The sequence below is a fragment of the Syngnathoides biaculeatus genome, chromosome 15 (genome assembly GCF_019802595.1).
Source record: "Syngnathoides biaculeatus isolate LvHL_M chromosome 15, ASM1980259v1, whole genome shotgun sequence".
NCBI classification, from domain to species: domain Eukaryota; kingdom Metazoa; phylum Chordata; class Actinopteri; order Syngnathiformes; family Syngnathidae; genus Syngnathoides; species Syngnathoides biaculeatus.
The window spans coordinates 11,584,778-11,635,500 of record NC_084654.1 but is presented as its reverse complement, the minus strand read 5'-3'; the positions used below and the strand labels follow the sequence as shown (position 1 = coordinate 11,635,500).

The 50,723-nt window shown below is 40.2% G+C and overlaps 2 protein-coding genes across 6 annotated transcripts; one reads left to right on the top strand and one right to left on the bottom strand.

Moving 5' to 3' along the window:
- Positions 1-2,803: 2,803 nt before the first annotated feature.
- zdhhc14 (zinc finger DHHC-type palmitoyltransferase 14) lies at positions 2,804-42,746 on the top strand. Of its 4 annotated transcripts, none has more exons than XM_061843568.1 (10): positions 2,804-3,849; positions 4,347-4,641; positions 17,177-17,337; positions 29,064-29,216; positions 32,384-32,521; positions 32,807-32,855; positions 35,249-35,351; positions 35,989-36,098; positions 37,872-37,977; positions 40,195-41,599. In XM_061843568.1, exons 2-10 carry the CDS (start codon positions 4,400-4,402, stop codon positions 40,663-40,665), a joined length of 1,533 nt encoding a protein of 510 aa, XP_061699552.1. In that variant the 5' UTR covers positions 2,804-3,849; positions 4,347-4,399; the 3' UTR covers positions 40,666-41,599. The 4 variants fall into 4 exon arrangements, with proteins under 4 accessions (XP_061699552.1, XP_061699554.1, XP_061699555.1 ...); XM_061843570.1 differs by having other exon boundaries at positions 2,807-3,849; positions 40,240-41,599; XM_061843571.1 differs by lacking the exon at positions 40,195-41,599 and adding an exon at positions 42,656-42,746 and having other exon boundaries at positions 2,808-3,849.
- Positions 42,747-42,951: 205 nt separating this feature from the next.
- Positions 42,952-45,792, bottom strand: LOC133513143 (galectin-8-like). Of its 2 annotated transcripts, none has more exons than XM_061843573.1 (8): positions 45,556-45,792; positions 45,296-45,384; positions 44,912-45,122; positions 43,860-43,979; positions 43,758-43,784; positions 43,423-43,511; positions 43,176-43,317; positions 42,952-43,101 (listed from the first exon to the last, which is right to left on the bottom strand). In XM_061843573.1, the coding sequence occupies exons 1-8, from the start codon at positions 45,592-45,594 to the stop codon at positions 42,952-42,954; spliced, it is 867 nt and encodes a 288-aa protein (XP_061699557.1). In that variant the 5' UTR covers positions 45,595-45,792. The 2 variants fall into 2 exon arrangements, with proteins under 2 accessions (XP_061699557.1, XP_061699556.1); XM_061843572.1 differs by having other exon boundaries at positions 43,176-43,341; positions 45,556-45,791.
- Between the last annotated feature and the right edge of the window lie 4,931 nt (positions 45,793-50,723).

Sequence of the window (50,723 nt, the reverse complement as noted above, 5' to 3'; positions counted from 1 at the left end):
ATCATACATGTCCTGTACTATTTTAACATACTTCTCTGCCACACCAGACTTACGCATGCAGTACCACAGTTCCTCTCTTGGTACTCTGTCATAGGCTTTCTCTAGATCCACAAAGACACAATGTAGCTCCTTCTGACCTTCTCTGTACTTTTCCACGAGCATCCTCAAGGCAAATAATGCATCTGTGGTACTCTTTCTAGGCATGAAACCATACTGTTGCTCGCAGATACTTACTTCTGTCCTGAGTCTAGCCTCCACTACTCTTTCCCATAACTTCATTGTGTGGCTCATCAACTTTATTCCTCTATAGTTCCCACAGCTCTGAACATCCCCTTTGTTCTTAAAAATGGGAACTAGAACACTTTTCCTCCATTCTTTAGGCATCTTTTCGCCCGCTAGTATTCTGTTGAATAAGTTGGTCAAAAACTCCACAGCCATCTCTCCAATTTGCTTCCATACCTCTACCGGTGTGTCATCAGGACCAACTGCCTTCCCATTTTTCATCCTTTGTAATGCCTTTCTGACTTCCCCCTTAGTAATCATTTCCACTTCCTGGTCCTTCACTCTTGCCTCTTCAACTCTTCCTTCTCTCTCATTTTCTTCATTCATCAACTTCTCAAAGTATTCTTTCCATCTATTTAGCACACTACCGGCACCAGTCAACACATTTCCATCTCTATCCTTAATCACCCTAACCTTCTGCACATCCTTCCCATCTCTATCCCTCTGTCTGGCCAACCTGTAGAGATCCTTTTCTCCTTCTTTCGTGTCCAACCTGGTGTACATGTCTTCATATGCCTCTTGTTTAGCCTTTGCCACCTCTACCTTTGCCCTACGTCGCATCTCGATGTACTCCTTTCGCCTCTCCTCAGTCCTCTCAGTATCCCACTTCTTCTTCGCTAATCTCTTTCCTTGTATGACTCCCTGTATTATGGGGTTCCACCACCAAGTCTCCTTCTCCCCTTTCCTACCAGATGACACACCAAGTACTCTCCTGCCTGTCTCTCTGATCACCTTGGCTGTCGTCGTCCAGTCTTCCGGGAGCTTCGGTTGTCCATCGAGAGCCTGTCTCACCTCTTTCCGGAAGGCCGCACAACATTCTTCCTTTCTCAGCTTCCACCACATGGTTCTCTGCTCTACCTTTGTCTTCTTAATCTTCCTACCCACCACCAGAATCATCCTACATAGTACCATCCTATGCTGTCGAGCTACACTCTCCCCTACCACTACTTTACAGTCAGTAACCTCCTTCAGATTACATCGTCTGCACAAAATATAATCTACCTGCGTGGTTCTACCGCTGCTCTTGTAGGTCACTATATGATCCTCCCTCTTTTGGAAATAAGTGTTCACTACAGCCATCTCCATCCTTTTTGCAAAGTCCACCACCATCTGCCCTTCAAAGTTCCTTTCCTGGATGCCGTACTTACCCATCACTTCTTCATCGCCCCTGTTTCCTTTACCAATATGTCCATTACAATCTGCACCAATCACAACTCTCTCGCTGTCTGGGATGCTCAGAACTACTTCATCTAGTTCCTTCCAGAATTTCTCTTTCAACTCTAGGTCACATCCTACCTGTGGTGCATAGCCGCTAACCACATTATACATAACACCCTCAATTTCAAATTTTAGTCTCATCACTCGATCTGGTACTCTTTTCACCTCCAAGACATTCTTAGCCAGCTCTTCCTTTAAAATAACCCCTACTCCGTTTCTCTTCCCATCTACTCCGTGGTAGAATAATTTAAACCCTGCTCCCAAACTTCTAGCCTTATTACCTTTCCACCTGCTCTCTTGGATGCACAGAATATCAACCTTTCTCCTAATCATCATGTCAACCAACTCCTGAGCTTTTCCTGTCATAGTCCCAACATTCAAAGTCCCTACACTCAGTTGTAGGCTCTGTGCATTCTTCTTTTTCTTCTGACGCTGGATCCGGTTTCCTCCTCTTCTTTGTCTTCGACCCACAGTAGCTGAATTTCCACCGACGCCCTGCAGGTTAGCAGTGCCGGGGGCGGGCGTTGTTAACCCGGGCCACGACCGATCCGGTATGGGATTCTTTAGATGAACGCTCATATTTGTTTGGCACAGTTTTTACGCCGGATGCCCTTCCTGACGCAACCCTCTGCATTTATCCGGGCTTGGGACCCGCCTACAGATTGCACTGGTGTGTGCCCCCATAGGGCTGCATTAACTAAGCAAAACACTGCAAAATGAAAATTAAAACAAAGACTGCTTCAACTAAATTAATACAAATGTACGGCGTAAGTAGAGGATTAGAATGTAGGTTGTTAATTCAGTTTAGGTCCAGCAAAGAAGGGTTTTCTGTCGTTTTTGATTCACTATTTATGACATGGTGTAGTTTTCGATTACATGAACAGTTTTTGTTTGTCCGCCATGTTTGAGGTTGAGGTCGCAAGGATAACCTAGATTTAAAATGCAAAGACTGATAGACCGATATGTGCTTGTTTTTTTCCATTTGTTTTTCTTTTTCTGTGTAACCCTAATCACTTCATATCAGCCATGTTATACATTTTATATTTCTCCTGACTTGTACTAAAATGAGGCCTGAAATGGGGCCAGAAACTATGGATTCAATGGCAAAGACATGCCAGAATTACAAAGTGGCCATCTTCAACAAATACGATTCCTACACAAGTCTAAATTGTGTGTGAAGACAAATGGAAACACAACCAAGACAGTTTCACTTAATGACCCTGAATAGTTGACAGCTGGGCATACTTGAACTAAAATATTCTAAAACTTTGCCTAATATTACCCTCAAAGCGAGATCGCTATATTTAATAATTTTGTCCGAACTAAAAGAAAACGGTAGAGTGGGTCATCCAGTGACTGAAGGTTATTTGGTTGGAATCCTGGGTCTTCCTGTCTGCATGTTGACGTGTCCTTGGGCAGGATATCGAACCCTTATTTCCTCGCAGTGGGTATGCCATCGAGTGCCCACTAAAATGAAAGACCAGACTTTCCTCTCCCCAGTCACTTTATCCCACTCTTCCATGGGGATCACAAGGCATTCACCTGTGCCAGGCTAGCTATATCTCGCCAGCGTGTCCTGGGCCTCCTCCTGGTCCGATGTGCCAGGAACACTTCACCAGGGAAGCCTCTAGTGGCAATACTAATCAGATGTCCGAATCACCTCATGTGGCTCCTTTCGACGCCCCACAAAAATAATGAAAACATCCGTTGTTTTGAATTCCTGTGAAAATGTGAACGATATAATTGTTTAGTAAGGTGGATGTACATCAAAATATATTAATGCGTCCCAGATCGGGAGCTTTAGGAAGCTTTCAAAGAGTGGGTTAGAAGCGTTGCGCCCCCTCAGTGGCTTCTTCGGAGGGGGAGGAGCTGGCTGGGAGGTTCCAGTCCACTCCTCTCCCATGGTGATGGTACTCGAGAGAGTGGCACTTCACAGCCAGCGTACCGGGACGCAATGTGAGCGGAACGGTGGCTAGACCGGATCGCTTGCACCCTCATTTGGGGAACGCCAAACTTTGTTTTTTTATTTTATTTTTTCTTAACACGCCATGTAATGTTGAAGATTCGTGGTGAATTACCGAGCAATGTTTTGGGGAAGCGCTGCCGCTTTGTGGTTCCGCCGGCAGCGGCTAGTCAGGATGCTGGAGCTCGCGTGAGAGCACCCCGGCCATGTATTCCGTATTTTTATTTGGATTTGCCTTCGAAGTTCTTCGACGACCAGCTCAACATTCGACCACTGAAACTTCTTAAATGGTGTGCTTCGTCTTGTCCTCTGCTCGTTTCAAACCTGGATAGGAAAGGGAGGAGCAGCGACGTGACAACACCCCAACACGACGAGACTTTCCCTCGGTAAGGCAGCGAGCGTTGGCAGTGTAGCCTGGCTAGGCACGGAGCAAAATCACATCCTGGACGAAGATACGGCGCCTATAGCACATTGTTGACAGCCCCAACACAAACCTCTCGAGGTTGTGCGTAAAGGAGTTTCAAAGCTGAATCGAAAGGCCCAAATGTGCACTTATATTGATGCACTTGTCTATCCGTAAGCTAGCTTCCATTTGGATTTGCACTAGTTAGTCAAAGTGTAAACCTAAAATTCGTCAAATTGCTATTCGTGTTAGCTTTAGCAAGGCTAACTAGATTACTTGCTTACAAATATAGTGTCTCCAAAGGGAATATGGGAAATGTTGATTTGAGTAGGTAGCTAACATTTTATTCGTTACACGTGCTGTATACCTTCACATGAAGATTTTTTTCCAATTTGGTTTGAGCTACATAACTCTCACCTCTTTTAATCTTAGGTATTAGTTTAATCTGAACTAACTTCCATTTGCGTGTTGTCTTCACAGTGACACGTCTGGTTTGAGATTCACTCGACAAAGGGCATTTAAAAGAGCAATTGATGCATCTTGGAGTGTCCGAGTCAATGAGAGAGTGCGAGTACAGCCAAATAAGCACTCGGAGTTCCACCCCAATGGAGACCCCTTTCAAGAAAAAGACTCCAAAAAAGAGGAAGTGGGAATCCTTCCCTGGTCGGAATAAGTTTTACTGCGATGGGAGGATAATGATGGCCAAGCAGACGGGGGTTTTCTACCTCACCCTTGTCCTTATTCTTGTGACCTGTGGACTTTTCTTCACCTTTGAGTGAGTATTGTTTTCAGAAACTTGGTGATTCAACTAGAAAGAAAAAAGAACTTGGGCCTTTTTTATGGGGGGTAGGGGTGACACATCCAGAGACTATTCATATTCCCTATTAAAATTAAAGATTCAAATTGCATGTTGTTACAGCGGTTTCAACTTTATTTTGTTCTTGAATACATTTTAGTACTTTAAGCACAATTCACTCATGTAACTTTTAAATACATTTGCATTTAATCATTTAGAAATGAAACATTTATTTAGGTACAATTTGTATTTATCTTCATGTGCAGGACACTTGATTTGAATCAGTAAGTACAGGTTTTTCTTCAACATGTTTAAACACAGTGTTAAGGGTCCAAATGTGGATAATATTAAATAAACTTTAGGGGTGAAAGTAAAATGTTTGAAATAGTCTTTAAAAAGCACAAGCTGAGACAATTTAGGTCATAACCAGTTATTTCACAGAAAAACGTAATTGCACACTGCATTTGCAGGCGGGGGGAATTAATCTTGTGGTTATAAAGTCTAAACAATGTAATTGGGACAGCCAAGTGTTATTGACAGAAAGAGACAATTATGCTATAATTGGGGAGCGAGCCGCCATGACATCGTCGTTAAAACATGGCATCTTGCTAACAAGAGATTTACCCAGAATCCAAAGCAATGCTGTTTTTAAACCACTGTTTTATAAAAGTTACAAAATATACTTGCAGTGATGCCAACATTAATAGCTGACGGTATCAGAATCACCTTATTTGGCCAAGTATGTCACAACACACAAGGAATTTGTCTACGGTAGTTGGTGCCACCCTAGTACGATATACAAGTTGATTACGTAGAACAATAGACAGTCATGTCTGTTTCTGAAGGATATATTGTCTTAACTTTTTTTTTTTAAATGTTGTGCCATCATTCAGAGGCATATAGGAGATGACTTCACTACCATGCTGACTAAGAGAGCAGCTACTGTGACAGTAATCACGTGGGAGGTAGAACAATGCCTTCTTTGAACTGCAGTGTCAAAATCAAACTCTAGAGTTTGCTCCAGAATTAGAAAATAGATAAATAAGATCATGAATGATAAAATATGAAATATATGTAGAATCACAATAAAAAAAGAGGATATTGTTTTACAGTTTTACATTTACAATTATTTCACTAGTTGTTTAAATGGGGGGGGGGAATGCCTGCTGAATGGTAAAACTGCAGGGGACGTAAACAGCCTTCCGAAAAAGTGGGGTGGACAAGTCCCCCCTGTAAATTACGCTTATGCAATCTGCTATTAACTTGTGCACTTTGCTATTAACCTCTGCTCTTTGACCAAAAGGATTAGAGATTTCATGGTGGTTCGAAGTTTAAATGACTGAACCAGGTCAGTTGGAGTTGTGCATGTTTCTAATGATCCCTCTGGATTGAGTGGGATGTGAGCCAAAACTGTCTGGGGATTAACCCCAAGATTTGTTCTTTTTCCTTGTAAAACGTTCTTTAGTTGTTTTGTTTGGCTTTTTTGTTGGCTTTTTTTTTTCTCTTTTGCAAGGTCATTTAGCTTGCAGGTCAACACCTGTCTCATGGTTGCAGCCTCTGCGTGATACACGCATTATTAAAGAGACCAATCTCATCATATCAGATTTTCAAATATTAATCATTTTAATTGTAGCAAGTACAAATTTCTTTTCAACTATAAAGATGCTAAGTTTGAAATGTATCATAAATTTCCTTCGAAAGAAGTTCCTTACAGTCATCCAGATGCATGGAAAAGGGATGACGCTCTGTGGTGACCCCTAACGGGACAAGCCAGGGAGCAGCAGGTCATGCAAAGTTCACCATATCATGGGAATTTAAGTGCATGCAGTATTTTTATTTTGGGGGGGGGGGGGGTAAAACAAACACTTCCAAGCCTACATCATCAAAACAAAAGATTAAAAAGTATTTCATTACAATCAGAAGAACATATACATAGTGTTCAGTACTACTGTGCATTACAGTATGTGTAAAAGATGTTTAAGACGATGGAAAGTGTTCATGTGTATTGTAGAGGTTAATGGGAGTTTGTGGAAGATTGAGTTTGGAGCGGTTCATACAGCTTTAAAATGTGTGTATTATTTTTAAATGTGGTTAATACATTGGATTTTACCTATTGCAGTGGTGTCCAAGAAATTATGATGATGAGGATTTACTGTACTGTATGTGTCAATGATACATTTTAATGATGTATACATTACCAAATTAACTTAGTCACTGGCTAAAATAAGTGGAAGATTTTACAATCTGTTACAACTTTAAATTTCCCTAAGGGGATTTGTCTAATTTCAAACTCCACTTTGATGCAGTAGACCAGTGGTTTGCAAATGTTTTCCACCAAGTACCATCCTAAAAAAATACTCCCAAAGTACCAGCATTGCCAAGGTCAACATTAAAGTATTGTACTGTCGGAGGCCGAGTTTCTTCCTATTAGCTCAAATCCTTTGTGAGAGGCCAAGGGGGTCGGGTGCACTGTGAGCTGAGTGGCAGCTCATTCCCTGATTGGACAGAATTTCAGGGCGCAACTGAGGTGTTGAGCGGTCTGGTTTGGTGATTTTAGCATTGCATATGATGAGGTTCATCTGGCTTTCAACAAGCCGTGATCTCCAGGTCTCGCAGGAGCGGTTCGCAGTCGAGTGTGAAGTGGCTTGGATGAAAATTAGCACCTTGAAATCTGAGACCATGGTCCTCAGTCGGAAAAGAGTGGACTGACTTCTCTTGGTCGGGGAAGACATCCTACCTCAAGCGGAAGAGTTCAAGTACAACATATCTTGGGGTCTTCATCACGATTCAGCTGGTGATTGGTACAGCATCTGGAGTGATGCAGTGACTTTGTATTGGTCTGTCGTGTTCAGCTTTCTATTTACTGGTCGATCTACATTTCTACCATCACGTATGGTCATGAGCTGCGGGTCGTGACCAAAAAAGCAAGCAATTGCGGATACACGCAGCTGAAGTCAGTTTTTTTCCACAGGGTTTCCAGGCTCTCCCTTAGTGATGGGTGAGAAGCTCGCTCAATTCGTAGGGGCTCTGTTAAGCCACTGCTGCTCCACATCAACAGGACCCAAATGAGGTGGCTTGAGAATCTGGTGAGGATGCCGCCCGGACGCCTCCCTGGTTAGGTGTTTTGGGCACATCTCATTGGGATATGAGGTCTTTGGGACAACCCAGAACACGCTGGAGAAACTATCTCTCCCACCTGGCCAGATCCCCCCCAGAAGCGCTGGGTGAAGTGGCTGGGGAGTGCCTAGTTCGAGCTTCCCTGCTTAAGCTACTGCCCCTGCAACCTGAACTCAAATAAGCAAATGAAATTGGATGGATGGAAGTAAGCCCAATTGTTTTTTAAAATGAGACAAAGGGTTTTATTCTTAATTGCCTATTCGTTAACCAATGTAACATTGTGCAGTTTGAATGTTATGATGGTGTTTGAATTTAATAAAATAAAAAAAACAATTAAAATGTATGACATGTAAAAGTAAAATTTTACCTGTTTTAAAAAACAAATTGAATACAAATCAATGCACTGTACTAAAAATTCCACCACAGCTGGAGTATAGTTAGCCAGTGATTCTTTTGCATACCACAAGGGAGAACCCGTGTACCATGAGTTGTACAACTACCACACTTTAAGACTCACTGGCATTCACATTTGCTTAATCACAGATCTCTCCCTAAAGGGAATACACACAGTCTTATCCAGCCTTTCCACCTCTCCCTGAATGTCCCACATACTGTATTCCCATTGTTACCAAAGTAAGAGATGGCGGTTGTAAGTAGACACTGACTTCAGTACTGCTAGCATATGGAGGTTGACCACAGTGAATTGTTTCTCTCACCCTCTGACTAATCACTGTCATCAACGAAGCGTGATTAGTACTAGATAACAATCCTGCACCATCATGACGCTGTTTGCATAATCCTGTCAGGGTAAAGTGCTTTCAAACCAAATCGAGTCTAATCGGCAAACTGCTGTGTGTGCAGCGGATAATGGCTACTATTCCCTATCTTCATGGTAAATTTGCTCTTTGTTCCATTATGTCATAGGACTGTAAGACCAAATGTTCCGAAAAGGACCAGGACAGTCACATTTGAGATGTTGTCAGTGCTTGAGTGCAAGTAACTTTGACTTAATATGATGTGTACTGTAATTTAACATGTGCATAGTGGATGGCATGGTTGGTGAGTGGTTAGTACATCTGTCTTGCAGTTCTGAGGACTGGGTTTCAAATCCTGGCCCTGCCTGTGTAGATTTTGGATGTTCTCCCCGTGCCTGCATGGGTTTTCTCTGGGCACTCCAACATCCCAAAAGCCTGCATTAATTGGAGACTCTAAATTGCCCATGGGTGAGAATGTGAAGGTGAATGGTTGTTTCCATGTCCCCTGCGATTGGCTGGCGACCGGTACTGGGTATACCCTGCCTCTCGCCCGAAGATAGCTGGGATAGGCTCCAGCACACCCACAACTCTAGTGAGGATAAGTGGAACGGAAGATTAAAGAAGGAATGAATGAATGAATGTACATAGTGCATTCGATGTTGAGTAAATTCTACAAATACTGTAAAAGAAATTGAAATTCAAAGGTTTTGTGCAACTTTAGAAAAACTACTAGGCTAAATTCCCACTATTGGTCTTGCTGCTCAAATCGGGTTATTGTTCAAAACCATCCATCATCCATCCACCCATTTTCTTTGCTTCTTATCCTCACAAGGGTCGAGGGAGGGCTGGAGCCTATCCCAGCTATCTTTGGAGGTGGGGTACAGCCTGAACTAGTCGCCAGCCAATCGCAGGGCAGGTAGATGATGCTAAAGTTCTGGACCATTCAACCTGATATTTCTTTTGTCTAATTGTCTATACCAGGGTTGCAACCATAGCTACAGCTCACAGGTTAATGCAATATCGTGGGAAAAGGTCTCATTCTCAACGTGAAGATACCAGGCCACCCTTTTCCAACTGAGGACCATGGTCTCAGATTTGGAGGTCTTGATTCTTATACCAGCCACTTCACAATCGGCTACGAACTGCGGCTGCAGTGAGAGTTGGAGCTCACGCTTTAATGAAGTCAAGAAAACATTATCATTTCCACTCTCTGTTTACCTCACACTGTAGGTGAAAGAAGACATTTCTCAGACAGTGGCATAGTCAGCAGACCTGCAGACTGTTGCTTAGTTATTAAATGTCTCTATTGAATGTGCTGTTACAACTCAAGTTAACAATACACTTTTAACTTTTGGAAAAAAAAATGGATTTTACTTTGTTACTTGCAAGTAAATTCTTCAAATTGTACACTCGGCTGTGGTGTAATAACAGTTACCACATTTGCAAGAGGATGTTTGCATGATGGTCCCTAAAGGTAAATGTTGTTTGTCACATTCAGTATTTTCCATCTCCACATTCATTTTGCTTGTTTTTTTTTTTTAAATCAGCAGGGTGCTTGGCCTTATGGGAAAAAGAAAAAAAACACGGTCTGTTTATTGTACTGTTTTAGGCACCCACAGATGTACGTGTTATGTCTTTGAACATGTTGCCTAATCTGAGAGATCAAAGTTTATTCGAACAAATAATTTTTTTTGTTATACTGGTTTGGAAGATGATTATATGAACTATGTTGAAGCATGAAACTATTATTGTAGTATATAAGCAGGACTGTTTATATCATGCTTTGGAAATTGCGATTGTGTTTTGAAGAGAGGACCTGATTAGAGGCTTTTTTACTCAGGTTAAATAAAAAAAATCTGGACAGGGAAGACAGATGGTTTGAAAGAGGGGGAGCAAGGCTATATACACAAAAGTGGGAAAAGCATCGTTAATAGAGGAGGGGGCTCCTACTTCCAATGCCGTACTTTCATGCACTTCAAAGAAACTCAATAACTCTACCTCCAACAAACAGCATGGCCTGCTTGGGCGCTGGGTAACTCCACAATGACTTTACAAGTGAATGGAATATAAATGAAGTTCCTACCCAATGACTTATGGTGGACTGACAATGGCCTCAGTCAGGTGGCTTAACAGCTTATCCCCTTTTTGGATTCAAAAGAATGATTCCATATGTGACGTAGATCATGCTTTGAAATTGGAGCATAGATAGTTGAGTCTTCCCCACAAACGCAGGCTAGCGCATCCTAATGAAGCCCTGTCGCATGAACTAATGAAGCTTCCTTTGATCAGAGGTGAAATCCATCTCTTTCCATTTCATACATTTTTGAAAAACCTCCATCGTGCCACTAGGGCACAGCTAAAGAGCTCCATGCGGCTCAGGAGCCACGGGTTGCCGACCCCTGGTCTAGATGAATGGAACAGTTGCGATCGATTCAATGCCCTGAGAATGAATTGACCTGAATGAATGAGATATTCACAGGGGGTGTGTGTGTGTGTGTGTGTGCGCACGCAGATGTATATATTCATCTGAATACAGTGGTGCTTGGATTTATTGGATTCAGCTATTATTTTGATGCGTTATTAAGTTTGGAATTTAATTTACTAGTACCTCAAATTGTGATTATGGTACCTGGACTGAAGTCAGTTGCAGTACTGAGTTTGGAACTCACTTTTTCTTGTTTCTCAAAATGTGAGTGAGACACAAGAAGCTGGATGAGTGTTGTGGCATTTTCTTCTTGCCCATTGCTTGCTATTGAATGGCTTTTGGGAAGGAAAGTTTTCTTTTTCCTTTCTAAACTGCAAGATGGAAGCGGTGAAGTGCACATTTGCTTGCAAAGTCTTAATTTTCTCATCATGTTAGCGGTTCAATCCTATTCCACCACCCAGTTACAGACAAACCAAGTATACTGTAAAGTTAATGTCATCATTTCTAGTATGGACAAGTCTTACTCTTTGTGGCTTAAATAGAACATGAATTGGATTTCTAAGGTGACACGCTGTGACGAAACCTAATGGGACAAGCCGAAAGGAAAAGAAGAGTGACGTGTCGTTAGAATTCATGTCACTATGATTTGATTCAGAATAAACACAGTTTATTCACATTATTGTTAGACTGGATGTTAATTACATTGATTCACTGTTATTTACAAGTGGTGATTAATTAGTAGTTCCTGTCAGATTTGCGATTACTTGTTTTGTATCATTTCACAACAATATATTTTGGCTTCTTTTCCTTTCACCTTGTCCCATTAGGGGTCACCACAGCGTGTCATGTTTTTCCATCTAAGCCTGTCTCCTGCATCTTCCTCTGTAACACCAAGTGGCCTCATGTCTTCCCTTGCAACATGGTGTTGGTCTATGGTCTTTTTCTCACTCTTCTGCCTGGCATCACCATCCTCTGCATCCTTCTACCAATATACTCACTCTCTTGCCTCTGGACATGTCCAAACCATCAAAGTCTGCTTTCTTGAACCTTGTCTAAAACATCCATCTTTGGCTGTCCCTCTAATGAGCTCATTTCTAATCCTATCCAACCTGCTAACTCCAAGAGAGAACCTCAACATCTTCATTTCTGCCACTTCCAGCTCTTCTTACTTTTGTCTCTTCAGCGCCAGTCCCTAATCCATACATCATGGCTGGCCTCACCACTGTTTTATAAACTTTGCTCTTCATCCTAGCAGAGACGCTGCTGTCACATAACACATACAGAAATATATTTAGGCTAAACATACATTGTTCTGAAAATTCTTTAAGTCATAATCAGAAATGTCACACCCAACTAACGCAAGAACAAATCCAGCATGAAGGAACATCAGTCCTTAGTTGTTGTTCTTTTTTTGGGTGTGGCGGGGCTCAAATCCATTAGTAACTATCCTCGCGAGCCAAATGACCTGTTGGTCAGTTAATGTGGTAATATTTTAACCAGTGCCCTTTGCTGGAGTTTTGTTGTTGTTCCACCTCACTCGTGTTGCTGTTTCCAAGGTAACCACATTCCCTTTCAAAACTGTCTGACATCGAATTGTTTCCATAGCAACAAACTCCCTAAATCTTAAGTAAATGTAGGATTTTCTAACCATTGTGTCGATTCTGTCAATGCGCCTCTTTTGAGTCAATCAAAGGTTGAAGATGGCTCATCATTTCTCATGTTTAGTGACTTCAACTTCTGCTTACATTGTCCTCTGAAGGGAAGATATACAGTCTTCCCCACATATTTAATGATTGGCGTCTATTTGAGAGGTTACCTAAAAATTGCATTCATCCTGCTGAAGTGTTTAATTCTGAGCACCACGACTGTATGACTCAGTAAGTCTGAGGACAGGTTTTACACTTTTGTCCCCACAAGGCTTATCCATGTTTTACTTTTAAATGTGCTGTTCTTTATTTTTAGAGAACATATTCTTGTTTTCCTGCAGAAACTGAAATTCTAGCAGGTTGGTTTTCTCAATGAGACCATTTAAATGTTTGCTTAGTGTTGATCTTGTCTTTACAGCGCCTTATTTTATTTTTTTTCCTGTTACATTGAGAAGAAGTTGAATGCTGGCCTTAAACATTTAAAATTTGTTGTCGCAGATGCAGGCACCCCTTTTAAAATGGTATATCAAACATGGATAAACTGTCAGAAAGTTCAGTTTGGTTGTGTTCTTTTTTTTACCCTATTGTAAACCACAATAATGAACATATTAAATTGATACCTCTCTGACATTGTCAGTCTAAAGTCAGGCACGGTACACACACTAATACAATGGGGTTTTTTTGTGCTGATTTTACCCCTTCCCGAGCAATGTTTCCCCAGATCATAAGTCGTTGAATTGTGAGGTGAACAGAATATACCCAATCAATAACCGCCCTGACTCAGAAAAATGAAAGGACCGTAAATAAAAACAAATGTCTTACCAATAGGTTTTTAATATATAAGTGGCGACATGAAGTATTTCCCAAAGTAGGTTGTTTTTTGGGCACTTCGCGGTTTTACAAAGCTCCGAGCTTCGGAAACTTTCTGGAATGGCGCAGAGTGTTTCTTCTTCATTGGTTTTGTCAGTTCACGTGTGATCATGCAGGATTTGCCAATATTGTGGTTGAAATCATGTAGTCTTATCTAGTCATTAATCAGTATCTTTGCTCTACTCTGTTATTACTGGATTTCACTTGCTTGACTGAAAGGCTTTCACTCTGTGTAAGGAGATTAGCAATTGGAACCTGTTTTCCTGAACTGCTCTTGCTGAACATACAAAGGATCATATGTATTTTATATTTCTCAATTTGGTATCAGCGTTCAATTGTGCCTGTAGAATCTGACTCGGTTAGGACATTTTCATTTAATTATTTTGGCTTCCATTCTATGTGCAGTGGTCTATTATGGATATCATCTGATGTTTCATACACTGTACATATGATGGATTATAATCATTATTTATTATTGTTTATTAGTCATACTGCACTATCCACCAATATTACTGTAGCAACATTTTTTCAATTGTTCCAATTGTGTGCTCTCATATCAAAACTTTGAACCCAGATTAAATCTGTTTCTATAATTGTTTGAAATCATTCATTTAGATGACATTTTTTTAATTTAAAGTTCCAGCACAGTTCAACTGCGGGGATATCGATTGTATGATGTAACTCCTGAGATCTTTTTTTTTTATTATTATTTTTTTTTTTTAGAGAGAGAGAGAACAACACAATTTGTCAATAGCAGCACTGTAAACAACTACAGTAAGTCTCTCAAAATAAGTTGATAATCGTGGTCCGTCTAGGTTGGGACATATTCAACCACTGTTGCACCAGTTTAGGATTAATAATTACTTGGTGGACGGGCGATGAAGTACACAGAGCTGGTGGACAATTTTGTGCACTGGGTCAGCTGGAATCATTTGGTCCGCAACACAGGCAATACTAAAGCGGTTGTTGTGAAATTCAAGGACCAGGATCACCATTCAGCCTATCACCATCAGGGGCGAAGAGATTGCGATAGTGCACTATCTTGGAAATACACTTGAACATTAGACTGGAATGAAGCACCAACCTGGATGGCGTTTGCAAGGAGTGAATTAGCAAATTATATTTCCTGAGGAAGTGCAGATCCTTCAACGTGTGCAAGGGGATTTTGGTCATGTTGTACCAGTCTGTTGTAGAAAGGGCCATCTACTTTTCTGGTATCTTCTGGGGGACCAGGATCACTGCTCAAAGGATTATAAAACTCAATGAGAAGCCTGAAGGAATCACTGGACTGGAGATGGGTTCATATGAATAATTCAGGGACCAAAGATCACTGACAAAATTCTTTCTATCTTTGACAACCATTCACATCCTCTGCACGACTTTCTGTAACAGAAACGGAGCTCTTTCGCAAACACATTTATTCAGCTTCGCTTACGGAAACCGTGGTTATGAGCATCTTTTATTCACTGTTCACTTCTATAATCATTACTCACTGGGTGAAAGAAAAATACTCCTGGACACTGGAATAATTTATACATTTACATGTGAAAAATGTCCATTACATACATACATTCAATATTATTACATCCTTTGATTTTCTACTTCTTCTCACAAGTCGCGGGCAGTTTGCTATCAACACATATACTATAGACGCAATTCATATTCAGTTTGCATTCAAATATATATGGTGTATTTAATTCACAGTCATTATATATTCATTGTCTGTAAATTCGATTTCCCTTTGCACTACGAGTTGCATGGCTACTGCTTTGGCGAATTGGACTACATACGTAAGCTTTTTAAACAAGTATTATTTGCCACAGCCCAACAAGCTACACCTTAAATCTTCGTTTTCTGTCTTTCTGATCAGATGTTAATTTTCCTCGGATTCCCTTTAGTGCTGCCTCTATTGGTTGCTCCTATTTTTGTTTGTCATTGTGAATATTGCTTTTGGGATAAATGAAGTCTTCATCTACCTACTACAGTATCTCGAATTGTGCTCGATGGAAATAGGTCTTGGATCTTAATCTTTTGCATCTGTTGTGGGTTTACTGCTTTGATATCTTGTCGGTTGACCTTTCAGCTTTCTGAGTGATTGCTAATGATGCTTGACTTTAATTAAAACACACCAGAAATCTTTGAAAATGTTGTTTATATTCCCTACAATCTCCTTTTGTTGAACCCAGCATGGCCAGCCTAGAAATGGTGTGTATAGTATAGTGTGCCCACTTCACCTGAGATGTTGCCATATGAGGGAAACGTTTTATTTACTAGCAACGGGCCACACACATACTATACATACACACACCATATGACAATTAACTTTGCAAGTCAGGATTCCTTAGGAGATAGTAAGTCATCTTAAAATCAATTTTTCAGGATTCCTTAGGAGATAGTAAGTCATCTTAAAATCAATTTTTCAACACCTCAGTTTCAAGATGTGATTTAGGTATTGCACCTCTAGTGCCACATCCTTTTGAGAAAGAGGGCGTAAGCTACTGGTATGGTTATGAAAGGCTGAAAGGCATGAAAATATTCTGAAGTGATTTCGATTAATTCTATCAAAACAACACAAAGAACTGAATTAAAATTCATAGAACTAGAAACATTTTTCTTAATTTTGAATCTTCTTCCGACTATCTTTTGTCAAGCTAACTTGTAAGTTTGCCTCATTGATGTCAGATGTCAACATTCATACATTTTTTTCATCTTTCACTTTTTTTTTCTCTCAAGAGTTTCTTTTGATTGCATTCGATAGGTCACTTTTTTTTTGTAAATGCAGTGATTCAATAAATGATTGTCTAACAATTTTGAATTACAAATAATGTATACCCTAACCATTTCCTTGCAATTATGTCACAATTTTTGCAGTAAAAATCACATCATCAACATGACTATATAGGGGAAAAATGCATTTAAATCATAATATATTATCGAGGATCCATTGTGTGTTAGTGGACAAAAAGTGGGGGAAAAAAGCTGAAAGAAACTTACTTACATAGTGATATGCACATAACGGAGGCCGCATTGCTATTTTGATATGGGATGGATGATCCAATGTCCAGAATTTTGCTGATTTCAGACTTGTCGAAAACTGGGATGCCACAACACTTCTATAATATAGACGTCACTCTCCTTTACCATAGGGATCTCAGTCATGCTGTGGCTTGAGTAGTTTGTTGTACAAGTGAGAAAGAATGTGCATAATTCATTGGATGTATATGTCGGAGTATTTTTTTTAATGTAATAAATACTATTACCATGGACGTTTTGATATGGAACTGCCCTATCTCTTATATTGTACGGTTGCCACGTTCAGTATTTCTCCACGTTTTAAGTGGCACAAGTGCCTCCACGGCCAACTCATTAGACTATAATGGGTGGCGGCAACACAGACCTCTCCCTCTGTACAACTAAATACGATCACTCTCATAACCAGTCTCATTGGAGGGTTAATCGGATTATTTGGGATTGTTTTATTAGAGCAGATTACAATTTGGGAGACTGACAACTTTGAGAATTATATCTACTCACTGGTCATTAAGCAGCAAAGTGCTTTATGTCTATAAATTACACCTACTGTGTATTTGAGCATGCTTTCTAATTTTTACTTTACATTTTGTAGTGGGTTGTTTTAGTGGACATGGAGACATGTACTTTGTCATTTGTTCTTCTCTCATTGTTATTACTTGTCTTCTCAGTTGCCCGTGCCTGGCTCAGAAGTTAACACCTGTTATCCCAGTGATAGGAGGAGTGCTTTTTCTCTTTGTGCTGGGAACATTGCTGAGAACCAGCTTCAGTGACCCAGGTGTACTGCCCAGGGCCACTCCTGACGAAGCAGCCGACCTGGAGAGGCAAATAGGTAAGAAAATCCACAAATTACACATTGGTAATGTGAATTATTGCGATGAATCGAGATGATGACAGATGGGGAAGTTCTGGAGCAAGGTTGGCAGATTTGAGAGGAAAAAGTCATGAAAAATATAAATTGCACTTGTACACCCCATTTTTTTAATTTCCCATTTTGTCAACATTGTCTGTGGAAAAAGTACCCCATCCCTTCATCCCATCCAAACTTGTGGAGTTAATCCTATTTCATTCAAGTGAGGTCTCACAAGATGGGATGCAGGATAATGCTTCATGTAGTTTGATTTCAGGATTATTTTCATGAACCGTTTGAGGGTTACGCACAGTACATCAGCAGTGTTGTTTCACATGTATGTATCTAAGCCTACCAGGGAGGTAAAGTGTTTCTACAATGTGAGCTCATTTACCAAATGCAGCATCAGAAACAACTGGGGGTTCATATCTTCCTCAAAGACAGCTCAACAGGGTCAATGGGGGCTTAGAATCAAACCTACAGCCACTCTACCACCTGACTCATGCCACTACATATTCTACTTCAGTCGTTCTAATTCTTTTGAAGCATTTTAAACCTAATTCACACACTAACTTTGGGTGGATTAAGAAACTTATTGTTGTGAAACTAATTAAAAACACTATGGCCATGTATGATTCTCAAATGTTTATCAGGAATGAGTCAGATATACATGTCCTCTTTATGTGCAGTGTGAAGAAGGACTGGGTGATCTGGCAAAAAAAAAATCAATATCGTCCTATGTCGACTTTTTTTAGTAGTTCAAAAAAAGCGTTTAGATAGCCAATTTTAAAGAATCTATACTGAATTAGTATAACATTTTAGCCTTTTTTTTAACATTCCTCAGTCAGTATTAAAAATGGTAATTTCAGCATTTCTCATACTAGGCAAATTAGGCAAAATAGTTTTTTATCCGATAGTAGAAAGAATTTAGAACAATAGAACAGTGCAGTAGTTTGTACTGTTTTTTTTTTTTTTTTTTTTTTTTTTTTTTTTTTTTTTTTTGGGAGGTACAATATTAAATATACCAATCGCCCCCTCTGGGATAATGAAGACACCTTTAATTGCAAACATGATCATTCTTAATTTATGATGTTAATTTTAATTCTGTTGTTACTGCTTTCGAGTGTGCACCATTTTTAATAATACAGATGACGTACTTTTGCCATTCCCCCCTCCCAAATAATGGTACAATTAACTGATGTTTCTGTCTGGTGGCTTAACCAATCGCAGTGGCTAACTGCTCATGCTAAGTGTGCTGTGCAGTGAGTGACAGGCTATATTGACTGTGTTCACATTTGTACGTTTTTCACATAATCACTTGGGTGGTGTTGGCATGTTTCCCGTTTTTGATGACATTGACATACCTTAGACATTAGCTAGTTAATAGCATTGCTTCATGTCACTTTGGAGATGCCACTACACAACAGACAATGGAAAGTCATGGAGTGGCTGGCCACCTCCATCGCCTGTCCGGAGCATGGGCAAAGAGTGGCTGCTGAAAATGCAGCGTGCTCTGCGTGACGATGGCTCTAATAGACCCGGAATTTTGATTTCGCCAGCGAGGAGGCATGTATTCGGTTTTCTCCCAGAACTGGCACCCAGAAGTGGAGCAGGAAAAGGATGACTTTGATTGGCTGTTATTGAACACATTCCCAAGATCGATTGAGGATATATGCAGTTTATAATTAAGATTGACAGTCTATCACAAGCTTCGATCGTGATCATATAAACCCACTGGACTACTGTGACATGTTTTGTCGCCCCCCCTCCTCCTCCTCCAATAATCAATAGCATTGTTAAACTAACTCTGCACTGGTTTAATCACGGTAATCTAATTAGAAGACTGAGCTCCTAATTAGCTTTTGCAAGGATGGTAAAGTACACTTTGCAGAGCGCTTTGCTTCAAGAGCACTCTGAAAAAGACCCAAGCGATAGTTTTTTTTTTTTTTTTTTTTTTGAGGATAATAAAAAATGTTGAGCTAATTTCCACTTCTGTCATTGGGTTCTGTGCACAAGTAATCCAATCTCTATAATGTTTTGACTGCTTGGAGTCATCTTTCCATGTGTACAGTATTTATTTGAGAACTGTTGATAGTAAGGCTTTTGCAAAATAAACAAGAATTTTTTCCTTTGCAACATTGTCATTGTTTACACACCAACAATGGTAGGCGTAAACAGCTTTAATGACACCTAAACTGAAAATACATCAGGCTTTAAATTTTTCAAGTCTTATCTAAAATGTACATCTAAACAAGTAGTATGGTTGAAGGTGGCATGATGCTGAGCTGTGTATCTTTTGTACTTTGTCATGATGCATGCCTTTTTTTTTTTTTCGTTTTTGGACCAAATAGGCTTGTATACTGTTGAACTGTTGGTGAAGAATTATACTTCATTATGCAGTGTACTTCTCATTACATCACCTCCCATTCCATCACATTACCTCATTTCAAGGCATCTTTTGTGTTGTTAGATTGCCATTCTATAAACTTTACACAATGACCAGCCATCTCATTAGCATGCATCATGATAAGTTGTGTTCAGAGCTTGACCAGACAGTGCTGGGTTTCTGTTTGTATGCAGTGAACCTGTCTTAGCATCATACCAGACAGTTTACAAAAACTCTCCTGAAACTTTCCAGTCCAATTATCATCCCCTTTTCTCTAGCTTTGTTGTCCAGTGTGCAATGCAGCTGGGGCATGTTTTGGCATGGCAGATTTGCATGTCAGACATCCCAGGCACATCTGCTTGCTCTTATTCCAATCATCCAGCCTAAATCCAAGCCCCAGCAGCAATCAGACTAGCTTTGAATTAGGGAAAACACTTCATGTCTCCCCCCCCCCATTTATAATTGCACTACAGGGTGCCTGCTTATGTTAATGATTGGACTGTATTTTCAAGTTATTTATCAAAATCTGCTTTAATGTCAGATAGTCCATTTAGTAAATAATGGTTTGTACCTAGCACAAGTTGTTTTCCCTTTCTGTTCTCTTCCTTGCACAGGATTTCTTCCTAGTATTTCCTTTTCTTTGAACAACAAAGGTCCAATTTTAGTCATTTTACATCAGTGTCAAATTGTATCCGTTTTCTGTATTTATTCAGATATTCACTGCCCTGACCAACGATATAGAATAAGTTGGTCCAAGAACCATGAAACAATCTCAAAAATCCGACATGGCAAAACACAAAATTAATATGGGTCAGTAACGCTATGACATGACATGACAGTTACGCGAGCTGACGGTCGTGAACACATGCATATTCACGCAACGATCTGACAACAAGTGGCATGAAAAACAAGGCTTGAATACACAATGTAATCAGCGCGCATAAGGAAGTGACACACGGCCACGCTGCCGCCTGCTGTCAAACACCCAACGTAACTCTGTGCTTTCTGTCATTTATTACGTGGTGTAAAAATGTTAGAGCTGGCAGGAATTTTTAAGGTCCGTCGGGAAATCGAAACCGCAACCTTCTTTATTTTTTTATGCCTAACCAAGTCTTTCTTGCATACAGGTTTCATGCAGTCATGAAAAACCTGGCAAAATTGTGGGAATTGAAAATGTATTTTCCTAATCCTGGAAAGGTTTTCTGTATTTTTTTTCTCAATACTGTATATAAAGTTTTGGAACAATCATGGAAATATTGGTTGGATAATAATTAAGATTTGTGAATCATAAATACTGTCAGATGGTCTAATGTAGAATGAAATTTAAAATTATTACAATTTAAAGGGACACTGATGTATAATGATGCACTTCCGTACCGGAAATACGACATTAACGATTCACTGGCATACTCACATCTTACGAAAGTAGATTTCAAAAGGAACAAAATGCAAAGAAATTGGCATTTTAAAAATGAGTGGTATTTTAAAGAGAGGTTTCAACTTTGGATATAAAAAGACCCTGACCACGGGGCCGAGAAATGCTGACTTTGCCTGAGATTTTTTGATGTAACCAACATAAGAGAAGCAGCACTGATAAAACAGATTAATTGGAAGAACCCTATGTCGGCTGTCACAAACGGTAAAAACTTAAGGGACTTTTGAGGTTTCATTTCATGTACAGTTACTGCACCATAGACTTACCTTGACTGTGGGGTCTGCAAGTCCAATGCTGAAGCAGACAAAGTGGGTTGGACTTAAGAAGCTACGACAACAGAAGTTCTGACAGGTGAAGTTCTGTAGCCATTAAAAGTAATTGATTTTCACTATTGTTACGCGTTTTTTCTGAAAAAAAAAAAAAAAAGTCTTGTCAAGTTAATGTTTCCTGATAGCCAGATCCTGAGTATGTTTGTGTGTGGTGGGAAAAGTGCAGTTATATGCGCACCTGGGGGCTTGTCCGGTATTTTAAGAAACTGCTTCTAAAAAAAAGTGTTACAACAAACTGCATATTTCTATGCACATCTCAATATTTTTCTGTGGTCTGACTTAGATGTGCAAAATTTTCAGTCTTGGCAATTAAGGGAAAGGTTTTGGAAAAGACAAGAAAACCTATTCCCCAAAAAAATGCCTGACCTCTACTACATACCTAAATATGAATTACTTAGAATTAAATCCATATATCCATAAAGTACTTTATGAATGCCTGTCATTTTGTAACAGACACACTGGTCACAAGTGAGCCAAAGTCAGTAGCGTGAGCCATCAGCCTTATTTATGGATGTTGTCAAGTCAGTCCAATAGGGTTCAAGTTCAACACGAGTAATATTGATTTACTTGCAAAAGAAAAATGGACCTCATGTCTGAACAAGACGTGACATCATGATATTGTCATTCTCTCTGTAGGGAATGGAATGTTATTACCATGACTGACAGAGGTTGTTTATGCTATTTGCCAATTGTTGCCCTCAGTGTGTAAAAATAAGTCTTCCTAATTCATTCATTTTGACAGTTTTAACTGCTTTGGCTACTACAATTAAGGAATGACACTCGTGATACATACATTACATTAAGCAGTAAAAAATAAATCACACAAATTTACGGCAGGTCATCCTAAGAAGCCCAACACATTGACTTTAAAACACCATCCTGTCATGAGGTTGTTAAAAGTTTTCCAACTCATCAACTCATAGAATGATAAGCCAACATTCATTTCGCAGTTTTTTTTCTTAAGGATGAGGAGCGCCTCTAGTGGGTTAGAGATCATTAGTGTTCGGTCTAATACCAAATTGAAGTTTTACAGTGGTAGCAACATGTACACTAATCTGCTACCTTTAACAGCCATCTCTCGGTGATAATTTTACAGGATTCTTTACAAACTGCACAGACAAGGAGTGACATAACAAGTAACTTGCTGCAGTGGTCATGGCTCTTTGCTTATTGATTAACAATCTCTGTATAAAGTTCACGTTGATATATGTAGCGCCAGAAGTCACCATGCCCAAATTTAGTTATACATCATAGTCACACAGTAGCTTTGTCTTTGGTTTGTAAAGAATGAAAATGTAGAGCAAACCTAATGAAGATCATATGCTTGATTAAAAAGAAAGCCAAAATGATCACAACTTGTCCTTCCCCCTTAAATTGGATGCAATTATTTTTCTTCATTTTGCCCAATCTGACATCAATGGATGTTTGTTGGCTGGCATGTTCTCCGCTACAACTTGCCAAATCCAGAAGGCTGTCTGAAGTATTAATCGGACTGAAATATGGCCAGAGCTTCCTTCATTCAACTTAATACTGACTACGCTAGCCGCTGAATGTTAGGGCAGTGATATTGCCAGCAGAGGAAACAGATTTTTGTTGGCTTAAGGCTCTGATATCTGAGAAAAAGATGGCAACATCAGTCCAAGCTGCTATGACATAATGTGTCACTCTGTCAACATTGGTGTTTGAAGTGGTGAGTATACTGCACTTTATATATATATATATATATATATATATATATATATATATATATATATATATATTGGGGACAGGTGAGTTTCACAAACTTGAGTTATGGCCCTTGTAAAGTTTGTGCCAACTGTGATTGCATTTTCATCTGAATCTTCTGTCTATATATTACATTCATAGTTCAAATCAAGATAAGATAGTGGCATGATATGGGGGGGGGGAAATGAAAGGGGAATTTATTTATTTTTATTTTTTTAAATCTGACAAAGTACATAATCCGTGTTGGGAAATTTCCTTTTCAATGCAAACTATCTCGAAATTCACTGAATTGACCTGAATTTCAAAGATTCTGATTATAATTTTAAAAAGTAAATCCACCTCTCCAAAAATGAGCTTGTTCATAGTTCTTTTTTCCCCCCAATACTCTGTTGCTGATGGGCTATTACCCTCAATATACTGGTGTTTCACCCTGTAATCTCAAAGGCATGAGGAAAAACATAATTTATAAAGAATTCCAAGACATTTGAATTTAGTGCAACAATGAATCCTAATATTTGTTTTGCTTGTTTCCAGTAATTTTGTATTTGCCGTGTGAATGCTTTTCTCTTAAGTAATATGACCCTTGTGAGGATGATAAACAATTTAGACAATAGACTTGGACATGAAAGGACAGAAATGGTACACATAATTTAAAAAAATACTTGTGTCCAGAGAAAACAAATTTATTAATACGATTAATCAATTTTTCATAGAATAGCTGAAAATGTATCATATCGTGGTATATCATTATCATGACATAAAATAGCCTGATTCATGATAGATTTTTATTTTTCCATTTCACCCAGCTCTATTTTCGAATGTCATTTGCACAATTGTAAACATACTGTAACACACAATGGAGCAAGGAAGTTGTTCTGTGCAGTTGTGCACCTCCCTTAGCCATGCAGAGGGCAGAACCACTGTATCCAAGTTGACAGAAAGCTATGATTGCCTTCAGTTCAACTGATTAGATTTACGAATGATACCAAACTGGTAACATTCTTTCATACACCACCTTCTCTCTTCTTAGAAAGATGCGTGTATGAACAGGATCATAGTCATGGCTTTGTCCACACCCACAAATAGTTCTTTTTATAGTGTCTTTGATTCACTTGTGGTGTGCTTGAAAGAGTAATTACATGGTGTTTAAAAGTAACAAAAGGTTTTTTTATCCGAGAACTCTCCCCGGGGACTCGAAGAAAGTTACTGGTTCAACAAAGGCAGTTAAAATGTACGAGAAAAGACTTTTACTGTTTAATTACTTTAACAATTACATCAGAAAAAAAGAGGAAAAAACTAACTACAAACAAAGGAGAGGCCATGATTTTTCCTATTGATAGCCATGCACTTTTCCTATTGATAGCCGTGCACTTGTTCAGTCAATGAATCTTTTTATACAAGCTTCGTGTCTTCTTGTGGAACACACCAAGCCCCCCCCACCCAACCACCCACCAACGCGCCGCATGAACGTGTATTGAAAAGAAGTGGTTGTGGATGTTAGCCACACCTGCTACATTTCCAGCATGACCTTTTCGTGATGCAATGTTGCAAAACACTGAATGATACAGCTGTGAAGTTTTATTTTTAGGAATGTACAATCAATTGAGAAAATCATAGATGTGCTGAACATACCTGTCTAGCAGAAATATTGCTAATTCTGTGTTGTTTCTGAATGCTCTCAGGTACCTATGGCCTTTCCCCCTGTGAAAGGCAGCTTTTATGTGACATCACATGCACATCATTTCCACCAAGTTTTCAACTATAGTTTATCTAAAAAGGTTACACATATTAAGCACTCGCTGAACATACCTGAAGCTCAAGACACCGTAATGTAGTTACTCTATTATCCTCTTCAAGACCTACCAGAAGTGACATTTCAAATGCCAAACACACCGTGCTACGCTCTATAAACAATGTCATAGAGCATTTCGACATACAGGAGGACTCAACTTAATGTGGCATCACCAAACGGTACGTTTGAACTTCTCAGGAGGTTGGAACCTGCTTTACAACAGAAAAAGGGAGTAGCCACTGGATCGATGTAACAATATGGAAAAGCAGAGCTAATTTATTTATACAGCCCAATGTACAATACATAATTAGAAGCATTTCAAAACAAAGAAAAGTAACTCTATATAAATTTAAAGTTCCCCGTTATAGTCCAGTGCAATGACAATTATGCTAAGGGAGCAGTTTAAAATGTCGAATTGTGCGATAGTCTGTAGTATAGATTGCTAATACAAACACTGATTGGTCCAGCAGGATGTGAGGGTGTGTATTTGTTTTAGTATTAATTAGAGAATAGGAGTGACAGCATTCTTGACATTTCAAATTTTCCAGGGGAAATTATCCTAAAGTTCATCAGCTGTCTCAGCAGTCACAGTTTGTGGCACAGCTATGGATATTAGCCATAGACCAAAAGGCGTTAGTTACGAAAAGCAGAAGGCGCAGTCTGAATCTTATTGATTTAAATGTTGTATATGTACCATAGCATCTCTTTGAAATGACAGATGTGGTTTGTAAAGGGACTCTAGAGTTACCAAGAAAATGTTCCACATCTTTGTCCTTCTTTCCAGAGAGGGCACTGGCAATTTGGGCCTTAAACCTAGTGGTCAACACATTTAGATCTTTTACCCTTGCGTACCCTTGTTTTGTATCAGATTGTCTGATTCCTTTTAAACTTTTGTTGCTTACCAGTGACAATCTTCTTAAATTTCAGTAAAGCTCCTAAAGCCCGAGGTAACAAGGCATTGCAAGGTTGTATGGGGTCTGCCTGCGAGGCTGTGGGGGTATGCCTGCCAGTGTATGGCAAATAACTAACAGCACTGAGTCGGTCATGCTCTCTGGTAGGTTGTTCTTATTCAGGTGCAGGGAATTCTTAAAAAAATACATTGAAGAATAATTGAGCACCCCCCCCCCTCCCCGCACACCCCCTTCCTCTCCTGTCTTTCCCTAGTCGGCACTTACCCAAGCACAAGCATTCATGTAGTCCTTTCATGATCTGTGGTGGTCTTGTAATCGTGTACTTGCAGTGTCTACGTACACAGGTCTGCCCCACAGTTTGACAAGTATAATTCAGCAGTACGAGAATGAAGTACAGCCAGTATAAGTGAATGTGCTTTTGTCGGTTACTTTTTTCCCCCCACAATTGAGGCTGCACTTCCTCAAGTAAACCCTGCTTGGCAACAAAATTTCTTCTGTCCATTGGCCAAGCAGTATAAGAAGCCAGGGTGTCCCGTAGCTTATGTCTGAGACAGGACTATCCTTTCAAAGCAGGGTCATTTCAACAAAACTTTTTTTTTATCCTAATGTTGTTTTGATAAAAGCATTAGCATTGTTTGTGATTCTTTTATAAAATGAAATTGTCTCCTTTTGTATTGCAAGAAAGTTTCTAATGCTACAAGAATAAAGCCCACTCAGCGCACAAGGTGCTGTCTCTCTCTCTCGAGAGAGACATATTCTTAAACTTGTGGTCATAATATTACTTCATTTGACTGTGCAAGGTACCCTTAACCACAAATACATAAAATCAATCCTCTCAAACAGTCGAAAGCAGGCACACTAGTCAGGAAAATTACATCGTGTGAATGCACCATAAAATCTCTTTGTAAGGATAATGCACAGTTTTTTTAGTTTCTTTAGTTTTTATTTATTTATTGTAATAAGAGGTTTATTCAAGTTTTTGTCATATAAACACTCGCTTCTCACCTTTACTTGGACAGCTGGATGACAATTACTATCCCATTGTATCACAGCAGGCAACAGTAAGTGTAGTTTGGCTGACATTGAAAACTCATCTTTGTTTCATCGCTTTCCAGTTTACTTGGCCTCTATCCACACATTTGGACCACTTACTGGTAGAGTTCTGCTAAGTGTGCAGAAAACAACTGCTTTTTTCACAACTTTACCCCTGATTAATTTGCAGGCCTCCATAAGCGAGTGTTGTGAATCTCGATGGCCTGGTACACTGTAGCTGTGACCAAAAATGACATAAGCATGTTCTTCATTGTGCTTTTTTGCCCAGTTGTATAAGATGAAACCAGGCAACATTCATTTACTTGAATGTTGTTGATATGTGGTAGGTGTAGAATCCATTTGTGATTCCCCTTGGCCCTGTTTTCCAAGTGTTTGTCTTTGTGTTGGAGTGTCAAGGTGAGCGATGGTGGGTGTTGACATCGGCGACGCACTTATTGGGAATTGTAATCATTTGTTAATTACGGGGCCTCTGTGACAGTTTGCAGGAGTCAGATTAGTCCCCCGTCTTCCCTCCGTGTTCACCGCCGATGTTTGTCTTCCATCTAAATTTTTTTACTCTGAGGTATTGTTTAACACACAGGGTTTTTGTCATGTCGCTCTATGTTATCCATTTTTGATGCTCTCTGGTGGTACATTCCTTTTTGTTTAGTGCATCTTGCCATCACATGCTCCTTATGTTGAATTAGAATTTGTTTTTGGGACCTTGGTTCTCGAGTCTATTTTTAGGATCTGCTCTTACAGCATTGCCGTCCCTGACAACATTGTTGTATATTTTTACGAATGGCGATACTGTCACTTACAGTCTTTGAACGCACCATCTTTGCATTATCAGGATAGATACCTTTCAGATTTTTGTCTCGTGTAAGAAATAGGGACTACCTATGAAAGTTCATTTTGTTGTAACCAGTTCTATGAATGAATCGATGGGGTTTCTGACAGAATAGCAAATCAAAATTTAAAAAAAATATAATCCTCAATCAAAATATTTTATTGAAAAGGAGTCACAGTAGATATTTTATTCTGACAAGCACTGCAATGCTTTTGTTTAATTCTGCGAGCAGTTTTGCATATCGCTTCTGCACATGTACACATTGTAGAGCTCCAATTTTCAATAAGTTTCACCAATGACATAGAATAAAAATTGGACTGTGCACTCTGCATCTCTTAATGGTTCTGCCGTGGTCTACAGGCTCTGACTTCTGGTCAGGGCAAAAAGTATGGTAAACATACACACATTGTTATGGAAAACGATGTGATTAAATATATAATAATTCATTATGAAGGTAAAGCTGAAACACACCGGTGAAAAGTTACTTCTTTGTACGGTTTTGACAGCCAACAGCCCAACAAAAAAGTTAAACCTAACATATTCCAATTAAATTCGATGTTATTATGTTTCACAATGTACAATTGTAAGGATGTCAAAGGACGTCAACTTTCATGTGTAATAGTACCCAAAGCAATGTTTTGCACTGACCGGGAGTTGACCATGTGAAAGGGGCCTTTGGGCAGTCCAGTTTTTATTTTAAGTCATTGAGTTTCACTGATAGCATTAGTGCGATCCCACTTGTGTTCTTGGCAGGACCCGCCTTGCTCAAATATGATTGGGGGAAAGACAAAAATTTTACAAATTTTGAACAGTCATTATATCAATCTGCTCTTCCTCTGATGAAGGAACCAATCATGTTGCAGTGTTCTGTATAGAACATGAGTAGGATTTCAAACAATAGCCACAGATAAAATGGAGGCCCCACCACTGAGGTGGAAAAGAAGCCATTGCTTGAGAAGGCAACCGCAACACTGCGGCAGATTAAGTGGGGAAAAAGGTGATATAAGAAGTGAAGCTAAGCCGAAATAAGATAAGCTAATAAATAAGCATAAATTACTACTGGCCAGCTAGCCAGCAGGCTAAGTGTTGCCAACAATTGACATTTTTGCAGAGAAATTAAATTTGAGTGAACTTTGTCATCTCCCAAAACATAATGTGGCTATATTTTATGCGGCTTTTAACATCAATCTGTTGCCTATGGGCCAAGTGTCTCTCCCTTACAGTGTGTTTTCTTTCTCCATTTCTAAGATGTGGCAAATGGCAGTACAGGTTACAGACCACCACCCAGGACCAAGGAGGTAGTGATCAATGGCCAAACTGTCAAGCTGAAGTATTGTTTCACTTGTAAAATCTTCAGACCCCCACGTGCCTCTCACTGCAGCCTCTGTGATAATTGTGTAGGTGAGTGAAATACTTCCCAGTCTATAGGCATTATGTGATCTAGTGTATTCTTTATCGTAGCCAGTGCACACAGTATAAACTGCATGACTGAATCCCACTCATGTTTGAAGCAGAGCCTTACTCTGACATGTACCTTTAGGCCTTGGTCCAGCTACTGTATATTGAACATCAGATCAACAGATTATTGACATCCATACATCCGTTTTTTTTTTGTTGTTTTTTTTTTTTTTGGTAAATACCAACTCTCCCGGTCAAAGTTGCGGTGAGCCAGAACCCATCCTAGCAGACTTCAGGCAAAAGGCACCCACACACTGGACCAATGGCATGCAGAGAACTTGGGAAGAGCAGCTTTATTTATTTTAATATTTTATACATTAACTCAAGGTCTGACCAGAACAAAGAGGTCATTGGCTATTACTCCAATTCTAAAGTATTTACACTGGCTTCCGGTCAGTTTTAGAATGTATTTGATACTTATGCTATTGGTCTATAAATCACTACATGGTTTGTTCCTGAATACATGTAAGAAATATTCATGGCGTATACAGTAAATGTAATAATGGAATGTAAATCAAGTAGGGCTCTGAGATCAACAGAATGGTTCTTACAGTTTGCTTTTAATTGTAACTATTTTTTCCTCTTGGTTTAAAATGTTATTTTTTCTGTTTAAGCATTATCTTGTGTATGAAATGCGCTATATAAGTAAATGTTTGTTTTGGTTCTTCATTAAATGTAAATACTTCCCGACTTCCTTAGTCCTTTGGAGAAGCAAACAAATTGTTTTAAACGTGCAGTATAACTTTTTTTTATTTATTAATACAAGTAATTTTCACCCAAGCCACGACCAGAGGAGATGGCACAATGCTGATTAAGCCTTCTAGCTCCTCAACAAACACCTAAATAAGAATAAAATGAGTAATGGCTGGTCAAAGAGTAAGCTCATATTTTTCAAAAGTGGATTTCCAGAGGTTTTGATAGCTGGCCAGCAGATATCATATTATATTGTACTGTAGGTATCACAGCAAAAAGAGTGTAAATGTCAGGGGCACAAGCTTTTAAATAAGTAAGTAGTCACAATAGATCAGGCCTCCCCAGCGAGAGTGAGAAATAAGTAGGGCACATCATTTTACACGTGTAACACAGTATGTTGTAAATTAGACAAGACTTGGAGTCTGTGTTGTTTTGACTGTACCTGTGGGTACATTTATCCGTATGTGCGCAAGCACTGATATGGAGTTGTTGTTTTTTTTTTTTCGTTTGTTTTTTTACGCTTGATTTGAAACTTAACATTAATGTCCATTGAATTGGCTGATTGTGGGTTTTGTCAAGTAGTTGTCATCCCCCTCCTTCATCTTGCGCTCTAATTCATTTCAACCATAAACTGTTGACTAAAGACACAAGCAAGTCACTTGATGTCTCGGAAAAAAAACGTAGCTCTGAATAGTTAAGCATCTACCACTGGTGCCTCCCAGAAGAAATAACATTAAAAATAACCTTCAAAAGATCATTATTTTCAACTCACATTACATTTCTGTTCACTAAGATAATAATGCACGGTTATTTTCTCCCTAGGAAGGACCCTTTCAGCACTATGTATGATGGCAGACTCCTATTGGAACAGTCCCCAGTTATTCTCAGATGCCAAATCATCTATGGATAAAACGATTCTGACAGCCATAGTTAGTCACAGTCACATTTGTACTAATTTTGGCCCGCTGCTATTTTTATTGATTTATTTTTATTAGCTGGATTACATACTCTAACTCCTCCATTCTTCACATTGGGTATTTTGCCAGGACTCTGTGGGACAGTTCACTTTACCCCACATCTTGCACAGATGTGGAATCCCACTGTGTTGTTACATGCTCTGAAGTAACTGGGGTATTACATTAAAACAAGCACACTGGCTTCATGTTTAAGTGCCTCCTCTACAGTATTTTTTAATACGTATATTTATATGTATGTCTACATAGTTAATGCATGTGTTCAGTGTATGCTGTAGAACGAGTGTGTGTGCATGCGTGTGTGTGTGTTTGAGAGAGAGAGAGAGAGCACGAGATATTTGTAAAATTTGAAAAGTGGCAGTGTTGTATTATGAAACTGTAGTATGCATAAAAGCAGTGAAATCTGAATCTTGAAGTAAGATTACTGTCAATATCTTAATTTAGTTATGTAGTTGTTCTAAGTGAACCTCATAGATGCTGCACACACAGATATATTTCAGTTTTTTAAGATTGTTCACTTTTTTTTTAAGATTATTTTACACCAAACAAAAACTCCAAATCCACCTTCTTTAGAAATGAGTATTATGTAGCAATCCGGAGTCACTGAAGGTGTTGTGGTACGCACGCCTGCCTTTGGTGCGCGCAGTGTGAGATCGATTCCGCTCAGTGACGAAGTTGATATCTGCACTTCGACTGACTGGCGACCAGTTCAGGGTGCAGCCCGCTTTTCGCCCGAAGCTAACTGGGATAGGCTCTGGCTTTCCTGTGACCCTTGTTAAGATAAGCGGCTTGGATAATGAATGGAATGGATGGATGTAACAATCAAGAAACAAACAAGGATAATGATTTTTAATGGAAAATCTAGTCAAGAATTTTTCAGATGAAAAGTACAATATCTTCCCAAGAGTTTTTAATAAATCTATACAATGACTACTGGGAGGAAAAAAAATTCAACCATATTATTTATTGAAAGGTACCTGTATACTGTGTATGCTGCATTTAAACTCCTAATTGTAACGCCGTTTTAGCCTGTTTAAAGTCATTTTTGGACAAGGCGATTCGAATTAGAAGTCCAATTCCTTCTAAACATGCTTAGTAAATTTGAGTTAAGTTTTCTAAAAGTTAATTTTATAATTATGTTTTTAAGTATGCATTTCACAGTTTAATAGTTTTTTTTCATTTTGTTTTTCCAAAATGTGTGTTCCTTGGAGTTTCTAAATGTTTCACATTTTGTACTTTTTTTTGTTTTTTTTTTTATTTAACAAAAGTATACCTCTTGGCCACTATAAATTATAATTTCATTCAGAAGACACGAGCCCAAACATGTTTTTTTTTTACATTGCACAAAAACTGAGAATCTGGTGACGAAAATCAGAGTTTGTGCTCGGGCAGTCCAAAGGTTGGCCTGGAATTAATGATTTTACTTATTCCTTATTCACACAGAGCGTTTTGACCACCACTGTCCCTGGGTGGGGAACTGCGTGGGAAGGAGGAACTACCGCTTCTTCTACATGTTCATCCTTTCGCTGTCCTTCCTTACCATATTCATCTTTGCCTTTGTCATCACACACATCATTTTGAGTGAGTGAAGCACACAAATGCACTCATAGGCAAAATAAATATGTAGCTATGTATCTATACACTTATGCAGATATTTCTTTCTTTGGGCATCGTCATCCCCCAAATCACCCATGGATGATCTGCCTTGAATTTGCAGCAGACAAGCAATAACTCTAGCATGTGTCCGTGTGCATGTCTGGATACAATACAAGAGTTGACTCATCAGTGCTGGCTGATGTCACGTACTGTATAGAAAACAATTACACTCTCCTTTAATGAAATAAATGTGTTTGTCTGCATCTACAGGCTCCCATGAAACTGGATTCCTCAGTGCTCTTAAACATAGCCCGGCCAGATATCCTTTTACTGCAACTTGGAGTTTGCCTTTTAGTGTCAAATTTGTATTTTTTTTTTTTTTTTTTTTTTTTTTAGCTTTTGTTTTGCTGCGTACTTATCCTCTTTCGATGGTGGAACCTAATATGGAGACAGTTCCTTTCGTTGTCTCTCTGATCACACTCCCCTCTCTTCACAGTGACTGTTAGTATGTTAGAGACATATAACACAACGAATGTGGTAAAACCCCCGTTATACAGTTCTCATTCCCAGCCTGCAAAAAAATATATATGAGTTCAACAATTTTTTCCACATTGAACTGTCAAAGAGGATGGTGAACGAAGTAGGAAATCATTCATTGTAGATACTGTATCATATTTTTCTATCTTTGCTCCATCCTTATCATCCTTTTCCCAATTCACAGTACTTACTATATTTCCTCTGAAATTGTATAAACCATCTAAGTCTGAGCTGTCTTTCGCCACAACATCTAACCTTGGCTTGTCCCCTCTTATGATCTAATTTTTAATTCTACGCAACTTAGTCACTCCTAAAGAGAACTTCAGCAACATCTTCAACACTTTCACCTCTGTGTCTTGTAGTCTCTTCAGTGCCACTGTTATATATAATCTAGTCGAGACTCTTCTGCCCCGGTACCGTAGATCCTTGCTGGTTGGGTCCACTTACGAATCATTGCTACTCCAGGGTTCACAACAATTACCTCTTTTACACTTCCTTCTAAAAATTTTCCTCATTCAACAACTACAAGTATTGTTTACATTCATCCAGGACATTACTAGCAGCAGTCAACCCACTTCCATCCGTTTCCTTAGTCAGCCTAACCTGCTGCACATCTTTTCCCGTCGCAAACTCTGTGTGTCTCTAACTGTATATAGATAATTCTCTCCCACGTCTTTACTTTCCTGTCTGTCTTACAAGTCATTGTATACTTCTCATTTGGCCTTTGCCACCTCTAACTTCGCAATATGTCACACCTTCTTTGTACTTTATTCTTGTCTCCTCAACTCAGTCCTGTCAGTCTTTTTCCCTGTCTATCTTTCTGCACTTCCTGATTCCACCACTAAGAAGACACAGCGAGAATTATCTTAAAGCTTTTCCCGCCATCGTTCCAACATTCAAAGCCAACTTTCAATATTAGGTTTAGCGCTTTACTTTTTTATTTTCTGATTATGGACACATTTTCCTCATCCTTGCATTCTTCACCCGCAGCAGCTGAATTTCCACTGGCACCCTATATTGTAGTTTAACGACGACGATAGTGTTAATTGTTAATTTGGGCCGTGACCCATTTGCTGTTATATTCTCAAGCTGAACTCTCATAATTGTTTGGCAACGTTTTACACTAGACGCCCTTCTGAACACACCGAGGATTTATCCGGGCTTGGGACCAGCTTTAGATTTGCACTTCCTTTGTTCATCGAGCTGCATTAATAGACGTACGTTATACATATTAGGTATTTTTCCTGATGTTAGCTGTCTCCTCATTCAAACATCGTTTCCTCAATTAACCTCTGTTCACAGAATGTCTACACAGAATTTCTCTTTAAAATAATGGGACATTTTTTCCATCCGATTAAAGCAGTACTTCATGAGAGGATTCACATCCAAGTCAAAGCCAAGTACATGAACCACTCACAAATCCAGTGACAAGCCTAGAGCCCTCTTGTTATGCCATCCTCTCAATGGCCAGGTGCCATAACGGTGTGCCTGGCAGCAAAATGAGTGACAAGCTCAGCTGAGATGGGCCTTCCCAGTAGCACTTGAATAAAATGAGTGCTGGAGCCAATATTATCATGACAGTCCTTTCCACCGAAGTGATGTTAAGTCGTTTAAAAGGGGACAATCATTTAGGGTGGTCACTAAGGAATACAGTACAGCCAGTATAAGTAAATATGGTGAGAAAAAGAGAATGCTTGATTTATCCATATTTATCTTTGCAGACTAATGTGTCATCTTATGTATGGATCACGCAACTGTATGCCTAAAAAGGCCTGCTGGGGTTTTTAATCTTTCGTGTTTTTGTTAGCCTCTTCATTGATCTCATTAAAGCATTACAGCATCCACTATGCTAAGATTTACTCAGTGATATTTATTGTAAGTCAGTTGCATCAAGGCAAAAGGATATTCACTGCTTTTCATAATCTCAGTGATTCATGGGGATCAGAGCAATGAACAATTTTCTACTTTCCTAGTAAATTGAAGTTATTACAAATATCTCTTGGTAGTAGGACAAGATGTCCTTGTTATAGGTCAGTATGGTAGCTTGCTAGCTATCCATTAGTGCAACTTCCCATGTGTGTCCATTCTGCACTTTCTGTTCTGCGAGTTATTGCGTGCATAATGTGTACATTAACCTTGTATTGAAAGACTCCTTCCTTGACTGTACTGTGTCACCGTGTTGGAGGTGGTGGTGTGTTTCTTCTCCGTGTGGTCTATCGTTGGCCTTTCAGGCTTCCATACGTACCTTATCAGCTCCAACCAGACCACCAACGAAGACGTAAGTACAAAATATGATATGCATCATTGCATCAAGATGATTTGACTCAATACGTATGAGTTAAATATAAAATTGGAAATATATATACTGTTTGCATTATCTTAGTCCAATGTACAAGTGTGGTGTTGTCACATTTGATGACAACTTGGCTTCTTAATTTGGTGCTGTGATTAAGGATTTTCTTATTATTAATATTATCCATTCACTCATCCATTGTCCAAATCGCTTATCCTCACATGCAAGCTGGAGCTTATCCCAGCTAAATCCATGCAAGAGGCAGGGTACAGGGCACAAACAATCATTCACATATACCAGCAGTTTAATTTCATCTATTCGGCTACCATTCATGTTTTTGGAATGTGGGAGGGAGTACCCGGAGTACCAGAGTAAAGCAACACAGACACTGGGAGAACATACCAAGTCCACACAGGGGAAACTGGATTTGTACCATGGTCCTCGGAACTGTGATGGCGAAGTGACAATGACTCTGTGCAGCCTTATTATATTATTACTATTGTTAATGAGGTCTTTTTATCTGCCTTTCAAAGCTCGTGTTAGACTAGACACACAGTTCAAATCTAGACACTTCACACATGATTTCTGAGCCAGCTAAAACTGTGACTGATGTCTCTTGCAGATAAAAGGTTCCTGGTCTTCTAAAAGAGGGAAGGACAACTATAATCCATACAGTCATGGCAATATAGTCACCAATTGCTGTGCAGCACTGTGCGGACCTCTGCCACCAAGGTATGATGTCTGTCACTGAGCATTTGTCCTAACTTTCACACGTTTGCCTACACAGTGTTGCAGTACAAACCATTACACACTGGGAAGCGGCTGCGTTGGTTGAGCCGCCTGCAGCCTTTTTGCTTCTGCATAGCCGCTAAGACTGCAAGAGCTTTATGTATTTGAAGTTGATCCCCACCAAATCTCAGCTCAAAGTTTGAAAGCGTGATTTGATGTCACACTAACACTCCTTATGTGATTTAAAAAAAAAAAAAAAAAAAAATGCCTCGGCTACGTTCTTGTCCATGTGATTTAGAAATGGCACAGTCGTGCCTTTTCACGGCATCCATCATTGTATAAAGTAAAAAAAACACTTGTACTCAAAGTACAAGACCTGCTATCTTCTCTCATTTTCTGTTCTCACGTTGAAGGAAAAAAAATTGCCAGGGGGACGTCTACATGAACATTAACCCAGTAACAAAGGCACAGTCACTCATTGAGAACATAAATGCATTCCTTCTTGAATATGCATTTTCCTCTACGCATACTACTCACCTTGTAAAAAAAAAAAGAAAGAAACATCTTCATGCCATTCTTCGCGGTTCTCTGCTTTGCCCTCACAAGGCACGATTCAACAATGATTAGTGTTGACTGGCAACGGAGAATCTTGGTAGCGCAGGTGGCTGCCTTCTGGCAGCATGCAGGCTGGCCACAGGTATTGCACTCCTCGGACCACCAGCAAGAGAGGAATGTTTGAACTTTGGCCCAGACTGTGCAAGCAACACCTCCTTTCACACACATCTGTCGGGGAGAACCTGCTGCATTTGTCTTTTTGCTGAGGCCTAAAGTCATACACTCACACATTCAGCAATCGTTTTCTTTCAACCAGGGGTTCTTACACTTTTTGGTTGGATAATGTACTCCCGTGTGAACCCGCAAATGCATTACATTATGGGCTCCTCTTGTAAAAGCCTATAATGCAATAATGTCCTACAACGTAATTAATTTGCCCTTTGTAAAATGCAATAGGCCTCATAATGTCATTTAATATCATATCATGGGTTCAGTTATTACATTAGCTCTCCCTCTCTCGCTCTCTCTCTCTTGCGCTCTGCGTGTGTGTGTGCGTGTATATATATATGTATGTATGTATTTTTCAGGTTAATAACATAACATAAACAACCTATAATCTTATTACATTATTGTCCATTTATTCTGTGATGGGGCTATTACATATGACGAAGGAAGAAGCCTGTGGAAGCAATCCCTGAGTCATTCAAGCTGAAGATTGCCAAACACATGGTACCCATTTAATATATTGCAAAAACAGTGATTAATCAGTGACAGTGACCCAAAGTATGTGCCTCCGAGCCGCAAAGAGATACAAATGCTGTGTGTGTGCAGGGACATGAATTGGGATATCTCAAAATCATATCAGCGCTATTAATTGGAACAAAGCTATATCATGGATTTGGAATGAAGTACAATGTGCCGTTATGAACTTTCTAAAAATGATGCGACATAATTTGTCCGATATTTTGAGGACATTGACCTCATCGCTCGGGTTTTGGAGGACTCCTGTTTGAAAACCCTTGCTTTTTCATGTCAACGGAGACGCTTTTTTTGCACAAACCATCGTTGGCAATGTTTTGGCACAGTCCAATGAAAGGTGAACAACACGCCACATCTCCTTGTACTGACGCTGACTCACAAGGTCCGTTTGCACCAATGTTTTTGTAATGATATCAAAGAATAATTGGCCACCAGTAATGCCTTGCTCCTTTCTCTTAATAGTCTCATTGACAGACGTGGCTTCATCCAGCTCGACATGCCACAGCTGACACCGCCAACCAACAGCATTACTGTGTATGGTTCCACGCAGTCTCAACAGAGTCACATGGTAAGATGAGCTTCACCTGCAACTTTAATCCCAATTACAACCAAGGAAAATACTGGATAGGGGATAAAAAATGAGTACATTTAAAAAAAAAAAGAATATATATATATATATATATATATATTATATATATATATATATATATATATATATATATATATATATATACAAAAAAACATCTTTTATATGTGAATCTACGTGTGCTGAATGGCGACTTATGCGGGGATTCATTGTATCCCAACATCACACCTTTTTACCTGTCTAGTGCATGGTTAAACCAAGTACAAAATGTCGTATATCATTTCCAAAAAAGAAAATAATGATTGAAGCAAATGACGTTAAAATATATTGCCTTCAATTAACAAACTAAAAGCCATTCATCCATCTTCTTATCATCATCATCCACTTATCCTCACTAGGGCCATGAAAGATGAAGATACTTGAATGATAACCCTTTATAGTGAAGACTGCACAACTACTTTTTCTTTTTTGCTCAATTGTGGCATTTATAGACGTAAAATGTCACTCTAATTTACTTCTATATGTAAAAGTGTATTTCTGGAAACATGTTTTGCCCAGGCGCCATGGTGATGACTGGTTAGCATGTCTGCCTCACACTTCATGGGAGCCAAGTTCAAAATCAGCCTCTCCTGTGTTGAGTTTGCATGTTCTTCCTGTGCCTACGTGGGTTTTCTCCTGGTGCTCCAGGTTCCTCCCGTATTCCGAAAACCTGCATGGTAGGTTAATTGGAAACTTTAAATTATTCTTAGGCGTGAATGTAAGTGCAAATTGTTATTTATTTACACTGTATGTTCCCTGGTTTTGCCTGGCAACCAGTTCAGGCTGTACCCCGCCTCTCACCCAGAGTCAGCTGGGAAAGACTGAGTGAGGATAAGCAGTACAGAAGATGAATGAATGAATGTTTTGAAGTGGACTGAAATATGCTGCAGCTGGTGAATGACATTTTATCTGAATCATTGGTTGAATGACTGCTTTCAAAGTGAATCACGTATCACCATAGACATTTATAAAATTTAAGCTAGTAGTGCTGAGTCATTGCAGCCAAAACAAAAGTTATAACAAACTGGGCAATGTGTAGGTGGAGCGTCTACGACAATGCCCATCCATCAAATATTGTCTTATCCTTATCCCGCTTACCCTCAAGAGGGTTCAAGGTGCGCTGGCACCTATCTCAGCTAACTTTGGGGGCGAGGAGGGGTACTATATATATATATATATATAGTAAAAAAAATCATTCTCACTCACATTCACGCCTTGAAACAATTTTGAGTCTTCAATTTATCCTAGTATGTTTTTGGAATGTGGGAGGAAACTGCAGCATGCGGAGAAAACCCACACAGGAACAGTGAGAACATGCAAACGTCACACAGGCAAGCCCTGCTTTGAACCCAGGACCTCGGAACTGTGGGGTAGACCAGTCGGCCACCGACACACACGACAACACCGGATGTGAAGAAAACCTTTGCCTTGATTTGACCGCAGTTTGTACAAACTGAACATAAATTCTTTCGTGCCACACATCCCAGAGAAGAGGATGTGCTTCCCTTGGTAGATCTCAACACCCTTTTTCATATTTCTTAATAGCGAGTGTTTGTGTGAAAGATACAGAGTGAGTGAGTGTGTATAATATGTTATTGCTGATGCTATTGCAAGCTGTAAGCAAGTATTTACTACTTACTTACTTTAAGTATTTGCAGTCCCGGTGTTGCTAGCGTAGGTTATCTTAATGTTTTGTGTACCAACAAACAACAAAGCTCACTTCATGGCCCATATTTCCGCTATGTGTGTGTCGCAGTACCGTATGTGCTTTCGCCCAGATGGCTGTCGCACAAATTTGTTGGCAAGAAGCAAATTTTCACATTCTCTTATAAAGTCAAATTAATTCCCATCGAAAGTTTCCAATTTGGAATCGTATTATTTAAGGGAATTTTTCCAGTTTTTAGCACAGCCCTGGTCACTTGCTAATGTGTGACCGTTCATGCCCTTAACTCTTTCTCCATGTTCCACTTTTCTGGTGTGCAGCTTCTTTGTGAGCCCGGCTTTCTAATGAGGGTACTAAAGTCGTGTTCTTTCCCTTTTTCTCCCCATTGCAATCATTGATTCCCTTGTGTTTGTCCCTTATCCTCCATCACCTCCACGTTCCTGTTTTCTCCTCCGTCCTCCGCCGCTCCTCCTCGGACATCTGTTGTCTGCGTTCAGTGTGACCAAGACCAGTGCATTCAGAGCACTAAATTCGTTTTGCAGGCCGCTGCCACGCCTCTCCTCCAGCAGCAGAGCAGCGAGCCGGTCATCGTGACGGCCTCGTCGGAAAACGGAGGATCGCTCCCTGGCCGCGCCTCGCTAGGTCTGGGGGGTCCTTGCGCTTCACTCCCACTTGGGCAGCCCACGCCTCCGACCTCCACGCCCAGCCTTACCTGCCAGGAATCCACCAACATGCTGCCCATTCACGCACACGGGCACTCGCACAACCACAGTCGCCCCCTCCAGGACCAGGTTGCACACCACCACTTTCTTACTCCAGAGGACCTGCCCTCACCCCCAGGTATGCTTCCTTGCAACAGCCCCCTGGGTCACAGCCATACAGTGCAGGCTGGCTTCTACAATCCAGCCAGCCAGGACTCTCTGCACGAGGACTCTGTCAGAGGACTGGTCAAGCTTAGCTCTGTCTGATACTAAGACACTCAAATGGAACGCGCGCACCCAGCCCTGAAAACGTGCCGCTTTGTGATAAGCGAGCATTCACCTTGGGTTTTGGGTTCCTATCTTTGCCGTGGTAGGAACTGGGCTCTCGATAAGGAACCTGAACGCAACCCAACCAAGTGAGAGAAAGTGTCCTCAGCCAACATCTTGCCAAACCTGTCTGCAGTGCTGATACTCACTCCTCTCAGTCCTTTGGAACGAGATGGGAAATCTCTCCTCTAAATGTGCACAAAGGTTTCTTTTCCAAATTGGTGTGTCTGTTAGTCTCAGACATTTCCAGCAAAGGGTGCAGTGCTGTGAAATAGTATTGGTGTCCTTTTCAAATTCACATATTTTTCCAGTTTTCCCCATTTTCATGTTTAAGATCATCAAAAAATTGTCTCAACAAATATAACCCAAGTGAGTTTAAAATGTTATTTTTAAACGGTGGTTTCATTCTTTAAGGCAAAAAAATACTATTTAAAGTTACCTGGCCCTGTGTGAAACGGTAATCATATAAATCTAATAACTGGTTGGGGCACCCTCAGCAGGAACAGCTGAAAGTGTTTTCTAGAAGTGCCAGTGAGTCACAATTTGAAGTGATATCAGTTCTGTTGTCGGACTTGATTTTGTCAGAACCGGTTTTGTTTGAAGTGATCGAAACTGAACAGCTCCGGAGGTGATCAGCCTTGGGCGTGATCCGTGAAAATTAACCAAAAACTGTGATGAGCTACAATTATTGTGTGATTTAACATCTTAAACAATAATAACAATATCTTTGGTAACTGATGGTCTAGTGACTTTGGTGCCGGCAGCGTGACTTCACTTCTCACACACCCCTTTCAACTCAACTGATATAAGCTCCGGCACCCCAAGACCCAGAACAGGATAAGCATAAACTTTTCAAAGTTTTTTTTTTTTTTTATAAATAAATAAAATCATTTAAAAGCAGCATTTTAATTTTTCTAAGGTTATATTTATGATGGGCAAATTTGTTTGATCATCTTATATATTAAAGTGCGGAAACTTTACAAAAATCTAAGAATTTCAGAAGTGGGTCAGTACTTTTTTACTGCACTGCATATCAATTTTTTTACGGTTCTTGACATTTTGGGTCAAAACTTACATTTTTGTTGGTCTGTTTTTGTTTTGTTTTCCCCTATCAGAAAGACTTACACCTATTTGCCTGTGGATGATTGGACAGCATCTTTTCTGCCTTTTTTCCATGTACACTCTCAGCAGTTGCAATGGTTGATGTCACTCTGTTGCATATCACTCTTTTTTTATGTTGGGGTGGGAGGGGAGGGGGAATGACAGTTGTATTGTACCAAGGTTATTGAAATTATATTTCCTGTAGATATAAATAAATTACCTACTTTTTATCAGATGCCAAATTGTATGTTGAGGTTTCTGGCTTGTGTACTCAGCACAACCTACGTAGAGCAGTACCTTGTGCCCAACCAGCTGGTCAACCGCCCACTGTGAGACTATAAAGGACTTCTTTTCATCTAGTTCCCCTAAACGCTGAGACACTTAAAGGCTTCCGGAATATGTTGCCGTTCGTATTACATATTATAGTTGGTATGCACATCCCTTTTCCCCAACAAAACCGGCTCTCCTGGGTTTGTTTGTAGTACCTGTCCGCCACCTTGTGGCTGAATGAAAGAGGTGCACTTTGACTAAGCTTGACCTCGCAGTATTTATTTAAAAAAAAAAAAAAGGTTCCATACACATTTTACAAAAGCAAGATCATCCATAACGAAGCCTTCAATATGATAATTTTAGAATGTAAACTGCACAGCCCTCCTATTACATATAGGTGCTCTTTACAGCAGTGAACATAAGCTAAGTCAGTCTTAGGAGCCAATTTTCCACAATATAGACCTTCAGTATTACACCGCTGCAAAATATAAAATATGAACATACTGTGAAATTAATTTCGCTTGGACAGTGTAAATTGAACTCTGCATTGTCTCTGAAGGCTCAGATGTGAAGTGACAAGAGAACTGCTGCTGAAAAAAAGAAAGACTCACCCCACCCCCACTCCTGCAGCAGTACCCTACCGTACTAAAGTAAGCGACTAGCTTTGTCTTCAGCTGTAGATGTTTTTCTTTTTTCCTCCCAGAGACGCTGAGCACAATGCAAATGTAGTTGGTGTCACAGATGTACTTTTTGAACATTCTTGTGACAAATATAAAAAGTTAACAAAAAGTGATTCGTTATCATCACAAACTCTCAAACCAATGAGAAATTGAAGGGAAAAAGCAACTGTCTGGATCACCACAGTTTGACGTCCATGAGCTCCAGGTCTCCCATTATCTCCAGCCGGTCGATGGCACTCAGGTCCTGGACCCGATGTTTGAACTCAAACAGGTGCAAGCCGTTCACCGCCACCTTGAACTGATGTGCCTGGCAGAGGAGCAGAATCTGACGGACGACAAAGGACGCACTGCTCAACTGCGAGCCCAGTGCTATTCCACAAATAAACGGGCGGAGTTTACCTCAAAATACTCTCCAGGAGAAAAAGGAAAAAAGACTAACTCGCGCTCCTCCTGTCCCCAGGATTCATTCAGGTACGAGTTCCTTAAGAACGTGCTGGACTTCATGCGAGGGTTCAGGTGAAGAGCGATGCTGTCCGTCCTGCTGTTGCAGAGGTTCACTGTGACGCTGCGAGATGTTTGGAGCAATTTTTTTTTTTTTTTAACTCAACCGGCCAGCAGTTTGCATTCTCGCCTAAATTGAGCTTACCTGTGAGGATACATGCTGATCTGTCCTTTAATGGTGATGTGCTGCCCGGGGCTGAGGCCTTTTAGGATGCTGCCTTGGTAAGGGAGGCTCTAAGAGCGGTACGACAACACATGATCTCACAAGACTTTTGATAATCTTCCACTAAATGGACAAAAGTATTGGCAAAACTCGCCCATGGATGAGAGAAAAATCAGCTGTTTTGGGAATACTTTTTTTTTTGTCCATCAACTAAAGCGTTAGTCAATTTCGGAAGGAGGTGATTGTCAAGGTAATCTGAGCAAAACGTCGTCAGGCAGAAGGTTTATATGACTTTGGCGCAAAGGGGAGAGACTCACCAGGTCACCAGATTCCGAGTATATTGCCTAAGAGGGAGAAAGAGCCAACTTGAGTCACAGTGAAGGCAAACTGAAGGGATGTAAGGACAATTCATGACTGACAGAGTTCGGGATGTAGCCAATGGCCTGCACTTGGACCTTCCCAGACACGGAAAATGTGTTGATCCTGTTTAGTGGGACTCTGTGTTTGTATTCCAGGAGGTGTGTTCCGTTTACTGCCACCTGATGGGGAGGGGGGAGAATGCAATGAAAGATTAGAAAAGACCAGCAAGAGGTTCATTGAAGTGTGTAAATTGCCCATCATATGTGTGAAGGCTAGTTTGTGTATTTGTGCCGTGTGACTGGGTGGCGACCAGTCCAAGGTATAAGCTGCCTCCTGCCCAGTCAGATGGGAAAAGCTCCAGTTTGGACTCTCTTATCGGTTATCTAGCACGGTTAACTGAACGCGTCTTGCGTCACACCATTTATGACTGTAGTTTGAATTCTGTTCTGACTCTGAAGTATATTTCCCAAAGTATGAATTGTCCACTTTAAAGGGGATACCCGGTGGTTTGCATGAACAATGTATCCAATAGTTCACGTAATATGTACTTTATTTTGTCAACGTGATGTTAAATCCTCTCTCATTTAATAGTTTTGAGAAGATTTTTATCGGCAATTTTGAATTTTCAGGGGCGCTGCCATTTTCGCAAGTCACATGACGTACGTGGGCGTATGTGACGTGTTACGTGCCGTTCCAAACGCAGGATTACATGGGACACAATTTATGCCCAGCACCGACTTCTCAAATTTATCCTCATCTGATGAAGAAATAGCAGTATCGGTTGATCGGGAAGACAGAGGAATACTTCCATACACAGCACGAACGGCACGTAACACGTCAGATACGCCCACGTAGGTCATGTGACTCGCGAAAATGGCAGCACCCCTGAAAATTCGAAATTGCCGATAAAAATCTTCTCAAAACTATTAAATGAGAGAGGATTTAACATCACGTTGACAAGGTAGAGTACATATTACATGACCTATTGGATACATTGTTAATGCAAACCACTGGATTTCTCTTTTAAATTCAAAGGTCCCACTCCATGTTTGGTGTCTACGAGGAACACAAAAGACTCAAACTGCCCTTCTTTTCCTCTAGTATCTCTGACCTTAAAGGCATCGTGGTGCACCAGGATGATGGTCTCGAACGGGGCCCCGCGTTTATAGGGCAACTGCTGCAGCGTCTCCTCTTGGCCCCAGCTCTCCTGCAACAGGGAGTTGCATCGCACGCAGGGTGAGCCCTTGAAGCAAGGGCTGAAGCGCAAGGCCACGTCAGATAGCGGCCTGGTACTACCGCCGCAGGAAAGGTCGATCTGAAACCTAAAGAGACCGTGCAAGACATGGCATTACACATCTAGAACCAGCGGGTTTTTTTTTTTTTTTTGGGGGGGGGTATGCAAATTCGTAACGTGGCCACTAGGTCCTGCTAAAGACAATATGTGTGTGTACGTACGTAATAAATGTCGGTAAACGCATGAGACTATTGAATTCACCTGTCAGCATTTGCGGGTACCGTGCCCTGGATGATGATGATCTCTCCAAGGTGCAGGCCTCCAGGTATGGATCCAGTATATGGGATCACCTGAGGTGCAGATGATTAGACCATTTCATATCGGATCATAACGAGAGTCGCATCGGGACAACGTCCGCTGCGGTGCTTCAATGAGCAGACGTTGGCCATTTGATAATATCTAGTAGTGGAGATTGGACGTAATAATAATGTTGGTAAGAATAATGGCAATCGGGGTCTCACCGGCTTCAGGACGCTAAGCTTCGCGTTTGCCACAGACATCGGGCTTCCTGCGTCGGTCGGGGGGAAAAAAAGACAACAGTTTTGTGACGAAAAAATAGCGAGAGTCGCTGAGGTGTTTAAATTTCACCCTTTTTCTCATGCAGCGCTTAATAGGAATTGGTGTAAATAGTCGCCATGCGAGCTTCAGAAGGCACGCATGCGCAAACGCGTCACGTGCCTGTTAAAGAGAGAGCGCTTCTCACAACAATCTACGTACGTATTTTGGGTAAACCACCGCTGCTTAAACTTCAGTCAGCAGCGCACGATTCGACAGAAACGTTTAAGCAAAATTAACCATTATTTATACAGCACGTGTCATACAAAAGATAAGTGTATTACATGAATAAAGCATAATATATAAGAACATGACAAGAAATATATTATTTATTTATTTGCGCGGGGCTTTGCCATGTTATAAAAGAAAGAAAAAGCATTGAATATGAAGCAAAGGTTGTCGGCCAACTTGTTTGTGTTAAAGTGTTGTGTGACGGGAAAGACAAAACCATAGGGAACGGTTTTCCGCAGCTACGAAAGGTCAACAGTGCAAAGGGCAGTCAGAGTGCATCAACTGACAGACAACGTCTGCAAAGTGCGGTCAGGCTTCGAACGAAGAACCAGACGATAGACACCGCAGATGAGTCACAACACCCAGATGGGAGGAGAACGGAGTCAGCCAATTAATATGCATTTTGATTTCGGAAAATGAATATTCATGATTTGTTTCTATATAACTGGGCAACCCGGATGAGTGTGCTGTCTCTTGATGGTCACAAGGACACACGTGTTTGTGTTAGGGCCCTGGGACCCAGACGTCTGTATTAGTTTTATTGTTAGGAATAAAACTTTGCGTGATTTGATCCAATTGGTCTCTGATCTTCTCTCTGACAGAACGGACACGCCAAATTGTTAGGTACGTGGGGAGGAAGTAGATAGAGGTCGTGAAAGTTTAATTATTGGAGTCAGATTAAGAAAAAAGGTGAAATCCTAACAATTTCTAGAAATTGCTTGCATGCTTTTTCTTTCTTTTATAACAGCAAAGCCCCGCCCAGCATCCGCGTAATATATTTCAAGCAAAAAGTACTTACATAACCCTTCATACTGCATCACAATGTTCGCTGTGGACTCTGTGTTCCGCTATTTCAGTGATTCCCAAACAGTGTGCCGTGAGCGCTCTTCAGGTGTGCCGTGGGAAATTATCCAATTTTATGTAATTGCTAAATAAAAAAAAACATTTATTCCAAGAAATAATGTATCTTTATTCATCTGTTTATGCCAGTGAGGCACCATGACAGACAGAACAAAAAAAAAAAATCCTCTTCTCTTAGATGGCAGGAAGTACATAGAGTAATTAATCTATCCATTTTTGATGACATTTACTTTTGTTGGTGTGCCGTGGGATTTTTCAATTGTAAAATATGTGCCTTGAGTCTATGAAGGTTGGAAATCACTGCGCTATTTGACCCAAGTCCATCGATATCAGAGCCCGACTGGCTTTGTAGTTCATGAGCATTTCTTTCATGTATTTGGGACCTAAACCATTTAGGTCAGTAGCAAAACCTTAAAACGCTATTCTAAAGCTGCCTGGAAGCCTGTGTAAAAGACTTTAGAATCAGAGTTATATGCTCTGACTTCTTTGTTCTGGTCAGAACCCGAGCTGCAGCATTCTGAATCTCTCATTAGACCATTACAATAGTCGAGTCGACTTGAAAATAAAAAAGACATTGATGAGCTTCTCCTTCTCCATGCAAGCCTTCACTCTGGATATGTTCTATGTCAGTATTCAACTTGACATCATTTAGTAAAAGCAGGTTCTGTACTGTGATGAGTTCAGAAACCTGACTGAAATTTGTCAAAAAGTCAATTTCAACAAGGGTTGTTGAAAAGATGAACGTATTCGAATGGTAGTGGAACCGGGCCCAGCTCGACTCTTCACACCCCGCCTCCTCTCCTTTTCCCCAAAACATTGGTTTCTTGTAAAACGAAACTTAATTATTGATTGGCACCAGTTCTGACCAACGAGATCCCGTCTGCCTTTTCGACCAATCAGACTACAATTCTCGCAAATGACGCGCCCGTTTTGAGCTACGTGCGGAAGGCAACGAGGGTCATAATTGTTAGCGAATTCCGTGTATGTGCACGGCAAAAAAAAAAAAAAAGACCAAGGATGCTGGTACATTGTGGTCAATATGGTTGTGTGATACGTTTGTGAAATATGAAACACTTACGACAAGGAAAATGAGAGTCCCATTTACTTGTAAATTGCTTGTAAAATATTTCAGATGTTATAGCATATGTCTTGGGGTGGACAACACAGTAACCCTCGTGAAAATAGGAGGGGGAAAAAAATAAAATATCACCTAATTTCAGCGTCCATGCATTCGCCTCTACGGGAAAATTGACCTTTCTAAGATGGCCGCTAATAGACACGTTAGTAAACAAGCGTGTTGTACTGCGCTGGCCCAGAATAACATCTATGGTTCACCCACACCAGTCAATCGTTGTCTTAGAAGGCGAGTTCGCACATTTTCTCGTCGGGCAAAAGGACGAAGACGAAATGGGATTTCGTGAGTTAAAATTACTCTCGGCCGATATTTAGAATTCATCTGCATCCTTTTAACTATACTAGAGCGGGTCTAACACTGGGGAGTGGACAAGTCTGATTTTAGTAGTAGGTGAAATGGCAAAGAAAAAGTTGCGCAGTGAGAGAAAATTGGTCGACGTGTGCAAAATAGTTTAGAGGGTGAAGATTAAACGGCAGAATTTTTAATGAGGTTGAAAACAAAACACTTGACTGTTTTACCGTTGTTAATGTAGTAAATTCAACCTGCGTCATGGCTGCTTACTTGGACAGCGTAGCTCCTAACATGAAAATTGTCCGTTACATCTTCCTCTTACTATGTGGTAGTTTTACATGAGCGGTAATTCGCTTTCTGTAGTTATAGGGCTATGCCTAAAATTATCTCCTATTAGTGGCAGTACTGTAGTAATTTTTAACGAATAACCTTCACAGAAAGCAACTGCATTTTTGATACCAGTGTGTGCAGTTGAAATAAATGGAGCGATGCATATTTTAGCAGTTCTATTATCCTCAAAAATTATATGTACTCATAATGGATAGGTTTCCAATGACGTCACCGCCACCCTTGGACCAATCCGATAAATTAACGATTGACAAAAAATTTCTCGCTTCACCTCTCACTTGTGTTCTCCGACCTCTATGACGCAAAAGATGGCGTAATTGGAAACCTATCCATTGCAGTAAGCGCAATAAAACACTGCTGAAAGTATTTATTGCATGAGCAATCTTTCTTAGTGTCTTTTTTTTTTATTATTATTATTATAAAATGAGTACATCTAGTTCAATATGTCCACTAATTACAAGCAGCCCAAGTCACCAGACATGACAAATGAGTTGTTGGACTAAAAGTGCATTTTCAACCCAAATGAAGGCTGCCATTTTATGCATTTATTTTTGCATTTCAGTTACAGCACTGGCTGTCGCAGCGGGTGCAGCAGGCGCAGCAGGTAAGGATTGCTTCACACCAAGAGGAGCAAATACTGATGGACGGTTACTGTGCTCAAGTTCATGTTTAAATGCAGACACATCAGCAGGTGTGCAGCAGGAAATCATCCAAGTTTACTTGGTGAGCCACCCCCAGGGTGGGCTTGTGGTTAATCAAGTAATGGATGAAATATCGCTAGGATTGACTACAAAGATTTGATAATGAAAGCAGTGTTGGTTTCAAAATGAGTCTAACATTCAAAACATTAACGAGTTCATAGTTCTTATACATTTTTCTTAGAATACATTTTTATAGTGTAGGGATTTGCGAGTTTGGACCCTACATGTGTTCACGAATCGAGGAAGAGATGACCAATGATTAGAAAATGGCTTTATTACAAACAAATGTGCGATACAGACGTCCGGGTCTTATCTAGGCATCTGCTGCACACGAGACGTGTGTCTTCTGACAGGATAGCCCAAGAAGAAGACAAAAGCTGCCCAGTAACACAAGTTTTTTATATGTACGGGTCCATGGTAAAAGTGTCTGCCCCCCGCCAGTCTGGTCCTGGGCCCGGGATAGGAATTTTCCCGTCCTTATCTGGTGTCGTTCGTCTCCACCACAACGCCTGGGCGAGGAGGATGCCACCAGCTGGTTTTCTGCGTACAAAGATCAAGGACAGCCACCGCGCTGCACAACACATCCTTGTCTGATTAGCAAATGGACAACACGTTATCTGTTGATTAAATGTATAAGGTCATATTTAAGCAAATAATGAAAGTAAATATTCTTCAATAGTTATGTACTACAGAACACATTTACCTCCCTTTTATACACTTGCCGCAGTTTCAATGTGAGCATGAATGATGGCCGACTAGCACGGAAAGTGTTGGCAAATATGGTGGGGTTTTTTTTCCCCCCGTTCAGCCAGGTTTTGTCCTGCAAATACCTAATACAATCTGGCACCAAAAAAAAGAAAATTAACAATTTTGATTTTTGTCAGGGAGAAGGATATTTTTTCAATGTCTAATATTTGCCTGGGATTAATAAAGGTAGTGAAATTTTGTTAGTCTGTATTTGCCTTTCACTATTGTTGTGTGTTGTTGCTTTTGCGCAGGAGGGGTTATTATTTTTGCACCTGTTGCTCTTGCCACAATTGGTTACTCCGCCGCGGTGGGAGTGACTGCTGTGGTCAACGCTGGAGTACTGACAGGCACAGCAGCAGCAGCAGGTACTCGATGCGGTACTCAATCTTGGCAGCGTGGCTGCTGTGTCGCCAGTCACCTGTTGCAGCAGCTCTGTGGTCAATGTAGCACAATTTTGATCTGGTGATTTGAGATTCTTTTGAGCTGTCCTAATACAAAAAATATAATGTATACATAATCGCTTTCACGCTTATTCGTGAGGCAGCATGGTATGGTAACACCTCCTAAGTTCAAATTTCAGCTCCAGCATTCATGCGTTCGCTTGTTTGCGGGTACTCAAGCTTTCTCTCAGATTCCAAAGACATGGATCTTGGGTTCATTGAAGATTCTAGATGATCCATAGGTGCAACTTTTTTCTTTTACTACTAATCATTTTATTTATTTGGATTCTTTACACTGTGATTGTCTCTGGAACAGTCCG

Bases quoted from the DNA above. Each gene is read 5' to 3' on its own strand.
- LOC133513143 (XM_061843572.1), bottom strand. From the start codon at position 45,594: ATGTCTGTGGCAAACGCGAAGCTTAGCGTCCTGAAGCCG. The intron at 45,385-45,555 runs GTGAGACCCCGA...TCTGCACCTCAG, and splicing joins AGCTTAGCGTCCTGAAGCCG to GTGATCCCATATACTGGATC. The intron at 43,342-43,422 runs GTAAGCTCAATT...AACATCTCGCAG, and splicing joins ATCAGCATGTATCCTCACAG to CGTCACAGTGAACCTCTGCA.
- zdhhc14 (XM_061843568.1), top strand. From the start codon at position 4,400: ATGCATCTTGGAGTGTCCGAGTCAATGAGAGAGTGCGAGTACAGCCAA. The intron at 4,642-17,176 runs GTGAGTATTGTT...TTGTCTTCTCAG, and splicing joins GGACTTTTCTTCACCTTTGA to TTGCCCGTGCCTGGCTCAGA. The intron at 32,856-35,248 runs ATATCCTTTTAC...GTACTGTGTCAC, and splicing joins CTTAAACATAGCCCGGCCAG to CGTGTTGGAGGTGGTGGTGT.